Below are 72,089 nucleotides of genomic sequence, written 5' to 3'. Positions count from 1 at the left end.
TGTTTATCAAGGAGCTAGGAAGATTCTTTGTTTGTTTGTGTTGCTCAGCTCCCAAGCTTTTATTGTCCTGATCAAGGTAATGGGTAATTATTTCAGAAGTGGAAAATGGGAAGCCAGAAAGCCAAATCCAGCTCACAGATGTATTTTCTGTATTTTAGAGATTTCTGGCTTCTCTTAAAAAACCCGGAAGATCATGAGCCTGAATTTTCAAATGGCAACAATTGTCTGGACTGAATATAGGCTTCCCCCTTCAGACAGGGCATGTACTCTCCAATTTTCCAGCCTTCATTATCTTCTCTAGTATTATATTTGACCTATTTCACTCACTTATATTACCCGCCTGGCCCCTGTAGTCATTTGAGCTTATGACCTATGGAAGAGACTTCTATATGTCCCCTCATATTTATTATCCCCATTTCTCCTTATTAATAGAACACCTTAGTTTTAGTTGGCATATAGATGACCCAGCCTCTTCCAGCTTCTCTTTAGCTAAATTGTAACAGAGGTAAATGTTGGAAAAAGGGCAACAAAATGTTTTATGAGTTGTCTCTCTAAAACCCACACCTCTTTTGAGAATTAAAATCTGCATTCCTGCCCAAGGCCATTAATCAAAGGGACAGAAAAATGTTCTTTGCTCTTTGTTTTCTGGTATCTTAAACCACAGGAGATGGCTCAACAGAGTTGTCTGGACAAGGGTCACGAGATTGTCATCAAAGAGATAAGTTCAGCCGAAAACACCAATTATATAATAGTTAAACAACAGTAGCCCAAAACCATGACATGTGACACTGGCCATGTAGACCTGAGCCCAACTGTAGAAACCCCCCCTTTTAAAAGGCCCTGTATTTCTGTCTAAAGGCAGAATGGCAGTCTTTGAGATGCTAGTCCATTACCCTCCTCATTTGCCAGCAAATTAATACACTTCCATTTCCTTTTTCTCAAACCACTTGCCCTCGTTCTTCATTCTCACTGATTCAGCCTCAGGTTCAAGCACAAAACTTTCGGTAACAAAATGTGGCTACACAACTAAATTCTAGCAAATGAGATGTAAGTGAAAGTGACGGGTACAACTTCTATGATGTATCCTTAAAAGGAGCCCACCCCTTATACTTTCCCCCTTACTGATATCTGGAAAGCAGATGCATAAGCAGGAGCTAGAGCAGCCATCTTATACCATGACAAGGAAAAGCATGTTGAAGATGATACAGAAACACGGTCCCTAATACCATGGAACCACCATGTCAACCCTGGACTGCATTTTATCAGAAATTTACATCAGAGGATAAACTTTCACCATTAAGCTGCTGTAATTTTTGGCTTTTTTTCCCACAGCAGCTGAACTGGTAACCTAACTAATACACAATTCCAAGACTATTCCAAAATGAAGCATCTGATGTGTCCTGTATTCAAGGACTCCAGGGAATTATCAGAGCATGTAAACTTATCAAAACATAAAATAAACTCCCGGAACCAAATCTGTCTCCTGAAGCTGTTTACAATCTTACATCATCTTCTAAATCTACATTGCTATTACCAGCTGTAGACGATAGCACATATGTAGTGTTTCTTGTCAAATGGGGCAAGAAGGTGAATAGAGAAAAAGAAAATCATTAAGGATTCATGGTTTCTGCTTCATTAAGTATCAGGCCATCCAAGGACATTCAAATTTCATTGGAAGATTTCTCCCAGTAAAAGGCTAATTATGGTACTAAGTTTTCCGTGTCCTTGAGGAATTGGGACCCTACATTCATGCTGATTTTCTCTTCATTTGAAAAATGGTATCTGAAACACTCCTCTCTTCTAATAAAATTTAAAAATTCGATCTGCTGGTCCTTCTGCCTGGGCCTTCTCCAAAGTTGCCCTTTTTCCCAGAATATCTTTAAAATCTTTTATTTTCCTAATGTTATTTCAAAATATTCTCCATTCATTTTCTCCCTCTCTTGTGTCCTGTTCCCTCATCCTGAATTGAATGTGGACCATTTAGGGACCGGCCTCCACATTTTCTTTTGAGCAGGAATCCTCATATTTATAGTTGACAACTTTCTAAGCAAAGTTTGTGACTTGAAGTTGTTGAAATCTCAGTCATCTGCTCTTCTCTATTTCCCCAATCCCAGAAGGATTGGAGGTTCTTTGAATTTAATGCTGCCTCTGTCTCCTGCTCTGGATTGTTTTTACTTGTAATTCCTGCCTCCCAAACAACTTTCTCCTCTTGTTTTCCAGTCTGTCCCAACTGGAGAATATCCCTCATAGATTTCTGAATTAAAGCTGCTGCTATTGGTTGTATTAATTAGAGAAGGATAAACAAAACGTTGGTGATTATGGAGGTTTCATGGGCCAGACCTGGAAGTGGCACACAAAATTTCAACTCCCAGTGGAGAAAATTTAGTGACAAGGCCATACCTAAAGCTGGGAAGTTTAGTGAGACTGAACCTGGAGATCTGTCTACAAATTTATTATTATAGAAGAAGGAGAGACTAGATTTTAGTAGACAGATGGTGGTCTCTGTCTCATGTATGTATCTCAAAACTGTGTTATCTGAATAACACGTGACCTTCCTAAAGCTGTGCCTTTCCTTCCAGGTCATAGATGATTGTCACTATGCCCGTAGTGACAAAAACATCTATTTTCACTGCTTCTGTTCTTTCACTGCCTCTGTTCATTTCCCTCAGGACTTCTAGGATACCTTTTAATTCAAGTCCGAGTTGAGTTCTTCAGATATCAACCTGCCTCATTAGATCTTTACTAACAATGTTTGCTGTATCTTAGTATACTTGCTGTGACCTCCCACCTCCTTCCACTCATCCATCCCATCCCCTTCCAAACACAAACTTAATAGAGCCTCCCTGAGGTCTAAGAATAAAGGTGAGTCTGAATCATAGAATATAAAGAAACCGCATCGGCCTCACTTGCACAATTACAGCAGGGAATATTACATCTGAAACATAGCTCATTGAGTATATATTGACTAAGTAAAAACAAGAAAACTTCCTGTTGCAGCATTTAGATTTCATAATCCTGTCCCAGTTCAGCACCTTAACAATGTACATTCCATGACAAACAACAGGATAATTATGCAGAATGAAGAAAAAATAGGCATGTACTAATAGGTCTTTGATTATCAATCCAGATGTTTGTCACAGATATGTCAATCAATAATCTTATCTTCATATTGGGGACAGTTAGCTTATTGTTGCATAATCAGCTCCTACCCATGCAAGATATGCAGTGAGCTCTCTCAAAAGTGTGGCACCAAGGAAACTACTTAGGCCAACCCACAAGGGTGTTGTTTCTTCAAGTGTGGACTGTGGACCACCAGCACCAGAATCACCTACTGAATCAGAACTTTGGGGAAATGGATCCAGGGAATCTGCAGGTTTAACAAGCTCACTCTGCTTCCTTGTTTAAAAATATTTTTTACCACACAAAAGTGCAGAAATATTAATATTAATATAATACACACCAATATACTAACCACTCAGCTTAAAAAATAACTTCAGGGATATTCTTATGTACATCACAGTCTTTGAATCACTGAATTTGAGAAAAGGTAAAGCAAAGGATTTTGAATCAAGAGAGTGCAGTTAACTGTAAAATAGCCTGGATTAATGGGTGAGGAAATGCAAGGCATTCTTAAACCTGAAGAACACTCTGGAGGAAAGACCAGCTAAAGCTATTTGACTCCAAACTTCAGCTCTTACATGGGAATTCCCCATAGATAATCCCTGAATTAGGACTCATTTTTAAGCCTCCCTCACTTGTTCTAAATAAATGCTTTCCCCCTTTAACCTCTCTGTCATGGATTATGTTTTGAGGACCAGGTCAAAATCTACATTTGTGTAAGTTGGTCCTATCACTTCTGAATATGATTTTTTTTTTTAATTTCCAAAGCCTTAGAAAGTTTTCTTACCACTGACTCATCCTAAAAGATCCAGATCCTTCCCCTATTTCTGTAAAAATGTGGCTTCCAGAGCCAAGATACAACAGGTGCAAGTGGTTAAAAATAATTTTTCAGCCATTGGATTTGTGGTCAGTTTAATTTCTACTCCACTTCAACTTAAGGAGATGACTCATGCCCTCTAGAATTCAGGCCCTACTCCCTCTTTGTGTGTGTGTGTGTGTGTGTGTGTGTGTGTGTGTGTGTGTTTATTGCACGTGTGTGTATTTGGGCCATTGCAGAACACCACCCATCTCTCCCAGGCTCCTGACATACATGATAAATGCCTAGTATCTCCTCTTTTCAGAGAATCAGGATAAAGAGGTTGAGAGAACATAAAGCAGTGGCCATGGGATCAAAGACTTTTTCAGAAATCCACACAGAGGAACAAGGCCAATTTTAATGTGAGCCAGCCCTAGCCTAAAAAATATTAACAAATCCCTGATCCTGCCAGGATCAGATTCCTGACTATTCCTGGCAGTTTTGAAGATTCCATTTTGTAGTTGCCCAGGTCTGACTTCATTTTCCTCTGAGGTGGGACTTTGTGGAGCAGAGTCCGGGTCCCCTCATTTTAAGGGTATAGCAATAATACTGATGATAATAATAATGATGACTAGTTCACAGCTTGATTCAAATGCTACTTCCTCTAGGTAGCAATCTATGATCTCTCAGCTGGAAGTGAGCCTGGCTTGCTCTTTCTACCAAAACAGAAACCTTGGGCTAGACAGAATTTTTAGATACAACACCAAAACCATGATACATAAAAGAAAAAAAATGATAAGGTGGACTTCATTGAAATTATAACTTTTGTGCTTTAAAAGACACAGTTAAGAAAATATAATGACAAACTGTACATTGGGAGAAAATGTTTGCAAATCACATATCTGATAAACAAAACTTGTATCCACACTATATAAAAAACTCTTATAACCCAACAATAATAAGATAAATAACCCAACTTAAAAATGGGCAAAATATTTGAAAAGCTATTTCACCAAAGAAGATATACAAATGGCTAATAAGTACATAAAAAGATGCTCAATGTTGTTAGTCACAAGGGAAATGTAAATTAAGACCACCATGAGATACCATTTTATACTTGTCAGCATGGCTATAATCAAAGAGAGATAGTAACAAGTGTTGGCAAGGATGTGGAGATATTAGAACCCTAGTTGATTGCTGGTGGGAATAAAAAATGGTGCAGCTCCTTTGGAAAACAGTTTGTTTCTCAAACAAGTTAAACATGGAGTTACCATTTGACTCGTCAGTTCCACTCCTTGGTACATATCCAAGAGAAAGGAAAACATGTTCACACAAAACCTTGTACATGAGTGCTCACAGCAGCATTAGTCATAATAGCCAAAAGGTACAAACAACCTTCATGTTCATCAACTGGTGAATGGATAAATAAAAGATGGTGTCTTCAGACCAGTGGAACAGAATCGAGAATCCAGATATAAAACCATCCTGATATAGCCATCTAATCTTTGACAAAGCAGACAAAAACATACTCTGGGGAAAAGAATCCTTATTCCATAAATGGTGCTGGGAAAACTGGATAGCCACATGTAGAAGACTGAAACAGGACTCACACCTTTCACATCTCACAAAAATCAAATCACAGTGGATAACAGACTTAAACCTTAGGAGTGAAACTATTAGAATTCTAGAAGAAAATGTGGGAAAGGCTCTTATAAACATTGTCCTAGACAAAGAATTTATGAAGAAGACCCCAAAGGCAATCACAGCAACAACAATAAAAATAAATGGGACCTGATTAAATTAAAAAGCTTCTGCACAGCCAAAGAAACTGTCACGAGAGTAAATAGACAACCTACAGAATGGGAAAAATTCTTTGCATGCTACACATCCGATAAAGGACTGATAACTAGAATCTATTTAGAACTCAGGAAAATTAGCAAGAAAAAATCAAACAACCCTATCAAAATGTGGGCAAAGGTCATGAACAGAAATTTTTCAAAAGAAGACAGAAGAATGGCCAACAAACATATGAAAAAATGCTCAACATCTCTAATCATCAGGGAAATGCAAATCAAAACCACAATGAGAATGGCGTTTATCAAAAAGTCCCATAACAACAAATGTTGGGGTGGATGCGGAGAGACAGGAACACTCATACACTGCTGGTAGGACTGCAAACTAGTGCAACCTCTATGGAAAGCAATATGGAGATACCTTAAACAGATACAAGTAGACCTACCATTTGATCCAGAAATCTCATTATTGGGCATCTATCCAAAAGAACAAAAGACACTCTATAACAAAGATATCCGCATCTGAATGTTTATAGCAGCACAATTCACAATTGCAAAGATGTGGAAACAACCCAAGTGGCCATGAATCCATGAGTGGATTATAAAATGTGGCATATGTATACCATGGAGTACTACTCAGCTATAAAAAACAATGGTGATATAGCACCTCTTGTATTTTCCTGGGAAGAGTTGAAACCCATTCTACTAAGTGAAGTATCCCAAGAGTGGAAAAATAAGCACCACATGTACTCACCATCAAATTGGTTTCACTGATCATCACCTAAGAGCACATTTAGGAATAACACTGATCGGGTGTTGGGCAGATGTGGGTGGGGGAGGGGATGGGTGGATACATACATAATGAGTGCTATGCGCACTGTCTAGGGGATGGACACATTTGAAGCTCTGACTAGGAGGGTTGGGGGGACAAGGGCAATATATGTAACCTAAACTTTTGTACCCTGACAATATGCTGAAATAAGAATAAAAAAAGAAGTCTATTAACCAGAAAAAAAAAGATGGTGTCTCAGTCTGTTTGAGCTGCTATAACAAAACAGTATAAACCAGATGGCTTATAAACAACAGAAATTTATTTATTGCTTGGCTGGGACGTCCAAGATCAAAGTGCCAGCAGATTCGGTGCTTGGTGAGGGCCCACTACCTGGTTCATAGATGGTGCCTTTTAGCTGTGTCCTTACATGGTGGAAGGGGCTAGCTACCTCTCTGCAGTCTCTTTTGTAAGGATACTAGTCCTAACCAGAGCTCTCATAACCTAATCACCTCCCAATGGCCCCACATGCTAATATCATCACTTGGAATTAGAATTTTAACATACGAGTTTTGGTGAGACAGACATTTGGACCATAGCAGTTGGTATAATAAAGGAATTAAATATTATTTGGTAATAAAAGAAATGAGATACTAATACATGCCATAATATGGATGAATCTTGAAAGAATTATGCTGAGTGAAAGAAGTTAATCACAAAAGTCTACATATTATATGATTCCATTTATATACAATATCAAGAAAAGACAAATCTATAAGAGGCAGAAAGTAGATTAGTGTTTGCCTGGGGCTGGAGGAGAGAAGAATGGGGATTAATGATAAATAGGGACAAGGTATATTTTTGAGGTTATGGAAATATTAAAATCTGGATTGTGATGATGTTTGTACACCTCTGAAAACTTACTGAAATCGTTGAATCATATACTTAAAATAGGTGAATTGTGTTGTATATAAATTATACTGCATTAATGCTATTTAAAAACTAAAATTAGCTAATGAAGAATTTTTAAAAATCTTACAGAATTTGACCACTTCCCACTCTTACTGCTATCACCTTGATTTAAAGCCCTGTGTGTGTGTGTGTGTGTGTGTGTGTGTGTGTGTGTGTATCTGAATATACAGTCTTTTCAAGTGCTCATGAAACATTCTCCAGGACAGACCATATTCTAAGCTAAAGGACAAGCCTCAATAGATTTAAAAGGGTTGAAATGATACAAAGTATGGCCTCTGAACACAATGGAATGAAATCAGAAATCAATAATAGAGGCAATTTGGGAGAGAAGTGGCAGAGCTAGATGACCAAATATAAAGCTCCAGCAATCATCCCGCCACAAGAAGACCAAATTCAACAACTATCCACAAAAGGAAACACCTTCAGAAGAGCCAAAAATCAGGTGACCAATCACAATACTTAGTTTTAACATTATATCAAGGAAACAGGCACTGAAGAAGGAAGAAAAGACAGTCTTGCTTTGCCTATGCAATCCCTACCCCATCCTTCAGCAGCCCCATGCCAGCATGCTGAGTGTAGAGGGAATCTGCGTGCCTAGTGGAGGGAGAGTGAAGTGATTGTGGGACATTGTATTGAAACTCAGGGCTTCCCAGTCACAAGGGAACATAGCACAGGGCAGAATTCTGCCAGTGTTCATGGAGGGAGTATTTAGACTAGCCTGGCCAGAGGGAAATCTTCTGCCTTGAAAATTGAGTTCCAGCTAGTCCCATTACTGGCTGACAAAAACTGGCCTGGAGCTTAGAATAAATTCATAAGGCAGTCAGGCCACAAAGGATGCAGTCCTTGGGCAGTTCCTTTGGCTGTGCTGGATTGGCGCCAGTGGACTTGGGGTGTACATGACCCAGTGAGACCTCAGTGGTGGTGACCAAGCCAGTGCCTGTATCACTCCTCCCCAATTCCCATCAGTACAGCTCAGGAAGAGTCTTCTTCTACTAGGGGAAAGAAAAGGTAAAAGTTCAGAGGACTTTGTTTTACAACTTGAGTACCAGCTCAGCCACGCTAAAATTAAGTACCAAGCAGACTCTTGAAGCTCCTGAGTCCAGGCCTTACTTCCTGGATGGCATTTCTAGATTCACCCTCAGCCAGAGGAAACCCTCTGCCCTGAAGGGAGGGACCAAATTCTGGCAGGATTCGCCACCTGCTACCTAAAGAGCCCTTGGGCTGTGAATAAACATTATAGGTAGCAAAGCAGCAGCCACCATAGACTTTGAGTGAGACTGAGCTGGCTTCAGGTGTGATCTGCCACAGTCCCAGCTGTGGTGGCCATGAGGGAGTGCCCACATCACTCCTCCCCCAACTCCAGAAGCCCAGCAGAGGGAATGAGGGAAGAGAGTGAGAGACTTTGCCTGGTAATCCAGGGAATTCTCCTGTATCTTACCCAAGTCTACTGAGATAGTAACCCCAAGAGTCTGCAAGAGTCATAGTGTTACTGGGATCAGGGTGCCCCCAGTGCTGATACAGCTGTAGTGACCAAAGACTTAGATCACAACATTCAATTCTCTTTGAGACTGACTGGGCAGGCTTCAGGTGTGAACTGGTGCGATCCTAGCTGCAGTAGTCAACAAGGAGTGCCCACATCACTCCTCCCCCGACTCCAGCAGCCCAGCATAGAGAGTAAAGAAAGAGACTGAGGGACTTTGCTTCATAATCCAAGGAATTCTCCTGTATCTTACCCAAGTCTACTGAGGTGGTACCACCAGGAATCTGCAAGAGTTGCTGCATTAATGGACTTGGAGTGCCTCCTGGTGCTGATATGACTGTATTGACCAAAGACTTAGATCACAACACTCAAATCCCTTTGAATATCTGGGAAGACTTCTCAAGAAGGACAGGTTCAGGCTGGGCGCAGTAGCTCATGCCTGTAATGCTAGCACTCTGGGAGGCCGAGGCGGGTGGATTGTTTGAACTCAGGAGTTTGAGACCAGCCTGAGCAAGAGTGAGACCCCCATCTCTACTAAAAATAGAAAGAAATTATGGAGACAGCTAAAAACATATATAGAAAAAATTATCCAGGCATGGTGATGCGTGCCTGTAGTCCCAGCTACTCGAGGGGCTGAGGCAGAAGGATTGCTTGAGCCCAGGAGTTTGAGGTTGCTGTTAGCTAGACTGACACCACGGAACTCTAGCCTGGGCAACAGAGTGAGACTCTGTCTCAAAAAAAAAAAAAAAAAAAAAGAAGGACAGGTTCAAAGAAGCCCAGACTATGAAAATTAAAATAAATGCATAACTCTTCAATGCCCAGACATCGATGAATATCCACAAGCATCAATGACATCCAGGAAAACATGATCACACCAAACATACTAAATAAGGTACCAGTGACCAATCCTGGAGTGATGGAGATATGTGACCTTTCAGAAAAAGAACTCAAAATAGCTGTCCTGAAGAAGTTCAATGAACTTGAAGATGACACAGAGAAGGAATTCAGAAGCCTGTCAGATAAAGTTAACACAGACAAAAACATACACTGGGGAAAAGAATCCTTATTAAATAACTGGTGCTAGGAAAACTGGATAGCCATATGTAGAAGACTGAAACAGGATCTGCACCTTTCACTTCTCACAAAAATCAACTCATCGTGGATAACAGACTTAAACCTAAGGCATTCAAGCATAAGAATTCTTGAAGAAAATGTTGAAAAACTGATAGAAATTGGCCTAGGCAAAGAATTTAGGAAGAAGACCCAAAGGCAATCACAGCAACAACCAAAATAAATAAATGGGACCTGATCAAATTAAAAAGCTTCTGCACAGCCAAGGAAACTATCATGAGAGCAAACAGAATAGGAGAAAATATTCGCATGTTACACATCCAATAAAGGGCTGATAACTAGAATCTATTTAGAATTCAGGAAAATCAACAAGAAAAAATCAAACAACCCTATCAAAAAGTGGGCAAAAGACATGAACAGAAACTTTTCAAAAGAAGACAGAATAACGGCCAACAAGCATATGAAAGAATGTTGAACATCTCTAATCATCAGGGAAATGCTAATTAAAACCACAATGAGGTATCACTTATCTCCAGTGAGAATGGCCTTTATCAAAAAGTCCCAAAACAATAAATGTTGGCATGGATGCAGAGAGATAGGAACACTCATACACTGCTGGTGGGATTGCAAACTAGTGCAACCTCTGTGGAAAGCAATATGGAGATACCTTAAAAAGATACAAGTAGATCTACCATTTCATCTAGCAATCCCATTACTGGACATCTACCCAAAAGAACAAAAGACATTCTATAAAAAAGACATGTCCACTCAAATATTTATAGCAGCACAATTCACAATTGCGAAGATGTGGAAACAACCCAAGTGTCCATCAATACATGAGTGGGTTAAAATGTGGTATATGTATACCATAGAGTACTATTCAGGTATAAGAAACAATGGTGATATAGCACCTCTTGTATTATCCTGGATAGAGCTGGAACCCATCGTACTAAGTGAAGTATCCCAAGAATGGAAAAACAAGCACCACGTACACTCACCATCAAATTGGTTTTAACTGACCAACACTTAAGTGCACATATAGTAGTAACATTCACTGGGTGTTGGGCAGGTAGGAGGGGGGAGGAGGGGATGGGAATATTCACACTTAATGGGTGCAGTGTGCACCATCTGGGATGTGGACACGCTTGAAGTTCTGATTCAGGTGGGGCAAAGGCAATATATGTAACCTAAACATTTGTACCCCTGTAATATGCTGAAATAAAAAAATTAAAATTAAAATTAAATGCCAGAACTGATAAAAAAAAAAAACTTAACACAAAGATTGAAATAATACATAAAAATCAAGCAGAAATTCTGGACTTAAAATATTCAATTGACAAACTGAGAAATACTTCAGTCTCTCAACAGCAGATTTAATCAAGCAGAAGAAAAAAATAGTGAGCTGGAGATGGGCTATTTGAAAATACACCATCAGAAGAGACAAAAGAAAAAAGAATAAAAAGGAACGAAGCATTCCTACAAGATCTAGAAAATAGCCTCAAAAGGGCAAATGAAAGAGTTATTGGCCTGAAAGAAGAGGTAGAGAGAGAGATTGGGTTAGAAAGTTAATTCAAAGAAACAATAATAGAGAAGTTTCCAAACCTGCAGAATGATATCAATGTTCGGGTACAAGAAGGTCATAGAACAGGAAGCAGATTTAACACAAACAAGACTACCTCAAGGCATTTAGTAATTAAGCTTCCAAAACTCACAGATAAAGAAAAGGTCCTAAGGAAAGTAAGAAAAAAAGAAAAAAATAATAACATATAAAGGAGCTCCAATATGTCTGATAGCAGAAGATTTCTCAGTGGAAACCTTTTAGGCCAGTAGAGAGGGACATGATATATTCAAAGTGCTGAAGGAAAAATACCTTAACCGTAGAACATTATATCCTGCAAAAACTTTCTTCAAACATGAGGGAGAAATAAAAACTATGCCAGACAAACAAAATCTGAGGGATTTCATCAAGACCAGACCTGTCCTACAAGAAATGCTAAAAAGAGTTATTCAATCTAAAACAAAAGGATGTTAACGAATAAAAAGAAGTCATCTAAAGGTGTAAAATTTACTGGTAGAAGTATGTGTACAAATACAGAATACTCTAATACTGTAATGGCAGTGTATAAACCATTTACATCTTGAGGAGGAAGACTAAAAGACAAACCTATCAAAAATAACTACAACAACTTTTTGAGAGATAGATAATATAAAAATATATAGATAGAAACACTAAATGTTAAAAAGTGGGCTTGGGGATGGTGTTAAATTATAGAATTTCTTTTAGATTTCTCTTTGCTTGTTTTTTTGTTTGTTTATAAGCAGAGTTAAGTTATCATACATTTTAAATAATTGGTTATAAAATGTTTTTTGCAACCCTCATGGTAGTCTCAAATCAAGAAACCTACAACCGATACACAAAAATAAAAAGCAAGAAATTAAAACACACTACCAGAGACAATCACTTTTAACAAAGCAAGACAGGAAGGAAAAAAAAGGACCACAAAACATCCATAAATCAAAGAACAAAGTGGCAGTAGTTAAGTCTCACACATTGTTGGTGGGAATGTAAATTAGTGCAACCACTATGGACAACAGTATAGAGTTTCCTGAAAAAACTAAAAATAGAGCTACCACATGACCCAGCAATCCCACCTCTAGGTATATATCCAAAAGAAGGGAATTCGGTATATCAAAAACATACTTCCACTCTCATGTTTCTTGCAGCACTATTCACAATAGCCAAGATTTGAAATCAACTGAAATATTTATCAACAGATGAATGAATAAGGAAACTATGGTCCATATATTTAATGAAATATTATATAACAAAAAGGATGACATCCTGCCATTTGCAACAGCATGGAAGGAACCGGAGAACATTATGGTAAGTGACATAAGCCAAGCACAGAAAGACATCTCTCCCATGTTCTTACTCATATGTGGGAGTTAAATATTAAAAACAATTGATCTCATAGAGACAGAGAATAGAATGATGGTTACCAGAGGCTGGAAAGGGTCACAGGGAGGAGGGGAAAAAGTGGGGATGGTTAAAGGGTGCAAAATATAGTTAAAAAAAATGAGCACTATTTGATAGCACAATAAAGTGACTATAATCAACACTAAATTAGGGTATACTTTAAAATAACTAAAAGAGTGGAATTGGAATGTTCCTAAAACAAAGAAATGCTATATGCCTGAGGTGCTGGTTACTCCAATTACCCTGATTTGATTAATTCATTGTATGCCTGTAGCAAAACATCACATGCACCCTATAAATATATACAACTAATACATACCCATAATAATTAAAAATATAAAAATAACAGAATTCGGGAAATTCACAAATACATGGAAATTAAACAACAGACTCAAATCACTAATGGGTCAAAAGAAAATCACAAGAGAAAATAGAAAATACTTTTATAAGAATAAAAATGAAAACACAGCATACCAAACTTATGGAATACAGTGCTTAGAGAGAAATCTATAGCTGTAAACACATGTATTTAAAAAATAAGAAAGATTGCACATAACCTAAATTTCCATCTTAAATAATGCAAAAAAAGGAGAATAGGGTAAAATTAATAAAACAGAGAATGCAAAAACAATACGGAAAATCAACAAAACCAAAAGTTGTCCTTTGAAAAAATAAATAAAATTTGCAGTCCCACCAGCAGTGTATAAGTATTCCTATCTCTCTGCATTCATGCCAACGTTTATTGTTTTAGGACTTTCTGATAAATGCCATTCTCACTGAAGTTAAGTGATATCTCATTGTGGTTTTGATTTGCCTTTCCCTGATGATTAGAGATGTTGAGCATTTTTTCATAAGTTTGTTGGCCATTAGTCTATCTTCTTTTGAAAAGTTTCTGTTCATGTCCTTTGCCCACTTTTTGATAGGATTGTTTTGATTTTTTTCTTGGTGATTTTCCTGAATTCTGTATAGATTCAAGTTATTATCCCTTTATCAGATGTGTAACATGAGAATATATTCTCCCATGCTATAGATTGTTTGTTCTCATGATAGTTTCCTTGGCTGTACAGAAACTTTAATTTTATCAGGTCCCATTCATTTATTTTTGTTGTTGCTGTGATTCCCATTGGGGCCTTCTTCATAAATTATTTGCCTAGGTTGATATCTAGAAGAGCTTGTCCAACATTTTCTTCCAGAATTCTTATTGTTTCATGCCTTACATTTAAGTCTTTTATCCATCTTGAATTAATTTATATTGAGTGGTGAGAGATATGGATCCTGTTTCATTCTACACATGGGTATCCTATTTTCCCAGCACCATTTATTGAATAGGGCTTTTTTCCACAGTGTATTTTGTTGTCTGCTCTGTCAAAGATCAGTTGGTTGCAGGTAGAGAGTTTTATATCTGGGTTCTCTGTTCTGTTCCATCAGTCTATATCTCTATTTTTGTGCCAATGCCATGCTGTTTTGGTTACTATAGCCTTGTACTATAGTTTGAAGTCTGGTAATGTGATGTCTCCAGATTTGTTGTTTTTGATTAAGATTTCTTTGGCTATTTGGGGTCTTTTCTGATTTCAAATGAGGTGTAGAATTATTTTTTCTAGATCTGTGAAATATGACATTGGTATTTTGATGGGGATTACATTTACTCTTTAAATCACTTTTGGTAGTATGGACATTTGAACAATGTTGATTCTACCAATCCATGAGCATGATGTTTTTCCATTTGTTTGAATCATCTACGATTTCTTTCCTCAGTGTTTCATAGTTCTCTTTGCAGAGATCTGTCACATCATTGGTTAAGTATATTACTAGGTATTTTATTTTCTTTGTAGCTATTGTGAATGGTATTGGGTCTTTGATTTGACTCTCAGCTTGACTGTTATTGGGATAGAGGAATGAATGCTACTGATTTGTGTACTTTGATTTTGTAACCTGAGACTTTGCTGAATTTATTTATTAACTCGAGGAGTCTCTTGCTGGAGTCTTTGGGATTTTCTAGATATAAGATCATATCATCAGCCAAAAGTGATAGTTTGACCTCCTATTTCCCAATTTGGATACCCTTTATTTCTTTCTCTTGTCTGATTGCTCTGGCTAGGACTTCCAGCACTATGTTGAATAGAAGTGATGACAGTGAGCACTCTTGTCTTGTTCCAGCAGTTAGTGGGAATGCTTTCAACTGTTCCCCATTCAGTATGATACTGGTTGTGGGTTTGTCATATATGGCTTTTATAATTCTGAAATATGTTCCTTCTATGCCTAGTTTGTTGAGAGTTTTTATCATCAAAGGTTGGTGGATTTTATTGAATTCTTTTCCTGCATCTATTGAAATGATCCTATGGTCTTTGTTTTTGCTCCTGTTTATGTGGTGAATCACATTTATAGATTTATGTGTGTTGAACCATCCTTGGATCCCTGGGATGAAGCCCACTTGGTCATGATGGATTTTTGTTGTGGTGGTTATGCAATTGGATTTGGTTTGCTAGTGTTTTATTGAGGATTTTTACATCTTTATTCATAAGGGATATTGGTCTGTAGTTTTCTTTTTTGTTGTGTCCTTTCCTGGCTTTGGTATCAAGGTGATACTGGCTTTGTAGAATGAGTTGGGGAGGATTCCCTCCTTCTCAATGTTATGGAATAATTTCTGCTACATGGGTACCAACTCTTTGTAGGTCTGGTAAAATTCAGCTACTGAATCCATCTGGTTCAGGGCTTTTTTTGTTGGAAGTTTTTTATTACTGCTTCAATCTCACTGCTTATTACTGGTCTGTTGTTCAGGCATACTATTTCTTCCTGCTTGAGTCTTGGGAGGTTGCATGTTTTCAGGAATTTGTCCATTTCCTCTGTGTTTTTGAGTTTATGTGTGTAGAGATTTTTCATAGTACTCACAAATGATGTTTTGTATTTCTGTGGTATCAGTTGTAATGTCTCCTTTTCCATTTATGATTGAGCTTATTTGGGTCCTTTCTCTTCTACACCTGGTTAATTTAGTAAGAGGTCTATCTATCAACTTTGGTTACCTTTTCAAAGACCCAAGTTTTTGTTTCATGTATCCTTTTTATTGTTTTGTTCTCCATTTCATTTAGTTCTGTTCTGACTTTAGTTATTCCTTTTCTTCTGCTGCCTTTGTGTTTGGATTGCTCTTCCTTGACACATCATTAGATTCTTAATTTTTCATCTTTCTGTCTTTTTGATATAGGCATTTAAGGCTATGAATTTTTCCTTTAGGACTGCTTTTGTTGAATCCCATAGATTTTGGTAGCTTGTGTCCCATAGTCATTCAGTTTGAGGAATATTTCAATTTCCAGCTTCATTTCATTATTCGCCCAATAATCATTCAGCAGCAGGTTGTTTAATTTCCATGATGTTGTGTATAATTGAATGTTTCCCTTGGAGTTGATTTCTAGTTTTATTCCACTGTTCCACTATAGTCTGAGGAGATCATGGTATAATTTCTTCTTTTTTTTTGAATTTGAGACATATTTTGTGGCTGAAGATATGATCAATCTTGGAGAGTGTTCCATGAGCTGATCAGAAGAATGTATATTCAGCAGTTTGGGAGTAAAATGTCCTGTAAATGTCTGTTAGGCTCATTTGTTCTAGAGTCCTGTTTAAGTCCAGTGTTTATTTATTTTCTGCTTGGATGATCTGTCCAGTTCTGTCAGTGGGGTGTTGAAGTCTCCAGCAATTAAAATCTCTTTGCTTAGATTTAGTAGGGTTTGCTTTATGAATCTGGGTGATCCTGTGTTTGGTGCCTAAATATTTAGGATTGTTGTCTTCTTGTTTAATTGATCCCTTTGCCATTACATAATGATCATCTTTGTCTTTCTTTACTATTGTTGATTTGAAGTCAATTTTATCTGCCATGTGAATGGCTACACCTGCTTTCTTTTGGTTTCCATTTGCATGAAATATTTTTTTCCATCCCTTTACCTTGAGTCTGTATGAGTCCTTGTTGGTTAGATGTGTTTCCTGGAGACAGAAGATATTTTAGTTGTATCTTTTCATCCATTCAGCCAGCCTGTGTCTCTTGAGTGGGGCATTCATACTGCTCATGCTGAGTGATAGAATTGATATGTGGGATGATGTCCTGTTCATCCTATTGAGTAGTACCTTTTTGCTTTGTTTTATCTCTTGTGCTATTATTTTTTATATGAACTCTGAGCTTCAGCTTTTGTGTGATTTTAACTGATGTGTCTCGATTGTGCTGATCCATGAATAATGTGGTTCTGAGTATTTCCTGCAGGGCAGATTTAATCATGACAAATTCCCTCAGTTTGCTTGTCTGGAAGTCTTTAATTCTCCTTCATAAATGAAACTTAATTTTGCAAGACATAAAATTCTAGGCTGGCAGTTGTCCTATTTAAGAAGACCGAAGATGGGGCCAAATCCCTTCTGGCTTGTAACATCTCAGTTGAGAAGTCTGCGGTTAGGTTGATGGGTCTTCCTGTTTAATTACTTGATGTTTTTGCCCTGCAGCTTCTAGAAGTTTCTCCTTTATGCTGACTTTGGCCTGTCTGATGACTATGTGTCTTGGTGATTGCCTCTTTTCAATGAATCTCCCCAGTGTTTGTTGAGCTTATTGCACCTGGATGTCTAAATCTCTAGCAAGACCAGGGAAGTTTTCCTCAATTATTCCCTCGAATAGGTTTTCCAGCCCTTGTGCATTTTCTTTTTCACCCTCAGGATGCCTATGATTCTTATATTTGGACATTTTAGGTAATCCCATATTTCTTGTAGCTTTGTTCATTCCTCTTAATTCTCTGTTCTTTATTATTGACTGAATGAAATAATTTGAAAGAGTTGTCCTCAAGCTGTGATATTCTTTCTTCTGCTTGGTCTAATCTATTCTAAAAACTTTCCACTCTGTTTTGTATTTCCTTAAATAAATTTTTCATTTCCAGAAGTTCTATTTTTTTCTTTAATATGTCAATCTCTTTTGTGAATTTTTCATTTATTTCCTGAATTGTTTTTCTGGTTTCTTTGAGTTGGTTTTCTATTTTCTCTTGGATTTCATTGAGCTTCCTTACAATCCATATTTGGAATTTGTTATCTGTCATTTCAACATTTTCATTTTGGTTGGTATCCATTGCTAGAGAGCTGGTGTTCTATTTTGGGGGTGTCATTTTGCTGTGATTTTTCATACTTCTGGAGTTCTTTTGCTGATTCCTTCTCATCTGGGGCAGCTGTCACTTCTTGTTTTTGGATTTTATTTTGTTTAGGTGGGGCTTTTTTTCTTTCTCCTCACTCATAAGGGAAAGTCTGTAGCATATGTTTGGTAAGAAACTTTGGTTTTGCTTGTGGGTCCTTTGATGGGCATCTAGGTTCTGGATGGTTGCCTTGGTTATACATGTCCTTAGCATGGTGATTTTCTCAGTCGCTAGTTGTTTGTAGGCTGTAGCAGTGGTGAGCTATGTGTGTGGGCAGATTCTTTATCTCTCTTAGATGAAGGAGGATGGAGATCTTTGAAATCCTTTCTCTTTCCCCAACGCTGTGATCTTCTTAAGTGTGGATTGTATAGGCATGTTCAGTTCAGTCTCTGAGACAGTAGGTGGTGCCTGTGGCTACAAATCAACCACAGCCTGTATGCCTGAGTCAGTAAAGCGTGTATGACTGAGTCAGTAAATGCTGTGAAGGATTGTGCAAATTGACCTCCCTGTCAATAGGTGGTGCTTGTCAGAAGGAACAAGTGTTGTTTTGGGGACCTGTGACCAGCCCTAGCCCTTTAGAAGAAGCACTCAAATGTCCCAGGTAGTGAATGGGTCCCTGCAACTTCCAGGTGAATCCTTATTCTCCACCACAGTCAAGGAAGGTGGGGGAGGGAGGCTGGGCAGGACTGGATTGGGTGGGTATGCCCTCAGCCTCCACAAAATCTGGTAAGGTAGCTGTTTCGGTGGCAGTCAAACGTCCAATCTAAGGCTTCTGGGGAAAGCAACCACAGACGGGCTGAAGTGCCCCCTTCCAGCCAGAAAGTCTGCTTGTGGGGGCAGGGCCATCTAAGATCCATATTCTGACTTTTGGAAGTGGGTTTCACTCTTCTCCCCCAACCCCTGCTCTGCAGTCTCCCTCCAATATCTGCCAGCAGGCAGGAGTCCAAATTAGCTGAGATCCTCCTCCATGCCCCTATGGGCTGGGAGCTTCCCTATCTAGCATCCCACCCTGGGCTGAGAGCATAGCCTTCCTATGTTTGTGGGCGGGGGGTGCCCTACAAGTGAACTACAGTTAGGACCCACACTATGCTCTCTTTTCGGTTCTGTCTATGTGGGCTCCCATGCCTCCCAAGATTAGTTCACAAATCTCCCCTCCCTGCCCCCAAGGAACAAGATCTAGTCCTGAAGATATGGGATCTGGCCTGTGGGCCTGTCCCCAGGTCCCTGAAGATCAATCCCTGACTGTACCTGGGAGATGCATGCTGGTCCCATGTTGCCTATGGTGTGCTTAAGCAGATTTGATGTCCCTCCATATTGGGGTGTTCCCTGCTCTGATTCAGCAGCTGGGATAGCCAGCCAAGCAGCTGGGAGGGCTGGTGAGAAGGGAGCTCCCAGTCAAAGCACCCCTTGATACTCTGCAGGTCTTAAAGAGGAAAGGTTTGAGCTCCACTCTTGGAGAAAACCCCAACAGAGGGGAAGCAGCAGCTCCTTAGAGCCCTGGCTCAGTGTCTCTCTCAGCAGCCATGGGTGGGGTAGGGGAAGAGGAGGAAAAGAGTCTGAATGGAGGAAGCTAGTCCTCTGGTCATCTCTGTCCCTCTCTATCGAAAGTAGCTCGCCCAGAATATCTTCCCCAGAAGCCTTGGATTGGACATTTGACTGCCACCGAAACAGCTACCTTACCAGATTTTGTGGAGGCTGAGGGCATACCCACCCAACCCAGTCCTGCCCAGCCTCCCTCCCCCACCTTCCTTGACTGTGGTAGAGAATAAGGATTCACCTGGAAGTTGCAGGGACCCATTCACTACCTGGGACATTTGAGTGCTTCTCCTAAAGGGCTAGGGCTGGTCACAGGTCCCCCAAACAACTAGCTACTTTCCCCAGAAGCCTTGGCTTGGACATTTGACTGTCACCGAAACAGCTACCTTACCAGCTCAAACCTTTCCACTGGCCCCTTGTGGCTCCTACAGTCTGGGCCAGAGGTGGGAAATGTTTGTGTGGGAATGAGAAAAACAAAAACTGAGGGGCTGACATCCCATGGGGAGGACAAAGGCACATGGTGGCTGGAGAGGCAATATGGTGCTTGCCATCTCAGCTCAGGTCTGTGGTGACAGGAAGTGCCCCAAGGAGGCTGGCGGCATGGTGCTTTGTCCTCAAGAAGCTCCCTGTTCACTGGGTGGCAGCAACTTTTTGGGTAGAAAGGCTCTCCAGAAGCTCAGAAGCCTGCTGAATGTCAGAGATGTGAAGGAGAGAGAAACAAATCACTCCACCTACCCTTTTTGCTGGACTCTAAGCCTCTCGGGGGTTGATCTCTGCTGATATCTTGCTCCTTCTTGTTCTGCTCCACAACTTCTTCCCATGGAATTTCTGGTAGGCTCTGGCACTATTCCCTTGGAATTGTACCTGATCTATGATCATTGTCTGTTTTTTTCTTTTCCATCTAAAACTTTTCCTTCTTTCTGAGACGATCTAGCAGCTGGTGTCTCTGGTCAGCCATCTTGTCTCTCTCCTCAACTGTATTCTCAAGAGGGTGAAATTTATGGTATGTGAATTATGTCTCAATCTAAAAGTATATATACACATACATATATAAGTATACATAAAGCAAAAATTTACAGAACTACAAGAAGAAACAGACAAAGCCACAATTATTGTAACTCCTCTCACAATATCTGACAGTACAAACAGGTTGGAAATCAGCAAAGATATAGAAGGCTTGAATAACACTATCAATCAACTTGACTCATTTGATATTTGTGGAACATTCCACCTAATAACAGCAGAAAATATATATATACAACCATGAAAAAACCAACATGGTCAAAATAGTGACCATATCCAACATTCTCTTCTGTAGTCTGAATGTGTTAATCCCCAACAAAAATTCATGTTGAAACTTAATTCTCAATGTAAAAGTATTGGGAGGTGGGGTCTAATGGAAGGTGCTTAAGTCATGAGGAGTCCACTTTCATGAATGTATTAATACTGCTATGAAAAAGGCTTGTGGTAGTTGGTAGTTTCTCTTCTGCTTTTCTGCCATATGAGGACACAGAGTCCACCCCCTTTTGGCCCTTCTACCTTCTGTCATGTGAAGATGTAGCAGGAAGGCCCTCATCAGATGCTGGTGCCTTGATTTTTTACATCCCAACCTCCAGAACTGTAAGAAATAAATTTCTGTTCTTTATAAATTACCCAGTCTCAGGTATTCTGTTATAGCAGCACAGACTAAGACACCTCCCTCAAATTTTCTTGTGTTCCTTCATAATCCCTCCCTCTGCCTATACCTCCCCACCCACCCCACTAATCTGCCTTCTGTCATTTATTAGTTTGCATTTTATATAAATAGATTCATACAGTATGTACTCTTTTTTGGCTGTCTTCTTTCACTCAGTCTAATTATTTTTAAGATTATTCCATGTTGTTCCATGAATGAATAGCTCATTCTTTTTTATTGTTGAGTTGTATTTCATTGTATGACTATACCAGTTTGTTTATTTATTCACTTATTTATGGATCACTTATCAAGAAGCAATAAAAATCTTAAACTTTATAACAGAACTTAAAAAATATATGAAGCAAAAACTGAGAGAACTCCAAGGAGAAATAGATGAATCCACAATTATATCTAGATATTTCGATATCCTTATCTCAATAATTGATAATTATCCAGAGAATCAGCAAGGATATAAAAGCTTTGAACAATGTCAACCAACTTGACCAAATTCATATTAATAGAATGCTCCTCCCAACAATGGAAGAATACACAAACATCTGTCAAGAGATTCTGTGCTATAAAGTAAGTTTCAATAAATTTAAAAAGATTCAAACCATACAAATCTCTGAACACAATGTAATTAAATTAGAAATCAATAACAGAAAGGTATGTGGAAAATTTCTAGAAATAATATATTCCTAAATATGTCATGGGTCAAAAAGTAAATACTAAGGGAAATTGGAATGTATCATGAACTGAATGAAATTTAAAAAACAACATATCAAAATTTGTAGGGTGCCATTAGTGCAGTAATTAGAGGAAAATTTGTAGTACTAAAATGCCTATATTAGAAAAGAAGAAAGATCTGAAATCTATGACCTCAGCTTCATCCATAAGAAAATACAAAAAAAAAAAAAGAGCAAATTAGACTGAGAATAAGGAAAGGAAAGAAAATAATAAAGACTACATTGGAAATCAGTAAAATAGAGAACAGAAAAACAACTTTAAAAACCAATTAAATCAAAGCTGGTTCTTTGAGAAGAGCAATAAAATTGATAAACCTCTGGCCAAACTTATCAGAAAAAAAAGAGAAAGGACACATATTACCAATATTGAGAATGGGAGAGGTGGCATCAATACACATTTTATAGATATTAAAAAGATAATAAAGAAACATTATAAACAAATTTATGTCAATAAATTTGACAAATTATATGAAATGGACAAATTTTTTGAAAGGCAAAAACTGTGAAATAAAAGAAATAGATAACTTGTATAGTTTGAATCTGTTTTAAAAATTGAATTTCCAGTTTAAAAGCTTCCCATAATAAAATACCAAGTCCAGATGGTTTGACTAGCTGATAATTCTAATTGTTTAAGAAATAATGTCAATTCTACTGCAACTCTTCCTGAAAATTGAAGAGAAGGGAATATTTCATATTTTATTCTATGAGATCAGCATTACTCTAATACCAAAGCAGGCAGACAGTATGAAAATGAAAACTACAGACAAATATTCCTCATGAACATAGATGCAGAAATTTTAAACAAAATTTCATTAATCGGATCCAACAATATATTAATAAAAAAAGGACAATATATTATGGTCAAGTAGAAATGGTGGGTTGGCTTGATACTTGAAAATCGATCAACATAATTCACTAAAAAGAAAAACCACATGATAATATGATATGCAGAAAAATCATTTGACAAAGTTCAAAATCCATTTCTAATAAAAACCTCTTAGCAAAATAGGGGTACCTTGGAACCATCTCAACTATTAAAAAGCATCAACTCAAAACCTATAGCTAACATCATGCATAGTGGTAAAAGACTAAATGTTTTCTCTGTAAGATCAGGAACAAGAAAATGATGTCAGCTCTCACCACTTCTATTCAACATTGTTCTGGAGGTTCAAGCAAATGCAACAAGACAAGAAAAATAAATAAAAGTCATCCAGACTAGAAAAGAAGAAGTAAAGCTGATTTATTCACGGACACCATGATTATCTGTAGAAAATATGATGAAATTTGCAAAAAAATCTACTATTAATAAATAAGTGAACTTAACAGAGTTGCAGGACACATGATCAATATAAAGATAGACTTTATGTTCTATATATGACAATGAGATAACAGAAATTGCAATCCTGGTGTGGTGGCTCACACCTGTAATCCTAGCACTCTGGGAGGCTGAGGCGAGAGGATTGCTTGAGGTCAGGAGTTTGAGACCAGCCTGAGCAAGAGTGAGACCCCATCTCTACAAAAAAAAAATAATAATAATAATAGAAAAATTAGCTGGGTGTGGTAGTGCACACCTGTAGTCCCAGCTACTCAGGAGACTGAGGCAAGGGGATCTCTTGAGCCCAGGAATTTGAGGTTGTGGTGAGTTAGAATGGTGCCACTACACTCTAGTCAGGAGAACAGAGGGAGACCCTGCCTCAAAAAAAAATTGCAATTTCAAAAAATACCATTTTCAATAGCATCAAAAATATGGAAACACTTAGGAATAAGTCTGACAAAAGATGTTCAAGACCTAAGCATCCATAAAATGAGAACCATAAAACATTGCTGAGAGAAACTACAGAAGACCTAAATAAATGGAGAGATGCCTTGTTCATAGATTGGAAGACTCAATATTGTTAAGATTGTAATGTTGCTAAGGTATTCTAAATTTTTTTCAAATTAATTCATAGATTTATGCAATCCCTATTAAAATTCCAGCAGGCTCTTTTGCAATAATAGATAAGTTGATCCTAAAATTCATATGGAATAAGAATTGCCAAAACAATCTTGAAGAAAAGTGTGGTAATGGCATAAGGATAGATATACAGACAATTGTAACAGATTAAGAGTCCAAAAATAAACACACACATACACAGACAACTGATTTTGGGGCAATTCAGTGATGAAATGATAGTCTTCCCAACAAATGGTGCTGGATCAATTGGATATCCATATGCAAAAAAGGAACTTTGATATATACCTTGCACCATGTACAAAAATTAACTCTAAATGATTCATAAATCTAAAGGTAAAACCTCCAACTACAAACCTTCTAGGAGAAAACCTTTGTTTTTGGTGGCATGGACTGAATTGTGTCTTTTCTCCCAAATTCATAAGTTGAAGCCCTAATCTCCAATGATAGGATCTTTGAGGAGGCAATTAAGGTAAAAAATGAAGTCCTAAGTGTGTGGCCCTAATCCAATACAGTAGTACTGATGTTCATATAAAAAGAGGAAGAAACACCTGGGATCTCTCTGATCGCTCTCTCTCTCTCTCTTGCTCTCTCTCTCTTTCTCTCTGTCTTCCTCTCACAAACACACTCACAGAGGAAAGTCCATGTGAGTACACAATGAGAAGGCAGCCATTTGCAAATCAGGAAGAGCAGTCCCACCAGGAACTAACACTGCTGGCACCTTGATCTTGGACTTCCAGCCTCCAGATTGAGAAAATAAAGGTTTAAGTCACCCACTCTGTGGTTTCTTGTTATGGAAGCTCTAGCTCACTTGGGTTAGGCAAGTTTTAGATATGACATCAAAAGCGTGATCCATAAAAAAAGGAAAAGCTGGACTTCATCGAAATTAAAATCTTCTGTTTTCAAAAAACACTGTTGAGAGAAAGAGAAACATGCCAAAGACAGTGATAAAAGATTTGCATAGCATATTTTAATAAACAACCTGTATCCAGAATATAAAAAGAATTTTCAAAACTTAATAGTATGAAAATAAACAACCCAATAACAAAATGGGCAAATGCTTTGAACAGACACTTTACCAAAAAAAGCTAACATGGATGGTAAATAAGCACAGGAAAAGGTGCTTAACATTATCAGTAACTAGAGAAGTGCAAATTAAAACCACAGTGTGATACCACTGTTGGCCGAATTGTGGAAGAACTGATGGCTAGAATGTATGATGGTGAAATCACTTTAGAAAACAGTTTGGCAGTCCTTTTATTTTTCTCTTTTAAAATGTAGTCTTTTATTTTCACCAATCCAAACACACATAATGTATTTTATTATAAAACATTAGGCAATGTTACCTTTGAGATATGCAATCAGAAAGGTCACACCTGTGTCTACTACCAGTATGAAATACTGGAGGAGTTATGTTAAAAATCAACCAGGTGAACACATACATCATTATCATGATTTACACAACATTAAATCCAGATTAAACCAGTATCCCATTCAGTGTTTCAAATATGGACTCTGGGTATCAGCAAGGGGACTTGGAAAGGACTTTCTCCCTTCAGCAATGGGGCTCTGAATTTCAAAAACCAAAGGATAATAGCAGAGCCCTATTTCCAACTCTAGGCCCAAAACTGATTCAGTGTGTGCAGTCATTGTTTCCAGACTGCTCTTCTACTCTGATAGAACTATGCTTGCATTCCAGAACCTGCACTTGAAAATAAGACTCAGACAGAGAGGAGACAGTCATTTCCTTTTTACTAAAACCTAAGCTAACAAATGAAACAAACCCTGTCCAAATTCCAGAATAACTATAAATTACCTGGTTTACAAAAACAGACATATAAAAGACATAAAAAGACAGGTAAAATAGTTACTTCCAGGGTTGTGTACAATATAAATTACAAAAATAAAATAGAAAAGATGAAAAAGTTGAGCATATTTTTCAGTTCTTTATCCACCATCAGCATTTATCCATAGAGGTCTGTTTAAACCATTTGCATTACACCAGGACCCAGGCAAATCCAGGCTCAGGAGGGAGAACCCTGAAGCTGGGGTGAAACATTTCTATGGAATTCTGTGGGCTGTCCTACGTACACTCACTTATACCTGATGGAAGATGGTCTTGGCAGGAAAACCACGTCCATTCCATTATGGCCTCAATCTGTGACAGTATGCTTGCTTAACATGCAAAGGAATAAGTGAGTAGAAAGCCAATCTGTGGGGTACCTTGCTCCACTTACAAGTATCTCCTGGTAAGTGGAGCCTCAATGAGCCCTCATTAGCAGCATGCTGCATTTACACAGTGTAGGGCAGATAACGCTTTTGTAAAAGTCTCCTTTTTGTTTTTCCTTTTAAAGACAAATTTATTTGTTTTACGTGACAAGTTGTTTTATTAAGAAATATGAACAATTTATGACCGTAAATTTAGTAAAGTATTTTAAAAGAATATGTGTTAGAGAAAAGGCCATTTTAAGATGTTTATATATGTATAGTGATCATTTTCTTCACTATACCATCAGGCCTGCAAGGCTGAAATAATTTCAAGCCATATAATAGGTGTTTCTGCCTCAGTCCAAGTTAGTATTACCACTTGGTACTTGAAAGTGTCTAAATGACACAATAGAAAACCAATTCTTATTTCAGTATTAATTTTGTTCATCAGAGGCTCCAGTTTCCAGTGATAAGACCAACCAATAAGGTACAACTAGTACAGATAAAATCATATATTTTAGATGACACTTATAATAAACTGTCTTATCAAAGTTCCTTCTCAGAACATATTCTATGGAATGTTGACCAAATAGCTTGCAAAATAATTGTACACAAGATATGAATTGGTAACAAAATAAGCTCAAGGGAAAAAATATGAACACAGGTAGCCAAAATATGATCATCATACCTCCATTTGTGCAGTGACACTTAAATATTCAGTATTTTAATGAATTTTAAAGTCTGAAAGAATCAATCTTAGGTGAGCAGTTTTAAATAAAAATATTTAATACCTGATCACTATTCTTTATAGTATTTCCTTCATATCCCTTTGAAAATTTTTCCCAGAACATTCACGACTTTTCTTTAGGAAAAGGAAATGTTTGGCAGTTTCTTAAACAGTTAAACATATATTTATCACATGATCTGTCCTTTCCAATCCTAGATATTTACCCAAGAAAAAGGAAAGCATATGTCCATACAAGACTTGTACATGAATGCTCATAGCAGCTTTATTTGTAATAACACAAAACTGGAAACAACCTAGATGTACATTAATGGATGAATGCATAAACATATTTTGGTATATCCATACAGTGCAACACTACTCAGCAGTATAAACGAATGAACCACTGACATGCTCAACATCATGGATGAATATCAAAATAATTATTATTCTACTGAATGAAAAAAATCCAGATAAACAAAAATATATACTGTGTGGTTACATTATATAAATCTCTAGAAAATTCAAAACGATGTATACTGACAGAAAGCATGTCAGTGGTTGCCTGAGGATGGCAGGGAGGGATTGCAAAGGGACACAAAGAAACATTTGGGAGTGATGGATATGTTCATTTTCTTGACTGTGCTGATGGTTTTATGGCTATCCACATATGTCAAAAGTTATCCAATTGTACACTTTAAACGTGCAATTTATTGGATATCAATTAGAACGTAATAAAGCTGTTAAAAAGCAGTATCAGTTTCAAAAGGGAATAAAAATAGTAGACAACAAAAGTACATAAAACAGAACATGGTGATCAGGGTTAAAGTACCCTTGTATTTTGGGGGAGGATGTTCAAGATATTGATTACATTTAGAGTTTGTTATTTATGCATGTAGAATTTCAAGCATAATCATTAAAAATTAAAAGTAGGTTATTTACCTCTCAAATCAATAGAGAGAAAAATAGAGTTTTAAAAAATAAATATAAGAGAACATAGGAAAGAAGGGGGAAAAGAAACATGGAAAAAGCATGACATATAGAAAGATCAAAATAAAATAACGGAAATAAATTCAAATATATCATTGACTACGATTATAGTCAATGTAGATGGGGTAAACTCACTAGTTAAAAGTTAGAGAATGGTAGCTTGGCATAAAAAATAAAACAGGCGGCAACGGCGGCGCCGACCCGCACGCGCGCGGCGGCGGCTCCCTCCCAACCGCCCCCTCCTGTCCCCTCACTCCCCTCCCCTTCCCCTCCCCACCCCGCAGGGAAAACACGAGCCGTCGCCGCGCTCCCCAAATCGCCGCCTGCCCTCGGCCAACCGTCTCCTACGGCCGCCCGCGCGTGGCTCCCGGGCCCCCTGGCTCTTCCCCTCAGGCCCCTCCGAGCGCCAGTGGGGGGCGGTGCTTTCCTCTCCGCCGCTTTGCACTTTCCCACCTCACAGGCACGCCGGTGGGCAGTGCCGCCATGCCCCAGCCACAGGCTGCTCACTGGCCTAGGCGCGGCGGCCCGAGATAGGGTCCCCTGAGCCTCCCGGGGGGAGGAGAGGGAGCGAGCCGTGCGCTCCGCCCCCTCTCCCCCGGGCTGTCGCCGCCGCCGCGGCCACCTCGCTGCTTCAGCCTGGCGGGGAGGAGGAGGAGGAGCAGCAGCAGGCCTCCGGGCCCTGGCACCGCCTCCCGCAGGACATTTCTGATTCATATGCATCCTTGAAGAGCATCTGTACAAGAGGAAGGAAAAGATGGGTGTGAAAACATTTACTCATAGCTCCTCTTCCTACAGCCAGGAAATGCTTGGAAAGCTAAATATGCTGCGAAATGATGGACATTTTTGTGATATCACTGTTCGTGTCCAGGACAAAATCTTCCGGGCACATAAAGTAGTACTAACTAGCAGCTTGCAGTGATTTCTTTCGCACCAAACTTGTAGGCCAAGTAGAGGATGAGAGCAAGAATGTGTTGGATCTGCATCATGTTACCATGGCTGGCTTTATGCCCCTCCTAGAATATGCCTACACGGCCACTTTGTCAATTAACACAGAAAATATTATTGATGTTCTAGCTGCAGCCAGCTATATGCAAATGTTTAGTGTTGCTAGCACCTGCTCAGAATTCATGAAATCAAGCATTTTATGGAATACACCCAACAACCAACCAGAAAAGGGTCTAGACGCTGGACAAGAAAATAATTCTAACTGCAATTTTACTTCCCGAGATGGAAGCATGTCTCCAGTGTCTTCAGAGTGCAGTGTGGTAGAAAGAACCATTCCTGTCTGCGGAGAATCCCGGAGAAAGCGCAAAGGCTACATTGTTATGTCTCCTGAAAGTCCTGTAAAGTGTAGCACACAAACAAGTTCACCCCAGCTGAATTCTTCAGCTTCCTACTCAGAAAATAGAAATCAGCCAGTTGACTCTTCTTTAGCTTTTCCCTGGACTTTTCCTGTTGGAATTGATCCAAGGATTCAACCTGAGAAGGTTAAGCAGGCAGAAAATACCTTTAGAATTACCTGGCCCGTCTGAGACAGGTAGAAGAATTGCTGATTACCTGACTTGGGAAAGCACAAAAACTACCTTGCCTCTGGGTACAGAAGAAGATGTCCGAGTCAAAGTAGAAAGGTTAAGTGATGAGGAGGTCCACGAGGAAGTGTCCCAGCCTGTCAGTGCGTCTCAGAGTTCCCTGAGTGATCAGCAGACAGTGCCAGGAAGTGAACAAGTCCAAGACGACCTTCTGATTAGTCCACAGTCTTCCTCTACAGGCTCAGTAGACGAAGGCGTTACCGAGGGATTACCTACACTTCTAAGCACTTCTAGCACTAATGCTCATGCAGATGATGATGATCGATCAGAAAATGTTCAGTATCCCTACCAACTCTACATTGCTCCTTCTACCAGCAGTTCAGAACGACCAACTCCAAATGGTCCAGACAGACCTTTTCAGTGTCCGACCTGTGGGGTGCGATTCACCCATATTCAGAATCTAAAACAGCACATGCTCATCCACTCAGGAATTAAAGGATTTCAGTGTGACGGCTGTGGGAAAAAGTTCACCAGGGCTTACTCGCTAAAGATGCATCGCCTAAAGCATGAAGTGATTTCCTAGTACCGGACTACTTCAACCAGGAGCAAGAAGAGACCCTTGTTCAGTATGATCTTGGAGAACACGGTTTTGAAAGCAACTCCTCTGGTCAAATGCCTGTAATTTCGAAGGTCTTCTCCACCCAGAATTGCGAAAGCACTTTCCCCCTGGGGTCTCTCGGTGGGCTGGCAGACAAGGAGGAAGACGTGCCAGAGCAGCCAAAGACCAGTGCTTGTGCTGAGGCCACCAGAGATGACCCCCCAAAATCAGAGCTGTCTTCTATAACTATTGAGTAATTTTGTGGTTTGGCTTCATTTTGGGTTTTTGGAAAGTGCCTGTGCTTGGTCTTGTACATTTAATTTAAATTTTTAAACAAAAAAAGGGTTTGGGAAAGAGTTTCCTTTTTTACTTTATAAGCCCTTCAACTGATGTTTAATTTTCCTCACTGAGAGATGGCTTCTGTAAGTACACAGTAACATAACATTGAAACATCATAGAAACTATGAGACTTAAGGAGAACCAGTTGACTTTAAAACCCATACCAGTTTCTTCTTCCATTGTTAAAAGTAGGCTAACAACAGATCATTAGGTGGAAAAGAAATCAGACGATCATTGACCTTCCTGAGATCAAAGGGTACTCGAGAAACAGATTAAACAGAATTTACAAATGGCCTGAGTAGATATTTACGAATACATACAGGACATTGTACAATATTTTGTTGAGCCTGTGGTTTTTGAAAGTATTTATGGTAAGCTTTCTTAAAAATTATTGAGGCAATTCCTTCTGAAATACAGCATACTCTTTTAAACTTTGTGATTTCTGTTATGATTTTTCATGGTGAAAATTTGGTATTGAGAGAGGCATCCCCTGTGCCTTTATAGTACCACTCCAAAGGCCAAGAAGCATGATTGAGAACAGTCAGGCTATGGATGAAATGACCAGGAATGGAGAATGAAGTATGTAAATCTCAGCTTCACAGGAACTTTTTAAATACTGCTTTTCTGACTAAAACTGATGCTTACCTGGTCTTTGAATGTTAATGCCTGATTATTACGTCATTGCCCAAGTCAGTTTTCCCCTTACCCCATCACCAGTATGTTTTCTTGCATATACTGGCGTGCTACCATACAAAGGAAAAATATTGGAGATATTCTATATTTTATATATAGGTTTATGTATTGTTGGGGGTGTTTTTATTGTGCTGTTTTGGGACAAAATAAAGAATTCTCTGTGGAGGCTACATTCTTAACCCAAGTAAGATTGTTTACAAAATCCCATATGACAGCGATACATTGTACGTTCCAAAATATTTTTAGACATTGCTAAGTTTATTAAAAGCAGTTACTATAGTTTTTGCAGAATGTAAGCAATAATGTCAAAGATGAGAAGAGGCTATAAAATGATCATCTACAACTCATAAGCCTGCTTTGGGAAAATTGCTAAGACTAATGAAAAACTAAAAACCTTAAATTAATGAATATCACCTTTTCTGCTGCTAAAAATATGAAACTTTGTAGTTTATAACTCCAGACTTGGGTATACTTTTTATCTGGTGCCATTAAAGTATCTCTGATCTTAATCTTTAAAAAAAAATTAAAAAAAAAACTAGGTACTTGCAGTTTGCAAGAGACATTAAAAACATAAGGACACAGAAAAATTGAAAGCAAAAAGGATGGAAAATAACATTCAAGGCAAATAATAACAAAAAGAAATATATATAATAACAGCTTCAAAAGGCAAAAACTATACCACCCTGTGGAAAATAATTTGGAGCTACCTCAAAGAACTAAAAATAGAAATACCATTCCATCCAGCAATAGCACTATTAGGCATCTACCTAAAAGAACAAAAGTCATTCTAGAATAGAGACATCTTCACCCGAATGTTTATGACAGCACAATTCATTATTGCAAGGTTGTGGAAACAGCCCAAATGCCCATCAATTCAAGAGTGGATTATTAAAATTTGGTATATGTATACAATGGAATATTACTCAATTATAAGAAATGACAATAATCTAACACCTCTTATATTTTCCTGGATAGAGCTTGAGCCCATTATCCACAGTGAGGTATCACAAGATTGGAAGAATAGGCTCCACATGTACTCACCATCAAATTGGCACTGACTGATCAACACCATGGGGCTCACACGGTAGTAATATTCTCCAGGGATTAGCGGGTTGGGGGGTAAACTCACAACTAATGGATGCAGTGAGCATTGTAGAGGGGAATGGCATGCCTCTAATCTTTGCTTGGGTGAGGCAAAGACATAAAATGTAACCAAAATGTTTGTACCCTCATAATATCCTAAAATAAAAATAAATAAAAAATAAAGGCAAAAACTGAAAATGTTAGAAGGAAAAATCTAAAAATCTGCCTTCACGGGTGGAGATTTTAATATTCTCTGTTCAATGACTGATAGATCATGCAGAAAAATAATTTGTAAGAATATAGAAAATTTTAACAACAAATAACAAGCTTGATCAAGTGGACACATAAAACTCTGTACCAATTAGAGAATGATCATTCTACTCAAGCACTCATGAAACATTTACAAACATTGCACTGTGTATTAGGCCATAAATCAAGTACCTACAAATATCAAAGGATTTATTTCACCTAGGCCAATTTCTTTTATCATCATGCAATTAAGTTAAAAATCAATAACAAAGAAATGGTTTTAAAAGTCTTCACCATTGGGATTTTTAAAAGCACTTTTAATTTTTAAAGTGCCTTGCTTTATATTAAGTAAGAAAGCAAGGTAAAAAACAGCATGTGCAATGACAAATCATGTGGGGAAAAGGGCAGGAACAAAATATATAACTTTATTCATGTATATATTTACTTCATCAGTATATTGAGTACTCACATACACATATACAAATTAAAGAAGCTAAATAACATTGGTTGTTCTTGGGAAGGGAGAATGGATGGAAGGAACTGGGGGTCAAGGGGTGGAAGGAACACTTCTATCATATAACCTTTTGTAACTTTCAGATTTTGAACCATGTGAAAGCATTACCTATTTTAAAAATGAGTGACAAAAAACTTAGTATATTAGGAAAAGAGGACATATCATTTTGGAACTGTATGTGGCTCTATATAACAGACAACCAATATAACAATGGTTTAAATAAGATAGGGTTTTTTTTTTTTTCTCTCATCATACCAAGAATTGCAGAGATGGGCAGGCCAGGGCTAGTACAGTGGCTCAAAGTTGCCAGGATAAGGTTTATGTTTCTTTTGGCTTTTCTTTCATGGTGGGGCACAAGATGGCTGCCGATGCTCTCTAGTCATTAGTTACACATTTCAAGGAGAAAGAAGTATAAATACAAAGACAAAATTATATTCATCATCTGTGCTTATTTCCCTCCGAAGAAAACACACACACACACACACACACACACACACACACACACACACACATTTTAAAACTTTCCACAAATCCCCATCAAAATAACTTTTGCTTATACCTCATTGGCCAGTACTGTGTTCATGACTACCCTTATATGCAAGGGGGAGGTAAGGAAATATTGACTTTTTAAAATCCGAGTATGTTTCTACCTCCAACAAAATTACAGTAAGGAAGAATGGGAGACTGGATGTTGGGTAGACAATTAACAATCTCCACCACAGGTGAGAGCTACCTTAATCCGATAAAAGGTTTCTACCAAAAGAGTACAGCAGACATCACACTTAAAAGTGAAACATTAGAAGCATTTCTTTTAAAGTCAGGAAGAAGATAAGGAGGCCCATTACTATTTAACACCTTCTGCTATCACCACTACTATTCAATAATGTTCAAAAGGCTTTAGCCAGTACAATAAGATACATAGGTACACACCAACAAGAGAGATAAAAAGTACTAAAAATTGGAAAAGAATAAAAAAAACTCAGTATTCGTAAACAATGTGTTTATCTACCACAAAAATCAACTAAACTCAAAATAATTTACAGAAAAAATACTGTAATAAATAAGAGCAATGCTGCTGGATATATGATCAATATGTAAAAAACCATTGCATTTCCATACACCAGCAATAAACAGCTTGAAAGCATAATTTTAAAGAGTTACCATTAAAATGGCAATGAAATTTTTCAGGTACTTAGAATAAATCCAACCAAAGTTGTACATGACCTTCATGGAGAAAAGTATAAAACTTTATTGAAAGACTTAAAACAAGGCAAAAAATATGATAATACATATTAATAAGGTATAAAATCATAAAAATGTTAATTCTCTCCAATTAATTTATAAATTCAATGCAACCCAAATCCAAACCCCAACAAGATTTTTAAAATGGAACTTGACAAATTTGGTCTAAAATTTATGTGGTATATTATATATGGAAGAATGGCCAAAATAATTTTTTAAAAAAAGTTTTTACCTCTGGGATAATAGGTGTGAGCCACCATGCCTAGCCCAAAATAATTTTTAAAAAGAACAAAGATGAGGGACTTGCCTTATCAGATATCAAAAAAGATAATAGGGCTATATAGTGATGAAAACAGTGTGGTATTGGTAAAAAAGGACAAATACATAAATGGATCAGAATAAAGAATCCAAAAACATCCCAACGTACATATGGGAATTTAGTACATGATAAAGGTGACATAACAAATCAATGAAAAACAAACTATTCAATAAATATTTTTGGACAACTGGTCAGTCATTGGGGGAAAATTAATTAGTTCCCTAACCTACACTTTTCACATAAATATATTCATTCCAGTTATATTAGAGATTTAACCACCAAAACCAAAATTATAACAAAGTATTTGAAAAAAGTATAGGTACATATGCTTATGGATTTAGGGTATGAAACACCTTTTAAAGAGGACACAGAAAACTAAAAACTTAAGGAAAATATTGGTAAATTTGACCACATTAAAGCATAAAATTTCTGTACAAGAAAATAATCATAAATAATGTTTAAAGACAAGTCACAGGCTAGGAGAAAATATTTGCAACATAAATAACAGACAAAACATTTGCATCTAAAATACATCAAGAACCCCTACAAGTCAATTTAAAAAGACAACTTTTGTAGATCTTTTGAACTACAAAGTCTGTATTCTTTCTATTATATTACACTAGTGATTTTCAAATATTTTTATAAAAGCAGAACCTTTTTTGAAACGATTTCACATGGGAGTCCAATAAATAAACAAACAAACAAACAGAACTCTTTTGGTTGAAGCAGAGGTGAACGACCTAGAACTCTGTATAATAGATTCTTTCTTGATAACAGCTGATGATACTCTGTGGCCAGCATTGAGCTGAACACTTACAATGCATTAACTCATTTAATCCCCACAGTAGCCGTATGAGGCAGAAACTGTTATTATCTCTATTTTTCAGATGAGAAAACTGAGGCCCAGAGAGGTTAAGCCATTTGCTCAAGGCCACAGACCCTAGTAGATAATGGGATTCAAACTCAGGCAGTCTGGCTTCATAGCCTGTGACATTAACCACGCTGCCTTCAAATGACCCTACCTGCAAGGAACCCCTAGGGATTTTCTAAGCACAGTTTGAAAACTACTGAAATCCACCACTCTACTTTCATATTCAATCACTACAGTAGACCGCACCCTTCCCATCAAGGCATCCTCACCATGGCATATTTGACTATATTCATTCCTGCCATCATGCCTTTGCTTATGCTGTTGTACCTGGAATATCCTACCTACTCAAGTGACCTAAATTGTCCTCATCCTCCAAGGTATACTCAAGTCTCACTTCCTTCAGGAAGTTTTCCCTGAAACCTTGAGCACTCAGTGACTTCTTCCTCTGAACAACCTGCATGTGGAGTCTGAATCACATAATAAGGTTTTGCATTATCCTCCAATGGAGTGCTTTGCAAACTGTATCCTACGAAGCCCTAGGATTCTATAGAGATGCCTTAGGGACTGTCTGGTTGGAGAGGGGGAGCCAAGTAGATGGGGATCCAGGCTTTCAGACTTGATTCCTTGCTCTAATAAAAGCAGTTGCTCTCTTATCCTTTGCTCAGGTTTGGTTTCCACATAAAATTTTATATGAATAAAGAAAGGGTCTGATAACATCAACAATAAAGTAAAAGTGTGAAAAACTGCTGCTCTTTCAAGACATTTTACCCCCCAATTATTATATCAAGCCATAAGAAACTGTCGTTTTTGTAGGTCAACAGCAGTCAAATACCCACAATTTCTAATGGTTCAAACTAATATATGCGCTTCTCATATTCCTGATCTCTCGTGAATTGCCTAGCATAGAATGAAACATAGTCACAGAAGGCTTCACGCTGAATCCGTTTAGTGGCAACTAGACCCCGTTTCATGTAGGCATATTTTTGGGCAACTGTTTTAGAGATCAGTAGAAAGAGCTGGCGAGATAGGACACATGTCCCAAGGCTGTCCGGAAAGTATCGAGCCATTGTTAACCTAATGAGAGCAGTTTGTGTGCCATCTATGTAACCTGGCAGCCAAGGCGCACGGACTATAATGCGCATGCGTGAACAATGGCAACTTTACCTTACTAGTCAGTGGGGCGCTAGACACCATTGATTGAGCATGTGTATTTTGTGGCTAACCGAGTAGAGCAATGAATCTGCATCAAAGTTTGCATTAGGCTTGAACGTTCTTCCCTGGAAAGTATTCAGATAATTCAGAAGGCTTTCAGGGATGATGCAATGGGTGCAGTGCAAGTAAAAGTGTGGCACAAATGCTTCAAAGATGGTCAAGAATCTGTTGAAAGTGATCTGCATTCTGGAATACCTGCAACAAAAAGAACACCTGAGAATGTTGAACGAGTACGGGTTAGGTTAAGAGACACTGGGAGGACTGTGTGAGGTCCCAAAATGCCTAATTGGAAGGGGAATGAGGCGTCATTGTCCTTTGTACAATGTCTCTTTGTATCTTGTATCTTCTTCAATGTCTCTATTTTTCATATTACATGGCTGGATACTTTCTGGACAGACCTCATATACCTCACATACCGGAAAATGATGATTGGGGCCAGCCAACATTCTGTGGCCTCTGAAGGCATTTCAGCTGCTGAGTGAAACTTAAGCTGTTTGCAAGGCCCAATTAACCCAGAAATAGCTCTGGGAGCAGGATGTTCCCTATAAATGCAAAGCTGTTGAAATGCAATGCTACACACTTCTTGAAAGTGGTCCTTGAAGGATTTGTCCCAAAGGCATATTTTACATAAAAAATGCATCTGAGTTATATGAAAAAAAATGATCTTGTCAGCAGTGCTTGAAGACTGTCCCATTTTTTTTTCATTAGACTTGCATAAGAAATCAGTATTTGCACAAGTTGGAACTGTCTTTGAAAAGGGATCTTTTACAGAAATAAGATCTTTGTACCTTTATGGCAATGGCTGGCACAGTGTCATTATCTCAGCCCATACTAAGCAACTGCTAAGGAGAGTATTGATTCTCAAAGGATTATAGACCACTTTGTCAATGTAAAGTACAAGCTGAAGCATTCAACTAATCCCCTTACCATGCCGCAGGGTATGACCTAGCTCTAGACAGTACCAACAGAAGCTATGCTGCTGCCAGGCCAGCAGAGGGAGAACAAGTACAGAGCACAACATTTTCCCAGCGGGAGAGAAGAGGAAGAAGCAGGAAGATGTTAAAAATGACTAATATATCTTCCTGCTTCTTCCTCTCCTCTCCCGCTGGGAAAATGTTGTGCTCTGTACTTGTTAAATATTTGCAATGTGTGATAGAGTTACTACCCCTACTATGTAAATAAGTCTTATAAACCAGTATAAAAATAATTCTTACAAATGAATACAAAAATAGTAGAAATCAATATGAAAGAGATAATTTCAAAGTTAAACAAAAATGGTCAGCACACACACAAAATCAGCCCTAGTAGTTATCAAGGAAATGTAAGAAGATGCCATTTTCCTAATAAATTTTACAAAGATTAAAAATAATCTTATTAACTAGTATGAATGAGATTATGGAGATACAGTCATAATGAAATTTTAATAGGAATAATGGAATTATGTTAAATCTATAACTCAATTTGGGGACCATTGACATCTTTACTATGTTGAACCTTCTACTCCATTAACATAGATCTCTCTATTTATTGAGGTCTCTTGATTTCTTCTATCTGAGTTTTGTAATTTACAGCATACAGGACCTATACATGTTTGATTAAGTGTATATCAAGATATTTCATTATCTTTGGAGTTATCATAAATGATATTGTGTTTTTATTTCACTTTCCTAATGTTCATTGTTAATATATAAAATTGTAATTGATGTTCATGTGTTGAACTTGTACCCTGTGATTTTGCCAAACTCACTTATTAGTTCTTTATTAAGTTGAAATAATTCCTCTTTATTTCTAATTTTCTGAGAGTTTTTATCAGGAATGAATGTTGGATTTTGTTAAATGCCTTTTCTGCATCAATTGTTATGATCATATGATTTTTCTTCTTTAGCCTGTTGATATGATAGATTACATTGATCAATTTTAAAATGTTCAAAAAATTTTAAGAAATACATGGAAACTTGAGTATCTGAAATAAATTCCATTTGGTAATGATAAAAAAAAAAAGAAGAAGAAGCAGGAAGAGCCAGAAAAGCCCCAGGAAGAGTCTAGCGCTTAAGAATTTCCAAAGCAGTTTTCCCAACATTTTATCAAAGGATCCTCACAAGATCCCACGTGGCGGCCAGAGGACGTGTATGGCTAACTGTATTTAACTGATGAGGAGTGAAGCTCAGGGAGGTGAAGAGACTGAGCCACTTTTCTCAGAGGCTTCTGAGGTTGCTCCAAAGCAGCAGGAAAAGACAGGAGGGCCACAGGAGTTGGGAAAGAGCTTGCCAACTAGGTGGTCTCTGCAGGAAGGTGATAAAATCTTGCATATGTGAGCTAGAGATGGCAGGGCTCAGGAAAGACCCCACCCCCACAGGATGCATGGAGAGTGAGATTCAAGAATTGATGTGTAGAGGAAAGGAATTTCCATAATAGAGTCACACATTTCTGACTGAATACTGTGTGGTGCTATCAGCTAGCTGTGTGACCTCAGGCAGATGATTTTTGCCTCTCTGAGACTACATTGCCTCATGTATAAAAGGGGGATAATACTATTAATCTCATATAATTCTTTTGAGGAGAAAGGGGGTAAAGTATGTGGAGTGCCTGGCAAAGAGTAGGCATTCAATAAATGACAGCTATTATTGCTCAGGTGCCCAGCAACCAGCAGGGTGAGATTTTTCAGTGGATCTCCTCACACAGAAATCTGGGCCCAGGGGCTCCTGATGGCCAGGGAGGGGATTTGCCAGATCTGAGTCCCAGGTCTGGGCTCTTTCTGCTACCTTGAGAGAGGTAGTTACATTAAAGAGGTACTGCTTCTGCCGGCTGCTCCCCTTAATTGCTGAAAGGAACACACTGGAAAATGGCATAAAGACTGACTAAGCCACATAATGAGCAAGTGCGGGTTCCCCTGATGACAGCTGAAGGGAAAAAAACAGAAGGGATGCAGACTATAAATCTGGGTCACTGGGATTCAGAACATATGTGCCTGGGCAATAGCCATCATTTATTGAATGCCTACTCTTTGCTAGGCACTCCACATACATTATATTTTCCTCCTCAAAAAAATTATATGAGATTAGGAGTATAGAACTGTGTGTGTGTACGTGTGTGTGATTTTCAAGTTAAAGGGCATGTTGAGGGTTTTTATCATGAAAGAGTGCTGGATTTTGCTGAATGCTTTTCTGCATCTGTTGAGATGATCATATGGTCTTTGTTTTTGCTTTTGGTTATGTGGGGAATCACCTTTATTGATTTACATATGTTGACCCATTCTTGCATCCCTGGGATGGAGCCCACTTGGTCCTGATTGATTTTTTTGTTTTTTTTTTTGATGTGCTGATGAATTCAGTTTGCTACTATTTTATTGAGGATTTTTGCATCTGTACTGATAAGGGATATAGGGATATTGGTCTATAGTTTTGTTTCTTTGTCATATCCTTTCCTGGCTTTGGTATCAAGGTGATACTGGCTTCATAGAATGAGTTGGGGAGGATTCCCTCCTTCTCAAGTTCAAGGGTAAGTTGAGCCACTGAGCAAGAAGTAAGTGGAGTGGGAGTTGCAAGATCCACCATGGTGCGGAGGGAAGGAAACCTGCAGTCTCCTGGTAAGACACCTCTATTTTTTAAATTCATATTTTGAATAGGTTATAAATACCAATAACATAAAATTCAAATTACAAAAATCTATTTAGTGAAGAGAAGATTTCTCTCCCTCCTCTGTTTCTGAGCCACCAAATTCACCTTCCTGGAAACAATTACTATTACAGGTTTCTTGACTCTCCACACAAATGGTAGCATATCTATACATCTTGTTCTGCATCCTGCTTCTTAAAGTTAAATTATTCTGTACCAGGACATAGAAATCCATCTCATACTTGTCAATGACTGCATAGTACTCTATCATATAGATGTACCATAATTTATTTAATGAGCCCCTTGATAAACATCTAGATTGCTTACAAACTACACTGCAATGAATCTTCTTGTATATCTACCATTTTATACATGTGCAAGTATATCTATAAGATAAATTACCACAAGTGGAATTGGGTCAAGGGGTTTGCACATTTAAAATGTTGATAGATATAGACAAACTGCCCACTATAGTGGTTCTTATCAATTTATATTCTCATAGGCCATGTATGAGAAATGCCTATTTCTTTACATCCTTGCTAATACAGTACTTACAAACCTTTTCTTTTATGCCAATCCGACAGGTGAAAAATGTTATAGCACAGTTTGATTTTGCTTTCCTCTGATTTTCAGTGAGGTTATAGGCATCTTTCATACATTTAAAAGCCACTTGAATTTCCTTTTGTATGAACTGTTCTATTCCTGTGCTTTTTCTCTGAGTTTTTGGTTTTATTCATATTGACCTGTAGGAGCTTTTTAAACACTAAGGAAATTAACTCTTTGTGATAAGAGTTACAAATATTTATTGTACCATTTTGCCTTCTGTTGCCATGCAGAAAATTTGAATTTTATACAAACAAATTTATCCATTTTTCCATGGCTTCTGGGTTCTATGTCATTGTTAGAAAGATTATTAAAATAATCTCCTGGGCCCAAGAGATCTTCTTGCCTCTGCCTCCCTCTTATCTCTGCCTCCCGAATAGCTGGAACTACAGGCACATACCATCATACCCAGCCAATTTTTCTCTTTCCTTTCCTTTTTCCTTTCCTTTCCTTTTTCCTTTCCTTTCCTTTTTCCTTTCCTTTCCTTTTTCCTTTCCTTTCCTTTTCCTTTTCTTTTTCCTTTCCTTTTTCCTTTCCTTTCTTTTCTTTTCTTTTTGTAGAGACCTGGTCTCACTTTTTTTCAGGCCGGTCTCAAACTCCTGAGCTTGTGATTATCGTGCCTTGGCCTCTAAACTTAGAGAGAAAACTCTCTAAGCTTTCTCATCTGTAAAGTAGATCATTTACCTAACAGGGTTGTTGTAAGGATTGCAAGAGATAACTGATGTGAAGATGCTTTGTAAATGGCTAACACCACACAGTTGAAAGGATTATTATGGAAGCTGAATATCTGGAGGAAAAATTGATGTTATTCCACTTAAGGCAATAGGTGAAAGAAGAGATACAGTTTTATTTTCTTAGCAAAGATCAAAATAAGCAGCTCTGGCCCCTAAAGAAAGGGTATCCTGGCAAAATTAAGGAAAACTGGGGTCAATTCTAACAGGTAGTACAGTGCTATGACCTAGAAGACACTCAGCAAATATTAATGTTTGTGATAAGGAGCTGTGTAAGGATTAAGGTGTGTGTATCTGCATGTGGTGGGGAAGGGTTATAAAGACAAAACCCCAGAAGGAACCAAGTGGAGACAGATAGGTGGGGTGGTGGAGTCTGAGGGTAGAGGGACTGGGGTAGTGAGTCAGGAAAGAGAGAAGCAGGAATTGGGGGTCACTGAAAGAACAGGTGAGAATTTTTGTTACCATGTATTTACTGTGGAATAAGTCCCAAATCATATACCATTTGAGCTGAAAGGACTTGGGAGGTCATCTACTGCTATTTCCCATTTTATAGATTTTGAAAATGATTTCAATAAGCATTATAGATCTCATAATGTGCTAAAAATATTCACAGCTCTGGTATTAACAGTTGGGTCTCCAGCAATTCCCAAGCAAGCACATTCACACCCCCTTGTCCTGCACTGGTGGGAAGAAAAGGAGGCAGCCAGCACAGGGAGAGGGGGAGGGGAGAGCAGTGGGCAGAAACCCAGCTTCTGAGCTGGGGATGGAGGCAGCAGGTGGCCTGGGCAGGGGTGGGGGTGGGAGCGGGGCAGGGGCGGAGAGCAGGATAAGTAGCTCAGGCCTCTCAGCAAGGAACAACCTGGGATCTACTCTGAGCTTTCAAGCAAGGCAAGCTGTGGCTGGTGAGCAACAGGGCAGTGATAGGGGACCAGAGCCACGTGTCTGGGAGACTGTCTAGGCTATTTGTTATGGGGAAGACTCAGTGGTCAGGTTTGGGGCTGCTACTCTGGGCCAGTATCCTGTTGCTGGCTATGCCCAGAGGTGTCAGTCCTTACGGCGAGTTTTGCCACAACTGGATTGACAGTGCCCAGGTATTACATGAGGGCTTCGAGTGCCCAAGGGAATATGATGAGCCCACTGCCATCCTCTGCTGTGGGAACTGTTCTCTACGCTACTGCTGTGACACTCTCGCGGCTCGGCTGGATCAGGGAGTGTGTCCAGAGGACGTGCCCTGGGACTCAAGTGAGGTTACGCTTCCACCTCCAAAAGGTAATCCCAGGTCTGACGGCGTAGCAGAGGGGAATTGATACTGGTTGTGGGTTGGGGAGGGATATGTCCTCTTTCTACTGGGTTTATATATCTGTGCCAGAGGAATTCAAAATAGCTAGAATGGTAGATGGGGGGTGAGACAACTTGTGTTGGAACCCTAGTTCCACCACATCGCAACTGTGTGACTTTAGGTCAGGCATTTTGCTTCTCAGAAGCTGCTTCCTCATAAGCCTGCTGGTTTCATCAGGTTGGGAGGAGGCTGTGAGGAAATCAGATGGTTCCTATAAAATGCAAGGGTTTTTTTTATACCTGAGAGGAGTGGGCTTCAGGGTGGTCTTGAACCCAGCAACCTTGACCTACTTTGAAAAATTAGACCCCAAGACCCTTTGCCCCATAAATTTGCTTTCAAATTTAAATGCTTGTCAGGCAGCGGTTTGGAGTCCTCTGATTGTACACCCTCACCTGAGCTCTTGTGGAGGCCTTGGACTGCCTGGGCTAGGGGAAACCATTATTCATGAGAAATCCCTCACCAGTCTTCCTGACTGGTCTCAGTTTGAGATAGAAAAGTAGCATTTGTTTGTCTATCTAATAAATATTTATTAAGCACCTACTCTGTGCCAGATAGCAGAGACCTCGTGCTGAAAAACATTGCCCTCTCCCCAACCTCAAGGATCTGTGGGGGAAGGGAGGATTGTGGGAATTGGGACAGGGACAGGACATGGAGGAGAAGGGCTATCTGACCCTTCTTCCCACAAAGCAATTTTTAAGATAATTTTTCTCAATTGGACAATTGTTTGGTGCTCTTGAGCACATCTTGGGATCCTCTGCCTGGCCTACACACTCCTATTTGTCTCCCATGCCCCAAAATAGACTGAAAGTCCTAGGATGCCTGCAAAGCAGTTCTCCCCAGTCCCCAAACCCAAGGCTGCCCTGGAAGCTATGCATTCCTTTGGGCCTAGGATGCCCTTAGCCAGGAAAATTAAGTACCCATAGAGGCGGGAGGGGAGTTGGTGGGGGGGGTCAGTGTCAGATTTCCCCCAACCCAACGTGTCCTCTGTGTAGTGGCTTCACTGCTCAAGTCCCCAGATCTTAGGACTTAGGGCAGCCCAGAAAGTATTGGAAAAGACCAGCAGGCCTAGGAGGATGCTAGACCACAGCCATGAGTGGCCTCGTGTAAACCAGTTCTAACCCTGCCTTGCAGGATGGGTGAGGACTGAGGGGGCAACACCTGACATTATGCCTAGCACATGCATATATTTTAAATCTATATGATAATGTCTCCCTTGTCACTCTGGTTCCCCCTGCTCCCAGAGGGTCTACTATAAACTGCATGCCTAGCTAGCTGAGCTCCCGTTCCAGGGTCACTTCTGAAGTGAAAGAAGATCCCTCCTGTAACCCATAAAGCAGAGCAGAGGTGCTCACTTAGACCCCTGCAGAGCTTGCCCCACCACTCCTCTAGGCAGAAGTACTAAGAAGTCCTGCCTATTTTCCCTCTCAGACCCTACCTCTTGCAGAATGTACCCTTTCTTCTTTTACTCCCTTCCCCATCTTTTTTTCCTTTTGCCTGGAACTTTCATTACCTCTATTGTCTCTCAAGAGTCAGTAAATCACAGCGATTAAGATCTGGAGTCAGCACTGAATTTAAATCCTGTCTCTTGCTATTTAGCAACTGGTTCACCTGGGCAAGTTACTTTATCTTTGAGCCTCGGTTTATTCATTTGCAAAATAAGGCTATTGTGAGGATTAAATGAATGCATGCAAAACACTTAGCACAGCATCTGGCATTCAATAAGTGCTAAATAAATTGTATTGCCTTTCCTTGAAATTCCTGGTTAAATTTTGGCTCTTCCAAGAAGCCAGAATAAAACACATTCTTCTCAAAATTCCCAAACTTCAGTTACATGTTTGTCAGAGTCACCTTTCTAGTCGTCAGCTACTTCTTTACTTGTCTCTACTAGACTGAGGCAGAGACAGTGTCTTAATCATCTTTGCATTTTCTACAATGGGGAGGAGCACAGTGCCTGGCATAAATATACTCAGGAAATATTTATCAGATTTGTCTTGCCTCCCACTAAAATACAGTCACTTGTCCCATTTCTTCATGGCCTTTCTCTCAGTTGTCATAACTTTCTTTGATGGTGTAAGCTAGAGGTATTTCTCTCCAAGGCTTAAATATTTACTGATGGCATTTCTGGAACAATGGCAGGCAGTAAAAATGAGATTGCTTTGGGGAGGAGTGCCTGCTTGGTACCACTTAGACAATACTATGCAAATATCTGCCATGTCTCAAAACAGTCTTGCTCTCGAGTCCAGACACTTTGAGGCTTTAAAAAGGGTATACAGATATTGCTCTTGGAATGTTGGGCTGACAAAACCAGCTCATACAAGAATATGGAGCTTTATAGTTTCTGAAGAACTTTTATAATCACTAGTTCATGTGGTACTTACATTTGCTGATAACTAGTAAGCCTCATATATACTGATAACTAGTAAGTCTCTTAGCTTGTTGGCTTCCCCGTTCCACCGTAGCTGCCCCAGACATCTGGAATCCTTGCATGGTATCAGGGTTTTTTATTAAAGAGATTGCATTTGTACTCACTTCCAATTAGCTCAACGTGCTCAGGTGGTTTTTTATTTGTTTGTTTTGTTATTTTTGTTTTTGTTCTGTTTTGTTTTATTTTGTTGTTTGTTTGTTTGTTTTGAGACAGAGTCTCACTTTGTCACTCTGGCCAGAGTGCAGTGGTGTCATCATAGCTCACTGCAACCTCAAACTCCTGGGCTCAAGTGATCCTCCTGCCTCAGCCTCCCAAGTAGCTGGGACTACAAACATGTGCCACCACCACTGCGCTTAGCTAATTTTTCTATTTTTTGTAGAGACAAGGTCTTGCTCTAGCTGAGGCTGGTCTGGAACTCCTGACACCAAGTGATCCAACCTCCTCAGCCTCCCAGAGTGCTAAGATTACAAGCATGAGCCACCTTGCCTGGCCTGCTCTGGTGGTTTCATGGGCCAGTAAACATATCTAATTCAAGGGTGGTGTGAGCAAGAGTAGAATTTTTCATTCAATCTCCAAATGAACAAATTTGGATTTGAGTATCAGCTATACTACTGACAAGCAGTGGAGACCATCAGCATTTCATTTGTCCTCTCTGAATATCAACCTCTTCACTTATAAAATGGATATGCAGTACCTGGGTTGTTGAAGAAATTAAGAGATGATGGGAAAAAATCAGAAACAAACTAAGTGTCTATTGGTGGTGTAAAGGTTAAATAAATTATGACACAGAGACACAATGGCAGACAGCCAAAAAAAAAAAAAAGAAGAAGATTGAAGAAGTTCTCTATGAACTAATATGGAAAGATTTCTAGGATATATTGTTTGGTAGAAGAAAGCAAGGTGCAAAACAGTATGTGCTACCTTTTGTGGAGTGGGTCAGATGTGAGAATATAGATTTGTATTTGCCTGTGTTTGCATATAGGAACACTGGAGGGATACACAGGACATCAACAAAAGAAGTTACAAGGCTGGACACAGTGGCTCATGACTGTAATCCTAGCATTTTGAGAGGCCGAAGAGGGAGGATCACTTGAGGTCAGGAATTTGAGACCACCCTGAGCAACAGCAAGACCCCATCTCTACTAAAAATAGAAAAATTAGCTGGGCATGGTAGTGCACACCTGTAGTCCCAGCTACTCTGGAGGCTGAGGCAGGACGATCACTTGAGCCCAGCAGTTAAAGGTTGCAGTGAGCTATAATGATGATGCCACTACACACTAGCCCAGGAGACAGAGTGAGACCCTGTCTCAAAAAAAAAAAAAGTAGTTATATTTGAGGGGCTTCAAGGCGGTACTGTGTTAACAGGGATGAAGGAAGGAATGAGATTTCTCAATTGCATATCATTGTTTATGATTTTTATTTTTTAACCATTTGAATGTATTTTCTACAAAAATACTTAGAAAACTATAAACATTGTGCTAGCAACAGCAACTTTTTTGTAGCTTCCTAAAACCATTATGCTCTTCTGCATTGTACTTTATACATTTTGTTTTCTTTGTTTAGAATGCTCCTCCATTGCTTGTCCACCTTGCAAATTCCTAAATAAGAATTCTTTAGGAATTCTTAAAAACCCAGCTCTAGGCAAAAACCTCACTTCACTGTGTTTCCCAATTTATGTTTTAGAGTAACTCTGCTTCTATCTTCACTAACTCTGATTTCTAATTTCACCATTTTCTTCCCATTGAAAGCTACACCTGTCCTCAGGGAACCACACCTTAACCATCTCAGATAGAGCTGCCCACTCACACACTCTGATGTATCTTTGTACAGGTACCTGCTTGTGGCATGATTGTAATTGGTTGTTTTCAAGTCATCTTCCCAACTGGACAGAGCTCCTTGCAAGACAGGACCCATGTCTCTGTCACGTCTGATCCTACAGTGGACTATAGCATCAGACTAGCTATGATGGGTGAGACCCAGGCTCCAGAAAGCTCAGGCATGTGGGATACAGAGGCCTGTAGAGCCTCCCGAAGGGCAAATCCCAAATGTGAACCTCACCCCTGAAAAGCTTATTCTTCTCTTCCCCACCTGTTATGGGGCTGCCATACAAAAATTGAGCCACACCCCAAAATCTCAGTTCCTGCACTATCTCCTAGGACAAGGATGACTTACAAATCAGCTACCCCTTCCCAACAGTCTGTTAATAATCATTCTTGTAGTGGTGCTAAGTGACTATTTTCTGAGTGTGGCGAGTTCCAGTGCTCTCTAATGAGATAAGCCCTTGTATTTTCCAAATGCTCAGTAAGTTTGAGGATTTTGATCTTGCTTTATTAAAACCTTCATTTTTTCCAGACTAGAGTCTTCATATATTGGGTACGTCCTTTGTATTGGTGGGCCATCACTGCTCTTCGCAAGACCTCCATTTGTCCAGTTAAATCTCTCTTGAGGGATAGGGACAAGAACTGAACATATTATTTCCAGGTTCAGTCACCATAGTTTTTATGCAACAAGATTACCTTTAATTTTCATTTTAACCTTTCATTTTCGTTTTATTTAAAGTAAAAGATGAAAATCTAGACAGAATGGGAAAATAATGTTATGAAAACCCTGTGCTACTATATTCAGGACACCTGACTTTTGCTCTGACCTTCTCAGTAGCCAAGACTAAAGGTAAAAGCGTTTCCTTTTCTTTTTCCCTATTCTTGGAAGTGAAAACCCCATCTCAAGTACCCCAAAGATGAAGGAAAAAATTCCTTACAATTACTTCACAGTTTATAAATGTTTTCACACACTTTAGCTCCTTCAGTCCAGACAAAGCTATGAAGTAGATGCTGTCCCAGTTTTTCTGAGGTATATGTTGCAGCTCAAAGACATTAATTGACTTGTCCAAGGCCACATAATCTATAAGTTGCTCAGCCAATGAGTGGGACCCAGGGCTTATAACTGCTAATCACAAGTCTTCTTTCCACTTAAACCATAGTGACTTTCAAATGAACTACTATTGCCTTTTGGTATATGATACCCTTCCTCAGAGAGGTTCTGCATAGCGTTTCCACTTTAGGGCTACAGGACAGATGCCTTCAGTCCGTAACAATGCTTTACCACTTTTCCTGGGTAATTACTGGTAAGCCATATCTCACTGTCCCATAAATATCACTTGGATGACTTCCCTCTAAGCACTTGTATTACTCATGCCTACTTACACCAAAATTCATTTCTCTTGACTCAAAAGGCCTGAGGATTTCTTCTGTGGACATAGCATCTTCCTTCCTGGACAGGTTCAGTATAAGTTCCTGAAGAAAGGTGCCCGCATTGGTACATGCTCTGGGATTGCCAAGGATATAAAATGTCTTCCCTCTGCTGAACAGGTTGGCAGTAGACTCAGAAATGTGTAACTACCTAACTCTTTCTTCTCTTCATCCTAGGATCCGTCGAACTGCCCTTATTTATCGTGGGTTGCTCTTTTGTCACCGTCATCGTCTTCGGAGTCCTTGCTGGTGTTGTTTGCTGCCGGTGCCTTCGGTGTCAGAGAAAGGATTAACTTGAAAACGCTGAAGCTACTGTGTCAAGCTGTAATCCCACTCCCAGAAGAAATGCCTCACAAGGCCCACTGCTCCACTCCAAACCTGATGTCATCCCAGTCCTGCCTTTCACCACCCAGGAATGCCCGCGGTGCACCATCCTTACCATCCCTACACCAGTCACTAGGCCTCTGCACTGGCCCCTGTTTGGGCCTCCCCATATACCACCCTTATATCCCAGTATAACTATTTTGCCCCTTCCTCCCGCGTTGGCTGGCAAAACTTCAGATGGACCATCCTCTGGTCCGTATCCCCCAGGAACGTTAATCTAGGACCTCTTGCTGTATCCTGAAACTCATTGTTCAGGATAGCACCAAGTAAATGGGAAAACAAAGCTCATAAACCTTAAAAGTGAATTTCTGTTTTCTAAAAAAAAAAAAAAAAAAGAGTTGTGTTTTGGATATATAAGTGTCTCTTCTGCCTGCTTTTTAATAACAGTACACTGTGACTGCTGTCATTGCTTTTTCATAAAGAGGAGGAGGCTTCACTTAGAAACAGTATGATTTAGCTGATCAGTTGGGAAAATTATATCTTCAGTGGGAATGTTCTCATCAGTCCCAAGGTGGTCTTAAGGTTTCTGAATACATTAAAAAAATGTGGCCTATGTTTATATGTTGAGGGAAACTGATAAGAAGGCAGTATTTCACTTGTGCTGGTGAATGGTTATTGCAGTGTTAGCCATTTAAGCTCCCATTCTGGAGGCTGGCTACCTGTAAGATTATTGAAGTCTGGGGCTTCAGCTCACTTTGAGAGCTGTGGGACTTTGACTATCAGTGTGAAATACATACATGCATGCATGCATACATACATACATATTTCCTCCTTTTTCAGAGCAGTATTAAATGGAGAACTTTAAAGACAGCTAGAGGTCAATGGGGACTGCACCTGCACCTCACAGGAGAAAGTAGGATTTCTAGAAAAGGAATGCAGGTTATGAAGTGTAAAGGCAGTGGGAAAGAATTCCTTGTCTCTTCCCCAGGGCTGAAGCCTGCTGGTATTAATAGATGGTCTGACCTCTGAGATAATGAATCCAAAATACTTTGCAAAGAAGTAAACATGCAAAGCCTCCCCAGAGTAATCTCAATGGTTTAATATTCCAGTGTTCTTACAATTGCTAGTGAACAACTCCCTCTGACACCAGACAATCAGGTGGGGAGAGTTATTCGTAGTTTCCTCATGAATAGCTTCTTCTGGCCTTGTAGCCACTGAGGCCTGAATTAGAGACCTCAGGGACCCAGAAGTGCTTATAGGTTTAGTATAGATCAGATCTTTGGAATAATAAGAAAGGCCACTGCAGAAACTGAATTTAAAGATTTCCATCCTATTCACCTCCTTTGATATTGATTTGCCTACCACCACTTTGGTGATTTTGTCAGTCGTCCTTACACAGGCTGATTGATCAGTCACTTTCTTGTTCTATCATAGGCTTGGTTATCAGCTTTCTGTGTGACCTTGGGCAAGTCACTTCACCATTCTGGGCCTCAGTTTCTCCTGCAGAATAGGAAGATGGACTAGATAGTGATGATCCTTCCCACCTCCATCTATGACAGTGCTTATTTTTCTTTCTCTTTTTAGAGATGGGGTCTGTGCTCTGTCACCCAGGCTGGAGTGCAGTGGCATGATCATAGCTCACTGTAACCTCAAATTCCTGGGATCAAATGATCCTCCTGCCTCTGCCTCCCAAGTGGCTGGGACTACAGGTGCATGCCACCACACCTGGCTAATTAAAAAAAATTGTAGAGATGGGGTCTTGCTATGCCACCCAGGGCGGTCTCAAACTCCTGGCCTCAAGATAGCCTTTCACCTCAGCCTCCCAAAGTGCTGGGATGACAGGCATGAGCCATTGTGCTTGGAGAACAGTGATTGCTTCTTTTTCTTTCCTTCCTTCCTTCCTTCCTTTCTTTCTTTTCTTTCTTTCCCTTCCTTCCTTCCTTCCTTCCTTCCTTCCTTCCTTCCTTCCTTCCTTCCTTCCTTCCTTCCTTTCTTTCTTTCCTTTTCTTTTTTCTTTCTTTCTTTCTTTCTTTCTTTCTTTCTTTCTTTCTTTCTTTCTTTCTTTCTTTCTTTCTTTCTTTCTTTCTTTCTTTCTTTCTTTCATTTGTTTTAGATGGTCTTGCTCTGTCACCTGGGGCGAGAGTGTAGTAGTGTCATCCATAGCTCTCTTCAACCTCAAATTCCTGGGCTCCAGTCATCCTCCTGCCTCAGCCTCCCAAGTAGCTGGAACTATAGGCACACACCAACATGCCTAGCTAATTTTTCTATTTTTTGTGGGGACGGGGTCTCACTCAGGCTAGTGTTGAACTCCTAGCCTCAAGTGATCCTCCCACCGCAGCCTCCCAAAGTGCTAGGATTACAGCAGTGAGCCACCGTGCCCAGCCAACAGTGGTTATTTCTCATTGTACATTAGAATAATCTGGGAACTTGGAAAAAATACACATGGGGTCTTACCCCAGTCCAGCTACATCTGAATAGGGGAGCAAATATTGAAATTTTCTTTAAAAGCTCTCTGTGCAGCTAGGGCTGAGAGCCACTGATTTCTGATCTGTGCCTTCCCATCTCAGACTAGATCTGCTCCAACTTAGAAGCAGTCTCAAGGTAAGCGTATTTGTTTCTCATTGCTGCTGTAACAAATTACCACAAATTAAGCGGCTTAAACTAACACAAATTTATTATCTGATAGTTCTGGAGGTCAGAAGTCCAAAATTAGTTTCACTGTGCTAAAATCAAGGTGTAAGCAGGGCCAGTCTCTTCTGGAGGTTCTGAGGGGAGAATCTCTTTTTATTTCAGCTTACAGTGGCTGCCTGTATTCATTGGCTCGTGAGACCTTCTTCCATCTTCAAGTGCATCACTTCAATCTCTGCTTCTGTCTTCACATCACTTTCTCTGGCTCTGAATCCTCCTGCCTTCCTTTTATAAGGACCACTGTCATCATATCAGGCCCATGCAGGTAGTCTAGGAGGATCACCCCACTGCAAGATCTTTAATCACATCTGAAAGTTCCTTTTCCATGTAAGGTGATGTACTACAAGGTCTCAAGGATTAAGACATGGACATATATATGGGGGGGGAGGCGGCATTATTGAGCCTACCACAGTAATCTTTCATTTTTCCTACTGTATACACTGATTTAAGTGCCAGATAAAATATTCGGTTCTAGCTTGGATTTTCTTGATAAGAGAAAAGCGGAAAGTGTACAAGCGTGAAATAAAAGAACACCTTCCATTTATGTAATGCTTTACTTTCACATCCATTACCTCCTCTGATCCTTGCAATCAGCATAGGAGGTTGGTAGGATTAGCTGAGGCTGGGTGGAATAAAGTAAGATGTCCAAAGTAAGTCAAAGAGGTAGGATTTGGTATAGGGTTGCCAGATTTAACAAATAAGAATACAGGTAGCTGCTCAATGAAATTTTAATTTCAGATAAATCACACATTTGTTTTAGTATACATATGTCCTATGTAATATTTGGAACATACTACAAAAGTATTCATTGTTTATCTGAAATTTAAATTTCAGATTTAAATGCTGTATTTTACCTGGCAGCTCCCCCTTGGTGTGCTCACTCCATTATACTCCAGCTGTCTCTTGTTATTTCACGGTACCATCCTCTCGCTAGTACTACCATTATCAGTGGTATTTTAAAACTTTCCTTTTTATATAGTTTTATAATTTAGGAAGCTCTTTGACATATATATTATTTACTTTGCTCCTCAAAATAAACTTCCTCCTCCAAGAGACAAGCAGAGCAGGCATTATGAATCTCCACTCTACAGAGAGGAGTCAAACCCAGGAAAGGTCACTGACTTGCCCATGGTCACCTGAACCCTAGATCTTTTGCTCTTTCCTCTTATCCTGGACTTGGGCCCCCATGACATTCCACATACTTGTCTTCAAGGTCTCAGTTCTTTCCCCCTTTCCCAGCTCCTTAAATTCATCTCTTCAACACTTTACTCTCACCTCACGTAGACCTTGCTGCCACGTCTATAAGATGAGACCTTTTTTGTCCGAACCCCTGGCCTCCCAGGGCTAGGATGTTCTCATCCTAAAGCCTCCTTCCTGCAGGCTTCAGATCTCAGTGTGGTAATTCAGCCTTGCTGATCCTATGAACCACCTGTTCTGCCTCTCACTTATGGAGATGGAGAGGTGGTGTGCCTGAGAAGAAATGACTTAGTTCACTCATTTGTACACAGAGGCTGCCTTGTTCCAGAAAAGAATTTGAGGAGACGAGTGAAGCAAATTGCTGAGAACTTGGAGGATAGAACCAAACCGCAGAGCTCTGAATCCTGGAATGACCCCCAGGATTCCTACTGTCTCTCCAGAAGATCCTATGTATGGACTATGATGGAATTGGCCACAGGGACTTGGCAGGCTATAGATCAGAGATACCCCTCTCTTCTTTTACAGGAAACTGAGGCCCAGGGAGGAAAGAGTCATATGTGTGAGAGGCAGAGCTAGAGCTGGATCTCAATTCTTCCTAACTTCCAGTCCAGTTTACTTTCTGCCCACAAAGATGGGAAACTATTTTGTACCGTTTGTAACAATCCCTTGCTTTGATGATAGTACTAGACACTCTTAAGGACACACTCTTCTCATTCTCTTAGTCTTATGGTAGAATGTGAAAGTCCACTGATTTAGCCAGAGGCCAGAATTTAGCTGATAAGAGGCCCACTCCTAGCAGAAGTACCAGCAACCTAGGCTTGTTCCCAACTGTGTCTGCCCCTGACTTTGAACTGAAAACAGTTCAGTGATTCCCTCCCTCCCTTCCTAACAAGATACCCCACCACAATCTCCCACCCCACCCAGAAGAAAACAGAAGAGACTGGGGTAGGCTTCCAAGCTGTTCATATTAATAGATCCTGGCCTGGAGCATTTTATGCTAAGATACCTTCCTCGTTTATATCTCGCTCTGTCCAAATGTAAGGAGCAGCACTTAGCAAAGCTGGTTGAATCACTGGATGCCTATTTTACTGGGGTGCTTAAGAGTGAAGCCTACTTCTTTCATTCCCTGACCCTTCCTTCCTTCCTTCCTTCCTTCCTTCCTTCCTTCCTTCCTTCCTTCCTTCCTTCCTTCCTTCCTTCCTTCCTTTTTTTTGAGACACAGTCTCACTCTGTCACTCTTGGCTAGAGTGCAGTGGCATAATCATAGCTCACTGCAACCTCAAACTCCTGGGCTCAAGTGATCCTCTTGCTTCAGCCTCCCAAGTAGATGGGACTACAGGGGCATGGCACTGGCTGTTTGTGAACTGGGGTTAGTCACTTAACTTGGCTTCACCTCGATTGATTTCCTCATTTGTAAAATGAAAATCAGAATTCCTGCCCTGACTTGGGAAGCTGTTATGAGACTCGAATGAGATAATGAATATGAAAATTCCTTATAAATAGCAAAAGTCTATACACCATAGAGGGCAATTTTACAGTGAAGAGCACCCAGTGAACACTCGATGTCATCTATTCTCAGTAAGTCCTCATTGGAGAGCTATTGCTAACAATGACAATTGAAACCTTACTCGGAGGCCTGGCTCCAGTCCAAGTAAAGGGAACGGTAATTGCCAGATACCCCTCCCTTTCCTCGGGTTTAGAAGATGAATTTGAATGAACATTGCTTTAAAGGAAGATGGGCAGAAAGAAAGAAACAATTTAAGGTCTGTGAAATAGAAGATGTTCCCTCAGGGAGAGTGGTAGAATCAATACAAGCTACTATTGTTGACACAATCCCAATAAGAAATAGCACTGCCCACAAGCCCCATTTGGTGGTGCAGTTGAAGACAATGGATTTACTAGATGGAAAAAGGAATCTGAATAGGGAGTGGAGATTAACTTCCTTCAGCTCTTTGCATTCTTAAAGTTTCTATGAGCAGCCAGAAAACAACTTGCATGCTAAATCACCTTTCCCTCCCAAGAAGATGAATGTTTATTGTTGAGCTCTTAATCTCCAGGGGTTCCCCCTCCCCCAACAAGAGTTTAACAGGAAGAAGACTAGAGACAGTAGGGAGGTTTTGCTAAAACCGATTGCAGTGATTTGCAGAGGCAGTCTCCTGAGGAGGGTGCAAGAAAAATTTCCCCTTATTAAGAAAAAGAAAGAAAGAAAGGCCATCCATCTGTGGCTACAAGTAAACACCATCCCCAAAGCTTCAGGCCTAATTTTCAATTAAGAGAAATAAAGGTGGTTTTCTTAATTTTCCTGCTTCATTCCCAGAGAGTTTCTACTTTCCAAACTCATCTCTGACTAGAGACTGCGTTTGCAGAACTCTCAGACCATGCTGCTGAAAGAACTGTTAAAGTCCCAAGCAACGAGATTTGGGGCTTCTGGCAAAAGAATCTCACAGGTGCTTAGGGGCACTTAGTTGACAAATTACTTGAATTTCTCTCCTTTGATTCTCCTTAAACTTCAGAGAAATTGGGCAAAGCAGGCATTATTCATATTTCACTAATGAGGAAGTAGGTCCTGGGGAGTGATTTGTCAAGCATCTCAGAGTGATTAAGAGGCAGAGACAATCCAGGTGTTTTGACTGCCAGCTGAGGACTTTCCACAAAATATCATAGCTACCTAATCTAACAACCCTCCTCACTGCTCAGTAATCTCAGAGATCTCAAGCATGTTCTCTAGGAGGTAGTGCCAGTGACTTGCCCTGAAGTGTTATTTTTATGTTTCTGGGGACAATGTCTCACCCCAAAGGAATCATTTGAATGGTGTGATTTCTGGTTATCTGTAGCCAGGTTAGGGAGGAATCTGAGGAGTAAAGGGGCCTTTTTGGCTCCAGAAAAGGCCTCATCATATGGGCCCAGGTAAGATCAGCCAAGCTTATGGTAGGAAGCAGGCTGTGAAACCTCTAGCCTGGCTTTAGTATCTACAGAGATTGGAGAGTGTTCTGAGATGAACCAGGATGTGAAGATTCCATTTCTGTCACCACTGATGATTCATTTTGGTTTGTTCTTTGGTAATAAATGATTACATCCAGCACAGGCCATTTCCTAGGGTCAGTGATCTGGAAAGGTCCTTAGAGCCCTTTGGCTCTAGCTCTATTTACTGTACAGCTGGTAAAACAGAGGCCCATCCAGGGCACAAGGCTTAGGAGGCACAAGTGATAAAAAGTGAGTGTGGGCCTGGTGCAGTGGCTCACGCCTGTAATTCTAGCACTCTGAGAGTTCGAGGTGGGTGGAATGTTTGAGCTCAGGAGTTCGAGACCAGCCTGATCAAGAACAAGACCCCATCTCTACTAAAAATAGAAAGAAAGTATAGGGACGACTAAAAATATATATAGAAATAATTAGCCAGGCATGGTGGCACATGCCTGTAGTCCCAGCTACTCGGGAGGCTGAGGCAGGAGGATTGCTTGAACCCAGGAGTCTGAGGTTGCTGTGAGCTAGGCTGACGCCACGGCATTCTAGCCTGAGCAACAGAATGAGACTGTGTCTCAAAAAAAAAAAAAAAAAAAAAAAAAGAGTGAGTGTGAGGGTTCGGAGTAAGGTTTGCTATATCTGATAAAGGAGTGATAGGGAGAGTGGGCACCTGGGATTCAGCATTGCTTGTAATAGTGAAAAAGTTGGTAAGCACACACTTCAGTCTCTAGGAACACCAAAGAATGTTTAAAACAAGTATTACAGATGATAAGCTATCATCTTTATTTATAAAGGGTGGCAGTGTTTATTTAATTCTTAATATATGGTTGTCAAATGAATGAATATGTACACAGTGACTGCTTGATACAGACTGACTGATGCAGACAGTGGTGGAGGTAGCTAGTCAACACCCTTTGCTCTTAGACTGTAAGAGCTAGAAGGAACCTTAGAAATCATCCAATCACTTTTCCATTTTCCATTTTATAAATGGGGAAACTGAGGCATAAGAAGAAACAATGATTTGCGTATAATCGTATAGCCAGTTAGTGGCAGAGCTAGTACTCTAGTCTTCTGACTATAAAACCAACACTTTCCCTTCCATATCACATCATTTTACAAAGTCTCAGAGAAGGTAAGTGTCTGGCCTAAAGTCACACAGCTCAGCAGTGCTAAAGCCAGGACTAAATACCAAGTCTTCTGATTCTCAGGCCACAATCTTTCCACTCCTCTGGAAGAAGAATGATAATAACAATAAGAATGGTAATTCTAGGCCAGGCACAGTTGTTCACACCTGTAATCCTAGCACTCTGGGAGGCCAAGGCAGGACGATCACTTGAGGCCAGGAGTTCAAGACCAGCCTGAGCAATGAGACCTCCATCTTTACAAAAAATAGAAAAATTAGCCAGGCATAGTGATGCCACTACACTTTAGCCAGGGTGACAGAGTGAGATTTTTGTCTTAAAAACAAAAAACAAACAAACAAAAAAAAAACAAGAATGGAAATGCTACTGAAGGGCAGAAGGGGGAGCAGGAGTGACTCCATGACAGGCTGAATCTCCTGACACAGGCCTAAGTTTTGGTTTCCCCAAGATGGGTGGGCCTAAGTCACGAGTTCCTGAGACGGGTCCCCCTCTTCCTGCCCAATGACTCTGCAAAACAGCTGGAAAAGTATTGGGACGTGGAGCACCTTGGAGCCAACCAATCAGCAGACAACTCGATCAAGCCACCTTTGAAGGAGCAAATGAACTAAGGGGGGAGGGGGAATGGTGTGCACAGCGTATGTAACCTACTGAAAAGCATAAAAGCTTAGTTTTTACCCCAGGGCGGGGTCCTAGTTCGTAAAGAGACCACTGCGTTGGTGCTCTGGGACTTGGACCCTGGCTCGGGCTAGCCAGTAAACTCCTTTGCCTTTTGCAGCCTTGGACTCTGCCACTCTGTTCCTGGGGCCGAACGGGGAACCGGTTCTAACACTACCTATTATTTATTGAGTACTTACTATGTGCCAGGCATTGTGCTAAGTATTGTCTTTTTAAGCTTCGGAATAACCTTATGAGGTAGACAGTACTACAGCCTCCATTTTATATTTGAAGAAATTGAGATTTTGAGAGGCTAAATTTTCTGAATCATAGCTGGGATTCATACCCAGATCTGACTCCAAAGCCTCTGTTCTTAACCACTATGCTCTATTGCCTCTCAATAGATACCAGGAAAATCAAGCCAGAGGTTAGTTCTGAAGACCTTATTGGGGCTCTAAAATAAATGTCTGGGTTTGCAGAATCATTTTTTTTTTCAGTAAGTTCTTTGGGTAGATATTAATGTCATGCATTTTCCTGTTAGAGAATTTGAAAAACATAAAAAAGTATACAAAAGAGAAAATAAAAATCACCATAATCCTACCACCCTGACTTAATATGTTGGTGTATTTTTCCCCATATTGTGATAGAATAAAACTTTATATAGCCTGAATTCTATGATTCAAAAGACATATGTGGTCAATTTATAGAATCTGTGAACTAAAAGAATCTTCCCAAATACATTCCAAAGGGATGGCCAGTCTTCAAATTGCCCATATTAGTTCCTGTGGAAGTCTGTATACTTTGCTACCCCCAGATCATAAACACTAGTTTATCACCTGTGAGCAATTTTACTGACTATCAAATTTAGTGCTTCTCAACGTATATTCCATAGAACACTAATCTTCCAAGATACTCTGGGGAAAAGAAGTTCTATGGTTGACTAAGATTGGAAAATGCTATACACTAAGCTCTCTCACTGAGATTCACAATGTTCAAAGTTCTTCAGGAAAGAGACCTGTTTAGGCAGAATTTTTCCAGGTTTCTTTCATGCTGTAACCCTTTTTCTACAAAACGCCTGTAGTATCTAATATCACTTTGGAAAAGGCTGATCTAATTAAGATGACCAACCATCCAGTTTGCCTGGTACTGAGGAGGTGCCCATGATGTGGAACTTTCAGTTTTAAAACCGTAAAAGTCCTGGGCCAACAGGGACAAATTGGTCAGCAGAGATCGAATGTGAACTTCATCTCCTTCTCTCCCATTTTACAGACAAAGAAATTAAAATCTAGAGAGGAAAAGGAAATTTTTCATAGCTATCCAGCATCAAAATTAGAATTTAAACTCAGAACTCATGGATCCACGGCAGTAATCTTTATATACTATACTAGGCTAAGAGTTGTTGGGGAGAGTAAAAATAAAGAATCTGAGAAACTTATTCATGACTATTTCTTTGCGATAATAGCCCTGCTAAATGTGAGTTAGGCATTAAGACCTACAAGATGGACGACCCTGCACTGGACTTTTACTGAGTGATGCCTACAGGAGGAAAACAGGGCTGCCTGTGGCCCAAGTATGAGGCTGGTAGAAAGCTAGTTGTCAGCAGTTTCTCCTTTCTGATCTTCTTTTGCTGGCATTTGCTCAAGCTCAGTTAAAGAGTTAAGAGTTTTACGTTTTATTTGGACTTCTGCCTGGCAATTGTGGAATGTGTTTTTGTAGGCTGATTTTTCTATTCCCTGAGAAGATTGCATCCTATTTTCCCTTTCCTCAAACCTCTCACAAATCTTTACCCCCTCAATTTCAGCTGATGACCTTGCCTCATACTTGATTTAGAAAATGGAAGCCATACAAAGCAAACTTTTCTCCCTCCCACAACACCCTACTGCCTCTTCAGCCATATTTTCTGCCTTCTTTTATGCTACGATATAAGAAGGTCTTAATTCTTAGCTAAGACCACTTGTGCTCTCGATCCCATCTCTTCTTGTTCCCTTTTGTATCCCCAGCGTCCAGTACACAGGGCCAGACACATGGCAGACAAGCACTCAACATTTGACAAAGGAGTAAATTTGTGAATGAAGGAGTGAGATATTTCTCTCTCTGGATTTCAGTTTCTCTTATCTGCAAGAGGAATTTCAAAGAGGTGCCTTGGGTTGGGTGAGAAGGCTTTCCCTGCTGTTTCAGAATAGTTCTGTTTTTATCTGTTTTACATATCAAAATTCCACATTAGGCCTCTTTTTGAAGAAAGGATTTTGTGCCCCACCACCCCAAAAGACTTTGAAAACTACAAGCTCCGTTAATTCAAAAAGTCCTTTCAGTTTCAAATGATGGATCTTGAAATCTGTTGGTGGTTCTTTCAGTCGGTCAAGTAACATTTAGCAAGACCTTCGGGTATGAAATGTGAATAAGAACGTTACTGAGGTTTCAGTCCTTATTTCCAAGGCCTACACCCCTAGAACCCAGACTTCTAAAGCATAAAGATAAATTAAAAAAATATATGCTCACATTCTAAAAACTCTTCACTTTACAAAAAAAGATTGACAGCACTTTTAAATGATAATCGCCACTACTGAACTTCAAATGTAATTTAACATAAATTAATTCTCACCCAATTTTTAGTTACCTCATTATAGCTGACTGAGATCCACCGCTATTCTTTAAGATATTTGATCCTCTTGGCTTTCAAATGTCTACACAAATTATGAAATAGTTTTACCCACTGCTTATTACAAATAGCAACTAGCAAGGGATGGTGCAAACAGATGCTCTCTGAAGACTTGCTCATGGCTTGCCCCACATCCCATTTTGTAGCACCTCTGGTATGCACTTGGGAGCCATTATATAGGCAGCCTAGGGAGTCTTACAAAGGCATACTTTTCAGCTTTGCCAACAGGCAAAGTCTTGTGACTTTGGAATGACGCATTCTTGACTTCTCGATTTTCCGTTTTTCTCTGTTCCTCTTGTTTTGAGGGGTGCATTACCTGCTTTAGAGATTATTTACTCAGAAGAAGCATGAAAGTGATATTGTATTTCCATCTATTTACACTGTTTCCTCAGTTTGGAGCTTATGAAGTCCTCTTCCCGCCCCCGCCCTCACACCGTTTATCAAGAATGGGGAATCTAGCCAGTGAGTTACAAAATGTGGAAAAGTGCATGTGTGTGTCTGTGTTATGGACTGATTTGTGTTCCCTCAAAATTCATATGTTGAAATCCTAACCCCTGAGTTCCATCGGGAGTGGGAGCAGAGAGTGGACCTCAAAGAGCCCTGAGCAGCCCCACAGCCGCCAGCCTAGTTACCATCACACATCGGGCGGAACCGCAGCTGCTGCAGCCGGCCCCAGTCACCATAACCACAAGCATGAGGCCCAGACCCCGCAGCCTCCCGGGCCCCACCTACTCTGCCGCCGCTGCCCTCACCCTCAGCGCTGCGCCTACGCCAAGCCCGGCACCACAGGCGGTGGCCCAGAAAGCAGTGGCTTGGGCGCCGCCTGCCGGCGGGGACAAGAAGATCATCACAAGGAAGGTTTTGGGAACAGTAAAATGGTTCAATGTAAGAAACAGGTATGGTCACATCAATAGGAATGACACCAAGGAAGATGTATTTGTACACCAGATTGCCATAAAAAAGAATAACCCCAGGAAGTACCTTCACAGCATAGGAGATGGAGAGACTGTGGAGTTTGACGTTGTTGAAGGAGAAAAGGGTGTGGAGGCAGCAAACGTTACAGGCCGTGGTGGAATTCCAGTTCAAGGCAGTAAAAATGCAGCAGACCATAACCGTTATATATGCTATCCACATCTCAAGGGTCCGCCACGCAATGAGCAGCATAGTGAGAGTGGGCAAAAGAACGAGGGATCAGAGAGTGCTCCTGAAGGCCAGGCCCAGCAACGCCACCGCCCCTAAGGCAGGCAAAAGTTTCCACTTTACTACATGTGGAGACCCTGTGGGCGTCCACCACAGTATTCCAACCCTCCTGTGCAGGGAGAAGTGGATGCTGACAACGAGGGTGCATGCAGGAAAACAAGGTAGAGCAGTAAGACAGAATATGTATCAGGGTTGTAGACCACAATTCCACAGGGCCTTCCTTGTCAAAGACAGTCCAGAGAGGACGGCAATGATAAAGAGAATTAAGGAAATGAGACCCAAGATCAGCAGCCGCCTCAACGTTGGTACCACCACAACTTCACTTACCAACACACAGATGCCCAGAAAGCCCTAAACCGAAAGATGGCAAAGAGATGAAACCAGCCAATCCACCAGCTGAGAACTCGTCTGCTCCCTAACCTGAGCAGGGCAGGGCTGAGCAAATGCTGGCTTACCATCTCTACTGTCATCCGATTTAGTCATCCAACATGAAGAAATGAATATGAAATTCCAGCAATAAGAAATGAACAAGAGATTGGAGCTGAAGACTTTAAGTGCTTGCTTTGCCCATTGACCAGATAACTAGAAGTATCTGCATTATTTATACAGCATAGTGTTTTTATTATTTTTACCTAAGGACATCTTTTTTGTTAATAACAAACTTTTTTTTAAAACTCTGCTTTTTCTCAATATGCCTTTAAAGGTTTTTAAATTGTTTCATATCTGGTCAAGTTTAGAATTTAAGAACTTCACTTTTAATTTGTAATAAAAGTTTACAACTTGATTTTTTCCAAAAAGTCAACAAACTGCAATCACTTGTTCATAAAGGTCTTAAAAAAGAAGAAATCCTAACCCCCAAGGTGATGGTATTAGGAGGTGGGGCCCTAAGTAGGTGGTTTAGCACAGCCCTCATGAATGGGATTAGTGCCCTTATAAAAGAGACCCTGGGAACTCTCTCACCCCTTCCACCATGTGAGGATATAGCAAGAAGACAGTGTCTATGAATCAAGAAGCAGGCCCTCACCAGACACCAGATCTACCAGCGGCTTGATCGAGGGCTCTCAGCCTCCAGAACTGTGAGAAATAAATGCTTGCTGTTTAAGCCACCCAGTGTATGGTATTTTTGTTAGAGCAACCTAAATGGATTAAGTGTGTGAATGTGGATGTGTGTATGAAAAGAAACTGTGTGGGAACGGTGGGGTGAGGGGAGGAAGGAGATTCTCTCTCTCTCTCAACTTAGCTAAGAAAGGGATATTTTCACCACGCCTAATCTGCCTTATTTATTCTTCTAACCAGCACTTCATGAAGAATGAAATATACATCAAAATTATACTTTTTACAACCCTAGGTCTTTGATCATGCTGTTCCAGCTGCCTGGAATGCCTTCTCCTCTTCCAACCCTGTCCACTTGGCAACCTCCTATTCATTCTTTAAAGGTTAGTTTCAAATATCATTTTTCTGAAGTCCTTCCTTAGAACTCCCATCTTTACCTCAAGTAGAATTAATTGTTCTTTTGTCTAGATTCTCATAACATTTTTAAAACACTTCTCCTACAGTATGTACCATATTGCATTGCTGGATTTGCTTACACATCCATATTCCTTACTGGACTAAGAGTTTGCTGAGCATAGTGACTGAGTTACCAGCGTGTATGTCAGTGTTTGGTGCATGGTAGACCTCAATAAGTGTTTGTTGAATGAATGAATGATCCCTCTTACCTCAGACCCTGCTAAATGTTCTCTCCTCAGTGAGGCTTTCCCTGACAACCCTATCTAAAATAGCAACCCTAGTTACTGTCTATCCCATTAACTTCTTTCCTTTTTCTTCATAGCAGTAATCATTAATATTATATATATATATTTCCTATGTTTTTATTATCTGTCTCCTTCACTCCATGAGAGCAGACATCTTGTTTGGTCATTCTTGAATTCCTAGTACTTGGAACAGGGGTCAGACACATAGGAGGCACATATTTTTGATAAATGAATGAATCTCAATGTTCCATCTCTAAAGGACATAGTGGGTGTTTAATGAACATACATGAACTACCTTATAAGACTGCTATGAGGATCAAATAATTCAATATTTGAGAAATTTTTTTCTGTGGACTATAAGTGCCACAGAAATGTAATAATTACTAATATTAACACAATAATCTTTTTAAAGTTTTATTTTATTTTTAGTTGATACATCATAATTGTAAATACTTATGGGGTACAATGTGATGTTTCAATACATGTATACATTGTGTAATGATCAAATTAGGGTAATTAGAACATCCATCACTTTAAACATTTATTATTTCTTTGTGGTGAGAACGTTCAAAATCTCTTCTAGCTATTTTGAAATATATAACACATCATTGTTAACTATATTTACCCTACTGTGCAATAGAATCTTAAAATAACAAATTCCTAGATTCCACATTATCCATAAAGATTTTGTAGCATCAGTTTTTCAAATCCTTATCCCAGAAATCCAGAATGAGATGGGTTTACTTCAGAATTTTATAAGAACATTTCAGGGACTATTTTAGCAATAATTTATTAAAAGCTTTCAATGGTATTTTAGCAGAAGGCACAATTTTCTTGCGCAAAACTGAAAGAAATCCACAAGAGAATAGTCTGGTATCGTTTTTTTACAAAGATAAGAAATAGTTTATGTCCATATTAGTAAAGACTTAATTAATATAGTTGCAGAATGTACTCATCAAGGCCAAAACCAGATTTATCATGAACAGGTACTTGGTAGACAATGGATGGAGAATTTTAAAATGAATGCACTACTATAAATCACACAAACTGTCAATTTCAATAGTAACTATCAGGCACTGAAAAAGCTTTTGCCTTCCTGAAAGAAATATTACTTTGAATTTTTTTAAAACAGCAATTTGGGTAAATTTTCCTCCAGCTGATTAATGCCATATTTTTATTTTTTTTATTTTTATGTTTTGACACAGAGTCTTGGTCTGTCACCTGGGCTAGTGTACATTGGCATCATCATAGCTCACTGCAACCTCCAAACTCCTGGCCTCAAATGATGCTCCTACCTCACCTTCCCTAGTTGCTGGAACTACAGGAGTACACAGGAGTGCACAACCACCACCACCACCACCACCCTGGCTAATTTTATTCTATTTTTAGTAGAGACAAGTTCTCACTGTTGCTCAGGCTGGTCTTGACCTCCTGACCTCAAGGGATCCTCCTCCCTCAGCCTCCCAGAGTGCTTGGATTACAGGCATGAGCCACTACACCCAGCCTAATTAATGCTTTAGATAAGAAAACTAAAACACACATAATTGTTTTTTTTTCCAGGGGGGGAATTTTAAAAAGTTTTGCAGTTGAGAAAGAAATGAAATAAGTTGGCTTCTCTCTATATTCCATTTTGATTTAAAAGGAAAACCACTAGCATCTGCTGTAAGAAAATCACTGAAAATGTCAAATACTTCACACATTGTAGTCTATTTGTGAATGATATTATCATTTATCTATTACAAGAAATACAGATATCACAATGTATCCAGTTACCAGCAAGTTTTAGGCTTCAAAATTAATTATACAAAATCAGAATTTATAGTTGTGTATATACCTATATGATCTACTCTGTTCAGTCCCTACTGAATTTAAGTTAAAGTAGGTGATGAAGTTTTGTGGAACACTGGGAAAAAAATGTCTGTATAATCCATAATTTGATCATGGACAATATGCAAAATTATTCTGTGGAATTAAAAAAGACCTATTACATGGATCAACTCTCCAAATGGTGGCTCATGTCTGCAATCTCAGCACTTTCGGAGGTCAAGGTGAAAGGATCACTTGAGCCCAGGACATAGAGGTTGTAATGAGGTATGATGGTGCCACTGCACTCCACCATGGGCTACAGAATAAGATCCTCTCTCATAAAAAAGAAAAAGTAAACAAGAGGGTTGGATTACATAATCCTTGAGGTGTCCTCCAGGTCTAAAACTCTCTGATTTCATATTCATGTGTGAATCACCCATTCATGGATGAAGACTAGAGAATTAGTCCCTTATTTATTTATTTATTTATTTATTTATTTATTTATTTATTTATTTATTTATTTAATCTTTAGAGACAGGGTCTTGATCTGTCACCCAGGCCAGAGTGGACTGGCATGACCATAGCTCACTGCAGCCTTGAACTCCTGGGCTCAAGTGATTCACCTGTCTCAGCCTCTCAAGTAGCTGAGACTACAGGAGTGTGCCACCATGCCCAGCTAATTTATTTTTTTTTAATTTTTGTAGAGACAGGGTCTCACTATGTTGCCCAGGCTGGTCTCAAACTCCTGGTCTCAAGCAATCCTCCTGCCTTGGCCTCCCAAAGTACAATTATTATTTTTAAGAGAGTTCTCTTCCCTCTCATCTTTAAAGTATCAATGGGAAGAAAAAATCTTTTAAAACTTACTCTATTTCACCTGATTACATGGGCTTTTTTTTTTTTTTTTTTGAGACAGAGTCTCGCTCTGTTGCCCAGCTAGAGTGAGTGCCGTGGTGTCAGCCTAGCTCACAGCAACCTCAAACTCCTGGGCTTAAGCGATCCTACTGCCTCAGCCTCCTGAGTAGCTGGGACTACAGGCATGCGTCACTATGCCCAGCTAATTTTATATATACATTTTTAGTTGGCCAGATAATTTCTATTTTTAGTAGAGACGAGGGTCTCGCTCTTGCTCAGGCTGGTCTCAAACTCCTGACCTCGAGCGATCCACCCTCCTTGGCTTCCCAGAGGGCTAGGATTACAGGTGTGAGCCATCGCGCCCGGCCTACAAGGGCTTATTTTAAATCTTGGACAACAGCTGATTTATACTAAGCTAGGGCAGCTTACAAGTTCTACAGTATAAAGCTATAGGATAAGAGAAGGAACCAAACCACCTTTTGGGAGTAGAAGTTAAGGTCTGACCTTAAAACTTCCATTTGCATAAATGGAACTGTCATTACATGCAGCAAGTTCCTATTTTTTTAATTCCATGATTGTATATGAAATGTGACTGTCAGTGTGAGGTAGAAATGCAGTTAACCCTGAAGTAAATGTTCAGCCTAGTGCAGAACAGATGATAGTTGTAAGTCTTATTTAAACTCTTGAATCAAAGAGATTAACATATCCATTAGGGAACACTTGTTACGTACATCAGACTAATGCTATTCCTTAAGGGCATGTCAACAAGTTCAGCAAACAGTGGCTTCTTGCTCTTAATCTTCTACACTCAAACACCCAGGATTAAAGCAGGAGGTGGTATGTAGGCCCAGTAGATGCTAAGAGAGCTAAAAAGTCCAACAGCAGCCAATTTATCTTCATTCTACCAAATAAAGAAGTTCCTAGTCAATCCAGTGTCCAGAAATGTCAATCTCTGATGCTGAGTTATTTAACATGAGAATCAAACCTTTAAAAGGTGGTCTGACTGATACATTTATACAGCTATCTGTTCTAATAACTTAGACAGGGTTCCTAGGTACTTTAAACATCCATTTGGGGCATTATTATATAACAGAGACAGGCTCTAACTCTTTTCAGACTCACTAAGGACAGAACAAGAGTAACGAGATTTACTTTGAAGGAAGAAGAATTGAGGAAGGAACATGATTTAACCCTGAAACAGGTGAATTATGTAGGCCATAGACAGTAACATCTGTAGATCTTTAAGAACAAAGGTGATCTACAATACCCTTATCTGGGTTCACTGCATATATGCCAGTGAAGAAATATATTAGGTAATATATGAGACATGTTGAATATTAATGAATTCATAGTTAAAATGTGATGAAGAATCAGTGCCCGCTAGAAGGTTTGCCTAGGTGTTTGTATTATAATAACTTCCTTGGAAATCCCAATACAAAGAATAAGAAGCTTATTCAGGATTCAACAAGCTGGAAAACTAGCTATTGAATTAAGTAAAGAACTGGCTCCTTCAACCATCCAGTAGATATCTTTCTCCAAAATAGGCATGTGATCTTGGGCAAAATACTTAACCTCCCTAGACCTCAGTTTCCCTCTCTGAAAAATGCAGTAGGAGGGTGAACTAAATTAATTTTAATAATTCTTCCAATTTTAATATTCTATGACTAAAACTAAGAATTACACAAAATGAAATGGTCGGCTAGATTTTGAGAGATAAGCCTAAAAAAATCATTTTTGAAGCTAATGGATGGGGAAACAGAGGGAAAAATTGACATCAGTCAGAGAGATTCTGCAAAATAAAATTATAAATGTAAACAACCAGAGAGTGTAGGGAACCACTAGCTTGGAGGATTCCCTTTCCAAACATTCAAGTTGCTTCCCTCATGCTGATTCCATAGACACATGTGGGAAACCAAAGCACATCAAGCCCAGCTAGAGAGCTCCTCTTGCTTATGGTTTTCTATGAAAGCATACCAAATGGTGTGTTTTTCTAACAACATCATACAGTAAATCTTAACTAATTAGGTGTAATTGAGGATGAGGTAGGGGTGAGGAAGGGGAGGGAAGTTTGAATTAACATTTAGATGTCTAAATTATTGACCAGATTTAAAATGTGCAGGGTTATTACTTTTAAGAGGATATGATAACTCATTAGGTTAACAAAGCCCCTTTTTATCTATCAAAATAAGTTGTGTCCTTCAAGGGCCACCTCTAAATTCTCTGTTCTTTGTGAAGCCTTCCCTAATATCCCTCAATCAGAAAGAATTATTTCTTTTTTATGTTCCCACAATGTGTTAAGCACTTATGACAAAATATGATTCTGGAAAGTATTTACAGGTCTGTCTCTTTCACTATATTGTAAATCTACTCTGTAGCATCTCTGGGTCTAGGAAAGTGCCTTGTGCATAGTGGCCATTGATAAGCAGATGTTAAATTAAATCAATTGATAGAAATCAACTGATGCATGCTTACATGAGTAACATGAGATTTAGTTGAGCAAGTGAATTCTACCTAAGGACTCCAGCAGCTTTAAGTGCTCAAAGATGCTTGAAAAATCATTTATTCTCTTAGTTTTTATCTATTCCTTCCTGTCCACCCCTACCAATCTTATTTATATGATAAATTTTCACTATGAAGAGTTTGTTAAGGAAATACATGCTTTTCCAGAGCCTCTGTCCATAATCACAAATCTTGAATCAATCCAAATTAGAGATTTCATTATACAACGTAGATAGCATCAGAATGAGCCATGGGATAACTAAATATCTGCATACCATGCCCTCAAGAAAGGTGGGGTGCTCTGCAATCTTATAGCTATTTCTTTAAGGCTTAAGGTCTTCTTTTTTGGGGTATCCCAAAATACAATTGGTCCCAATGACCATGTTGTTTTTATAATAATACTAACAACACTATTACTACTAACAACACTATTACAGTAGGGCATTATTGCTAATAATAACAAAAGCTAATAAATACATATAGTAAATGTATATGTATAGTGTCAAATATTGTTTTAGGTGATTTACATATGTTGACATATTTTATCTACTCAGTAATCTGAGATAGGTAATATTTTTCCCATTTTACACAGGAAACTAAGACATAGTTTTCCCTAGTCCAACTTGATTATAGGTGCGTCATTTTCTTTTTTCCTTTTTCAATTACAAAATAATGTATGAGGTATTTTATTTAACATGATCTGACTTACAGTGTGATATGGTGAACACTGGCCAAGAAGATACTAAGTTTTAATCTACCACATACTAGTTGGGGATCTTTGGTCATATCACTTCATCACTTATGCTTAGGGACTCAGTTTCACAATGCAAGGGTTGACCTAGATGATGTTTAAGGTCTCTTGTATGAAATTCAATCAAGTAGCCATTTCAACTACATACTCCTTTTATACTCTCTGTGGTTTTGAATAGCGCATTAGCAAACTCAGCCCTGAAACTATCCAAGGTAAGAACAAGAGTCACCAGCCTGAGGACCTCATCAAATGAAAATGTGCATTTATAGATTCTAAACCTTCTGGTTTTGGACACAGCAAAAACTCCAGAGAGATTTGTATCTGTCCCATAACACAATAAAGGATTTTTGTTAATTGGAATACTTAGTGGTTTACATTACCAAACGCTGAGATTTTTCTGGCAATTCTGCAGCAGGGATGATACTGATACTGATGATTCTTTTTGATTCTTTAACACTACAGGCTTATTTACTAAATTTCAAAGACATTCCTGAAAAGCAACAATGCAGATTAACCTGGCTTTATGCTTCATCTGGATAAAATCAAGGCGTTGTGCGTGGGTGTATGGTCGTTTGGCAACTTTTTTTGTTTACAATAAATAAGTAAATAAAAAAATCTCTAATTGTCGTCAGTACTTTTCTATTGATTAAACAATAGCTCTATCATAAGAGAGTGGTGCAAATGCCCAGTGTGCAAATGCTTCAGTGAGACATAACAATTTTGCTTACCATCAGAGTAAGGCATGACAGGCTGATATAAACAAAATGGAATTCAGGAGCTGGGTAATGAATCTCGGTGTGAGAGTCCAATTAAGCTCTTCCTGCACTGGTAAATGGATTACTGTTCCCTAGGAGCTGTAGGCAGCTGGCAGGAGTGGGAACTCCTGCGGCCCTCCTGCTTTACAAAATATAGTTGTCTTAATAGGAGCAGACACCAGAAAGCATTCTGCAATTCCAGGACACTAACAACTTTATTTAAATTTAACATAACGTGAGAACAAAATAGGCAGCAATAAACAGCTGTCACTGCCTCTCACCCCAACTACTACTTATGGTTCCATAAAGCAACAACTTGAGGACATTAAAGGCAGTGAATTTTAATACCCTCTGACACAATCAGATTGGCTGGTCTATATGTACTATCCAGCTCTTAATAGACATATACCTAAGGCAAAGAACTAGATTGCTCAAAGTACTTACTCCTTCATCTTCAGGGATTTGGGGGGTTGAGGGTGGGTAAACTCACAACTAATGGATGTGGTGAGTGTTGTAGGGGGGAAAAGACATGCCTCAAATCATGGTTTGGGTGTGTCAAAGTCATAACATGTAACCAAAATATTTGTACCCCCATAATATCCTGAAATAAATTTAAAAAATCACAAAGACCATTACAGTGATAAACTGACCTGTTAGTGGAAAAACCTATGAAATAAATCATATATATTCAAGGCTTTAACTCACGTGAGCCAACTACAAAATGACTACCTCAACCCAACTTTTCACAAAGGATAAAGTTTGCAAATAGGAATGTGTGAAGTTTAAAAAGGCTCTGGTTTTACAAATGGGAATTTGGAGAAATAAGGATATTTGGCTCATTGAGGGATAATGGGGGTGGTCTAAAGTTATTGTAGTCTGATAAATTTGGGGGAGAGGGCTGAAAGAAGTAGATAAATCTACCTCTTAGATGCCAGAGATCCTGAAAATCCATTCCCACATCTCTGTGATGCATATTTCTACCCCTTCCATTCTATCCCCAGTGAGAACAGCAAAGTGGTGATTCAGTCACTGTCCAACTGCAACCCAACAACCAAAGGTGATCCTGAGGTAATGATCTGTTCTCATTCACCTATCATCTAGAAAAAATCAAAATGGATATGAGGTTTCCTTCTTTATTGGGCTAAATGATCCAGAACATAGCCTCAGATTTGTATAATTTCAATTGAGGAGGTTATTGCTTTGAGTCAAACTAGGTATTTCTAAAGCTTTATGTCCAATGTGAGGACAATGACCAATAACAGAAAGAAATTTGAGATATCATAAATATGTGGAAATTAAACAACACACTCCTAAACAACCAATGAGTCAAAGAAGAAAATCACAAGAGAAATTAGAAAATACTTTAAATTGAATCACAATGAAAACAAACAACATAATTTAGGGGATGCAGTTAAAGTTTAAAGGGAAATATATAGCTATAAATTCATATATTAAAAAAGATATCAAATCAATAACCTACTCTTCTACCTTAGGAAACTAGAAAAAGAAGAGCAACCTAATCCCAAGGCAAGCAGAACAAAATAAGTAATAAAGGTTATAACAGAACTCAATAAAATAGAAGACAGGAAAATTATAGAGAAAATTGGTAAAACCAAATGTTGATTCTCTGAAAAGATCAAGAAAATTGACAAAACGTAAGCTAGACTGACCATGAAAAAAAGAGGCAAGACTAAAGTCAAGAATGAAATAGGGAACATCACTACCAACACTAAAAAAATTAAAAGGGGTATAAGCAAATACTATGTGTGAATTTATATCAACAAATTAGATCACTTACGAAAAATTCCTAGAAACATACAAATTACCAAAACTGACTCAGGAAGAAATGTGAATAGACCTATAATAAGTAAAGAGATTGAATTAATAATAAAAAATCTCCCCACCAAATAAGCCCAATCTCACATGGCTCCACTGGTGATTTCTATTAAACACTTAAAGAAATAAAACACCAGTCTTTCACAACTTCTTCCAGAAAATAGAAGTGGAGGGAATACTCCTCAACTCCTCCTATGAGGCCAGTTTTATCCTGATCCCAAAGCCAAAGACATCACAAGAAAGAAAATTACAGAAAAAAGTTAATATATTTTTCAAGAATAGAAAGGCAGAAATCTTCAACAAAATATTGGCAAATCAAATTCAGCAAAATATAAAAAATGTATATACCATGACCAAGAGGGGTTTATCCCAAGAATGCAAGTTTAACATCTGAAAATCAATTAATATAACATTAATATAATAAAAAACAAAAAGCATATTATC

General features: G+C 39.3%; 1 protein-coding gene and 1 pseudogene across 1 annotated transcript; both read left to right on the top strand.

The window, feature by feature from the left end:
* The first annotated feature begins 28,712 nt into the window (after positions 1-28,712).
* On the top strand, positions 28,713-31,002 carry LOC123628142 (zinc finger and BTB domain-containing protein 44-like). Its single transcript, XM_045537796.1, is given in 5 exon segments — positions 28,713-28,859; positions 28,861-29,465; positions 29,467-30,058; position 30,429; positions 30,929-31,002. Coding segments are annotated over 5 exon segments (1,419 nt in total).
* Positions 31,003-42,586: 11,584 nt separating this feature from the next.
* Positions 42,587-61,871, top strand: LOC123628244 (annotated as a pseudogene).
* The last annotated feature ends 10,218 nt before the right edge of the window (positions 61,872-72,089 follow it).

This window comes from Lemur catta, chromosome X, assembly GCF_020740605.2.
Source record: "Lemur catta isolate mLemCat1 chromosome X, mLemCat1.pri, whole genome shotgun sequence".
Classification (NCBI taxonomy): domain Eukaryota; kingdom Metazoa; phylum Chordata; class Mammalia; order Primates; family Lemuridae; genus Lemur; species Lemur catta.
The sequence above is the reverse complement of the archived record's forward strand: the minus strand, read 5'-3'. Positions and strand labels throughout refer to the sequence as shown.